This window comes from Cavia porcellus, unplaced genomic scaffold, assembly GCF_034190915.1.
Source record: "Cavia porcellus strain 051 isolate PalLab524CR breed Dunkin Hartley unplaced genomic scaffold, mCavPor4.1 scaffold_14, whole genome shotgun sequence".
Classification (NCBI taxonomy): Eukaryota; Metazoa; Chordata; class Mammalia; order Rodentia; family Caviidae; genus Cavia; species Cavia porcellus.
This window is the reverse complement of record NW_026947497.1, coordinates 63,758,554-63,828,297: the sequence shown is the minus strand read 5'-3', so window position 1 is coordinate 63,828,297 and position 69,744 is coordinate 63,758,554. Positions and strand designations below refer to the sequence as shown.

The 69,744-nt window shown below is 47.9% G+C and overlaps 2 protein-coding genes, 2 long non-coding RNA genes and 1 other non-coding gene across 13 annotated transcripts; 2 read left to right on the top strand and 3 right to left on the bottom strand.

Annotated features, from left to right (window-relative positions):
• The first annotated feature begins 1,257 nt into the window (after positions 1 to 1,257).
• Positions 1,258 to 12,910, top strand: LOC134478743 (uncharacterized). 2 transcript variants are annotated; one of them, XR_010051588.1, is made up of 2 exons: positions 1,258 to 2,020; positions 2,801 to 12,910. It is a non-coding gene; the product is annotated as an uncharacterized LOC134478743 (long non-coding RNA). The 2 variants fall into 2 exon arrangements; XR_010051587.1 differs by having other exon boundaries at positions 1,258 to 2,025.
• A 9,260-nt stretch (positions 12,911 to 22,170) lies between these two features.
• On the bottom strand, positions 22,171 to 28,629 carry LOC100716672 (C-C chemokine receptor type 5). The gene is made up of 3 exons (XM_005006841.4): positions 28,369 to 28,629; positions 26,547 to 26,853; positions 22,171 to 25,110 (listed from the first exon to the last, which is right to left on the bottom strand). Exon 3 carries the CDS (start codon positions 25,097 to 25,099, stop codon positions 24,038 to 24,040), a length of 1,062 nt encoding a protein of 353 aa, XP_005006898.1. The 5' UTR covers positions 25,100 to 25,110; positions 26,547 to 26,853; positions 28,369 to 28,629; the 3' UTR covers positions 22,171 to 24,037.
• A 3,676-nt stretch (positions 28,630 to 32,305) lies between these two features.
• On the bottom strand, positions 32,306 to 37,896 carry Ccr2 (C-C motif chemokine receptor 2). Of its 4 annotated transcripts, none has more exons than XM_063261051.1 (2): positions 37,693 to 37,896; positions 32,306 to 35,062 (listed from the first exon to the last, which is right to left on the bottom strand). In XM_063261051.1, exon 2 carries the CDS (start codon positions 35,060 to 35,062, stop codon positions 33,947 to 33,949), a length of 1,116 nt encoding a protein of 371 aa, XP_063117121.1. In that variant the 5' UTR covers positions 37,693 to 37,896; the 3' UTR covers positions 32,306 to 33,946. The 4 variants fall into 4 exon arrangements, with proteins under 4 accessions (XP_063117121.1, XP_013015848.1, XP_063117122.1 ...); XM_013160394.2 differs by lacking the exon at positions 37,693 to 37,896 and adding an exon at positions 37,329 to 37,654; XM_063261052.1 differs by lacking the exon at positions 37,693 to 37,896 and adding an exon at positions 36,643 to 36,750.
• On the top strand, positions 35,749 to 58,020 carry LOC106029234 (uncharacterized). 5 transcript variants are annotated; one of them, XR_010051582.1, is made up of 6 exons: positions 35,749 to 36,087; positions 37,045 to 37,173; positions 40,098 to 40,245; positions 52,200 to 52,574; positions 55,160 to 55,339; positions 57,392 to 58,020. It is a non-coding gene; the product is annotated as an uncharacterized LOC106029234 (long non-coding RNA). The 5 variants fall into 5 exon arrangements; XR_010051585.1 differs by having other exon boundaries at positions 57,295 to 58,020; XR_010051584.1 differs by having other exon boundaries at positions 40,098 to 41,448.
• A 1,621-nt stretch (positions 58,021 to 59,641) lies between these two features.
• LOC111753631 (U1 spliceosomal RNA) lies at positions 59,642 to 59,803 on the bottom strand. The gene has a single exon (XR_002788428.2). It is a non-coding gene; the product is annotated as a U1 spliceosomal RNA (small nuclear RNA).
• Between the last annotated feature and the right edge of the window lie 9,941 nt (positions 59,804 to 69,744).

Below are 69,744 nucleotides of genomic sequence, written 5' to 3'. Positions count from 1 at the left end.
TTAGCTATTGCCACCTTGCAGTGCACCAGATCACTAAAACTTGCACCTGCTGTCTGAAGGTTTACCCTTTGATCAGCATCTTCTCTTTCCCCATTCTTCCCCTTGTCCAGCCTCTGGTAATCAATCAAATCCTACTCCGGAACTGACTCTGTGAGATTTCATATAAACGAGGTCACACTGGATTTGCCTTTCTGTACTTGACTTTTCTTATGCTTATGACTTAGCACAACGTCTGAGCTTTATTCTTTCCCAGGGATTGTGCCAGTCCATGGCGGACACAATGCCACAGTTTCTTCTACTGACAGACACCCGGATTGCTTCACAGCTTGACGATCACAAACAATGTACACATGACCACAGGAGTGCAGGAGTCTCTTGGATGCACTAATTTGAAGTGAGATTTCTGGATCATAGGGTAATTCTATTTTTAGTGTTTTGAGGAACCACTATACTGTTTTCTAAAATGGTGGCAGTAATTAGCATTAGTGTGTGTGTGTGTGTGTATTGAACACGGGGAGCACTGGCACACCAGGCAAGGACCTCACCACTGAGCTACATCCCCAAACCACGACTTTACAATCTTATCCGCCCCCACAAGGGTCCCCTTTTCTCCACACTCTTGCTAGGGCTTCTAACATTTGTCTTTTGAGGAAAGATGTCCTAGCAGGCATGAGTTGATATTTCATTGGAGCTTTGCCCTGCGTTTCTATTTTTTTTCATATATTCATTGGTCTCTGGACATAGTCTTTTGAGAAACATCTGCTCACCCCTTCGCCCATTTCTTAAGAAGGTTGTTAGCTTTCTTGCATTTAAGTTCCTTGTACATTTTGGATATTATCCCATGCATGATTTGCACATATTTTCTTCCAATCCACAGATTGTCACCTTGCTATTGTTGCCTTTGTTGTCAGAAAGCTTTTTAATCTGAATGCTTCAGCTTGCCTGTTTTTGCTTTGCCCCCTGTGCATGTAGTCAAGGAGTTCCTGCTCAGACCCATATGGTGGCGATTCTCCTTAGCTTTCTTCTAGTAGTGTTGCAGTTTCAGGTCTTAGAGATTTTAACCCACAGGAGTTGAGCTGTGTCTATAAGGGGACAGAGAGACTATTTTTGTTCTATCTGTGGATTTCCAGTTCCCCTAGCACTGGTTACTGAAGAAGAGATCCCGCTTTCACCACTGTGGCTTCCTGGCTCTGCCTCCGGATTGCGTATGTTTTTGTGCCAATCGCCACGCTGTTTGGATTACAGCAGATTGTAAAACTGAGTTTGTTCATTTTGCTCAAGATTGCTTTGCTGGTGAGGAGTTTCCCTGGTGTTAGGACTTACTTTCTGGTTCCGGGAAAACTGACACTGACACTGATAAGAACTGACGTGATTCTGGAGATCATGTTCAGTGGTCAGCACTAACGAACCAGATCATTAGACCTCCTGCTGCAATCTGAGACTCTTACCCTTTGACTGACATCCCTTCTTTCCCCACTCTTCTCCTTGTCCGGCCGCTGGTAACCCTCCTGCCTGGGTGTCAGCACTAATGCTCCCTCCGATCCAAAGACGTGGCGCATTTTTCCCTCGGTGGTGTCTTCATGTTCTTTCGTCAGCGTCTTGTCGTTTTCAGAGTGCAGATCTTTTAGCTCCTTGCATAAATGTATTCCTCAATATTTTTAGTAAATGGGACTATTCCCTTAAATTTCTCTGCAGACAGTTCAGTGGTGTAAAGCAGAAATGCTACTTATTTTTGTATATTGGTTTTATGACCTGCAAGTTACTGAATTCATCTGTTCTGGTTGCTTTTTTTTTTAATTTTCAAGAATTTTCTACACATAAGCTCATGCTACCCCCAAACAGAAAGCGTCATACAGCTTCCCTTGCTGTGTGGGTGCATTTTATTTTTTCCTGCTGCCTAACTGCTCTGGCTGTGACCTTCCAGGATGATGTGGAGTGACCTCCTGGTCTCCAAGGAGACGCCCTCAGCTCGCCTCTGCTCCGACTCCACCTGGGCCTGGCCCCGGGGGGCTCCATCGTGGTGAGGTGCTTCTCTCTGTATTTATGTTTTGAGATGTGGATGTTGGATTTTGTCAAAACCCTTTCTGCATTTTTGAGATAATCATGTGTCGTTGGCCATTTTTGTTACTACGGTGTGGCATGTTTATGGATGCAGGTACCGAAGCCCTGGGATGCACAGGCCTTTACCACGTTGAATGACCTTTTAAATGCACCATCGAGCTGTTGTTACCTAGCCATTCATTGAGGATGTTTGCATCAGGGTTTGTCAGGGATACCGGTCTGCAGTCCTCTTCCTTACTGTATCCTCTGGGCTTGCTATCAGGCTAATGCTGCTTTCACAGGACCAGTCTGAAAATTCCCTGTTTCTCAACATTTTTGGGATGCCTTTGAGGAGGCCTGATTTTAGTTCTTCTGTAAATGTTGGTAAAATACAGCAGGGAGGCCATCAGTTAGGTCTGGGGCTGTCCCTGATGACAGACGATAGGAATAGTAATATTCCTATTGAGTCAACAGTCTGTTTTGTTATTGTTCTACTCAGCTTCTGCATCTCTTTCCAAGTCCATCCTCTAGGTTTCTAGGAATTTAGCTGTTTCCCTGAGGTCACCCAATTTCTTGCTGGGTAGCTCCTCATGGTATCTGCTCATATTTCTGCAGAATCAGTCACAGCAGTTCCTCTTTCGTTTCTGATTGTTTGAGTCTTTTTCTTTGTTAGTCTAACTAAATATTTGTCAGTTTTATCTATTTTCTGTAAAAAAAAGAAATTCTGCTTTGACCTCCGTTATTTTCCTCCTTCTGCTAGGTTTCGGCTTACTTTGTCTTCTGCTGGTTCCAGCGGTGTAATGTTGGGTCATTTATCTGGGATTGCTCTGTTTCTGCTTGTCGCTCGGTCGGTCCTGCTGTGGCTGTGCCCATAAGTCTGGATATTATTGGACCTCGGATGTACATGAGATGTGGGTCTTGGGTTGTCAGAGTGGATTTCCCTCCTCATGAAGATGACTCGAAGCTTCCTTGCTGTCCTCTGCCTCTGGGAGGGCTCCTGCCGGCCACCTTTCCTGGGGAGGACCTCTGTGATGGCTCTCCCTGGAAGAAGACAAGGTGTCTCCACTATCAAGCTTTTCCTGCTTTCCTGCACTGACTGTACAGAGGTGGCTGGGACAGTCCTCTCCCCCCTCAGCTGGCTTTAAGCATTGTAAATGTATCTGGGGCAGGTGCTGATGTGTGACCTTTGAAGCAATGCTACAGGTCAGGGATGCCTAATCTACAGCTCCCTGCTACTGAGTGGGAGCTAGGCTGAGAGGCAGCTGCACTGTGGGCTAGGACTGAGCCTTGAGAAAGAGGCAGGGACGCCCCAGGGCAAGAAAGTTAGACATCAGAGCTGAAGCAACTGGCCCAAAACACAAGCTACTTCCTCAAACCGAATTATGCAGATTCCTCCTGACTTAGAGGCACTTGTTACTGAATCAGCTATCTTGTGCATGTCACACAGGTGCCACTGTATCCCTTACCCAGCCCTTACCCTGCCACTCTCACAGCCACCCAACCTCGAGCCACCCCTTCCTCAAAGATTCCTAAGTGAACTCAGGGTCCCCTGGGCTCCCCACAACTGTGCATACATATTTGTCTATTTACTCTGTTTGCCTGTCTCTTAATTCCTGTGGCTGCAGTGGAAGTGGTAGATCACACACTAGAATTCCAGTAACTTTTCCCTGGCTTACAAATATAAACTCCCCTGGATGGTGACGAGCTCTGGGCTGGGCTCCTCTGGCTCTTCCCACTTTTGGCTGCATTGGAGGGTCTTCTCAGCTCCTGCCTCACAGAATCCAAGGACTTCTCTTTTTTCTTCATATTCTTTGCACTTAGGGACTTTAAAAAAATGTATACAACTTTTTGTGCATTAGGAAAGTTTTCAAACTTCAGTTGCTGAGTTAACTCATTCTGTTTTTTTCTTTTCTTTTCTTTTTTAGTACCAAGGATTGAACTCACAACCTTGCACTTGCCAGGCAAGTGCTTGTGCCATGGAGCTAAATCCCTGGCAAGTATCTGACCCTGGGTTTGTCTATATTAAGCCAGTGACGAAGATGGTACATAGCTACTGAGTCACGTTCCAGTGAGTTTTGTTCACAATTGTAGCTCATTTATTCACTTTGCAGACCTCTTGGTGCTTTGCTTTTTGAGCCAGGGTTGCGTACCATGCATAGTTCAGTCTGGTCTTGAACTCACTCCTGCCTCAGCCTCCTGAGTGTCAGGACAGTAGCCCTGCCCACCAGACACAGCTCACCTCACACCTTGCTAGCTCCATCTCCAGGCTCTCCCCCTCCGTCTCCTGCGTCTGCTCCCTATCCTCCTCTCCCCAAGTTACGTCTTGGAGTTCACTTGTCAGTTTCAGGCTCCTTGCTCTTCTGAGTTTTAGGGGCGGTGAGGAGCTTTTGGTGGGAGGTCAGGGGATCCAGCTCTGGCTTCTTCCTGGTGGAGTCTCAGTGGCTCAGTGGCTCCCTTGACCCAAGCATCACACAGCAGCCCTTTGCCCCTTCCAGTGGGACATGGAAAGGAGGCTGCTCTCGCTGCCCCTCTGGGTCCACCCGGGTTTTGTAAAATGCCCTCCTCCAATGTCTTTTGCAGGCTCTTTGGCTGTTCCTTTTGTTTCAGGCCAGGAACTTTGCCAGGCTTGGGGGAAATGGTGAGCAGAGCAGATCTTGCCATCTCTGAAAGGGAAATGGTCAGGAAGAGGACGGAGTATAATCCTGGTGGCCTGTGCCAAGGAATGTCTTGCCCCCCCCCGGAGGATGGTGGCCATGACAGTGACAGCTGGCCAGGTTCTGTCCAGCTAGAGAGTTCTAGGTTCCCTGCCAAATTTGTTGACCCCCAAATAACAAGAACTAGAAATCAGAATTTCCAAAGCCGAGGTCGGAAGACCTCGCAACTCACACAGGGACTTGCACAGCCTAGAAGGGGAAGTCAAGGCCTGGTGAGGCCATCCTACCCTTGCTCAAGCTAATCACTCACTGATTACTTATAAGTGCTTCCAGGGGGCGACAAAGGGCCACAGAGGAGCTGGATGGTCCTCCCAGCCCAGCTGTCTCACTTGCCGTAGGTTCCATAGATTTCCATAGGGTTCCATCAGTTTCCATAGCGGTCTACAGATTTGGATTCAGACAATGATTCAGTATGAATCACATCACTAATGGATAAAACTTTCTCTAATGAACAGCAGCAAAAACTATTATGTGAAGTAACATCCTCATTTGGAAATCTTCCCTTCAATAAAACTAAATTCTGACCCATGTTCGTGGTGCAGGGAAGTTTGGAGCTACTCTTCAGCTGGAGATCTCCGGCTCCTGCCAGGCCTCAGCCAGGTGAGGCCCTGAGGCTAATCCAGAGCTCACAGCCTCTGAGGCCTTGACTGGAGCCACTGCAAGTTTCCACCCCTGTGGGAGACAATTTGAGTGACTCCCCTTGAGTATAGAACAACTGCTGCAACTTTGATTATATGGAGGCTTATTTCCGTATACCGACGTGTACAGAGCTGACTGTGGTATTTCCTTCTGTATTCTATTGGCTCTAAGCATTGCAAACAAGGCCAGCCGAGGTACTGGGATGTAATCTCCAAAGCCATCCAACAGTCTCCTGTTTCCTCACACAGTGTTCTCTGTAAAAGATGAGTGCAGCGGGATGGCAGAGCCAGTCAGCTCCAGGAATGTCAACTGGGTATGAGCCTCAGGGTAAAGAGGCTATGAGTCCCCAGGGCACAGAAGTTCCCATATCAGAAACAGAAGCAACAGCTTCCTAAAACAATTCAGTAGCTACCTTAATTGAATTATGCAAATTAATCCTTCTGTATATCCTTATCTCTGCATTTTGCAGAGATGCTTTTCTCCCTACCTGGCCAGCCAGCTCAAGTTACTCATGGAGTTCCCCCATCCTCGCTGTCACTCATCCCTGACCCACCTGCTTCTTCACAAGATAATAAATTCTGGGAGAGGCCTAGGATCAGGGCCTTTGTCCACACATCCTCACAGGGATTGGACTCAGTACCCCTTGGCTGCCCATAACTTTGAATCTGTCTTGGTGTCTTTACTCTCACCATGGGTTGCACTGGAGGTGGTAGATGGGAATTAACTTGCTGGGATTCCAATCACATCTCAATGGGATTATAAATATAATTTTTGGATTGTGAGGAAGACTGGAAAAGGGATTACATTACTTGGATGACCATACACAATATTTGGGATTACAATATGCCCTGAGTTCATGACTGCCATCTCTTTTCTGACTTGGAGGAGGATCCCCTGAGCCTGCAGGAAAGGTTCTTGGAGGTCACTGTCTCAGGAATCCAGGAACACAAGGCTGAACACAAACCTAGCTCTGTGGCTTCCAAGGAGCTCAGAACTTGCTGGGGGAGGAGGAAAACTTACCCTGCGCCCCTTTGCCGAGAGTGGGCTAAGGAGGAAGCCGGGCCAGGGCTGCCTGGACCTCCCGACCTTACAGTTCCGGTCCCACTGCTGTGTCCCTGGATGTCTCTCCTGCTCTTACCTCACTTCGGGTCCGGCCATGTCATACGCTTCCCATCCCTCCCACCCCCTCTCTTCTGGGCCACTTGGACGCCCTAACTTTCTCTGCACATCTCCTTGTTTTGGGGGCTCTTTATTCTGCCTGGACATCTCCAAGGAACTGGCAAGAAATGAAGAACTCTGAGGTCAGATTTTCCTTTAGGAGACAAGAAGTTTCCAGATGTCTTTAGCCTCAAGCATCAGCCACCACCCAACCTCTCCTCAGCTCTGGGAAAGGGACAGGATATGCAGACTCTGGTGTGGAAAGGCCAAGTCCAGCTTTGTTTCCACAGGAAAGGGTGGAGAGGTCCAGTGCTGGGAGGGATGGAGCAAGCCTAAGCCAGATGTGGTGGTGCATGCCTGTAATCCCAGGCCTGAGGAGACTGAGGCAGGAGGATCACTGTGAGTTAGAGGCAAGCTCTGACTTAAAAATCAAACCAAAGAAAACAAGCCTGGACAGGTCTATTGTGTCCCTGTGTCCTTTCCTGCACTATGCCTTCTATCAACAACACACTTGCACTCAGGAAGATGGCAATTTGAGAGATGAGGCCCTGGCCTACACCTTCAACTCTGGAGACTGGGTGACCTGGGGTGAGTGTTCCTGCATCATTGTGAGCCCTGGGAGGGGTTAAGATCTTTGCTCCACAGGCCAGGGAACTTTGCAGCTTCCTGTCGCACTGGACCGGCTCAGCAGAGCTAGAGCCTGCCTGCCCCACCCCCAGTGACCCTCTCTCATTCTGGGGAACTGGGTGGCCAGAGTCCCAGAAGCTGAGAACATAGAAGAGGATTTTCAACAGGTCCAGGGGAAGCCTTGTAATAACACTTGAAACACGGAAATATAGGAAAATGACAAAATGAAAGACCAAAATACAATCTCAAGCCTCCAGCCCATCCCAAGAAACCTTAGGAGCTATGTACATAGAAGAAAACATATGCCATACACCTGAAATACCTGAAATAATAGCAACTGAAATAAAGAAGCAACTCCGGGAAGCTTTAAAGGAATTCAAACTAGAAATAATCTCCCAGGTAAAAGAAGAAATGATAAAAGAAATAAAAGAGATGCTGAACATATCTAAAGAAGACACAGTTAAAAAATTGGAAGAACCAAACAAAAAGAATCTCTGGATGAACAATATAAGAAACAAACAGAATACATGAAGCAGATGCAAAGAGATATACAGGAAATCAAAAATTCCATTGAAAGTTGTAAAAACTGCCTCAATGAAAGTGAAGATAGAATTTCAGAATTCGAAGACAAGACTGCAGCTAGTGAACAGGAAAGGAAAGATTTTTTTTGAAATATTTTTTAAAAATAACAAGCAATCAGGAAATACCAATTCAAAGAGTGCAAGATGATGCAAAGAAAAACAACATAAGATTTATAGGGATAAATGAAAAAGAAGGAGACAACACAAAGGATGTCAAGAGGATATTTAGAGAAGTAATAGCTCAAGATTTCCCAAACATGAGAATGGAAACTGACATCAGGATCAGTGAAGCATATAGAACTCCAAATAGCCATAACCAAAGTAAAACTACACCCAGGCATATAATAATCACCATCCCAGAAATCCAACATAAGAATAGAATATTAAAAGCTGTCAGAGAGAAAAGACAGATCACCTATAAAGAAAACCTATCACAGCAGACTTCTCAGCATAAACAATAAAGTCAAGAAGAGCAGGGAGTGAAACATTTCAGATCCTAAAGGAAAATGATTTCCAACCTAGACTGATGTACCCTGGAAAACTGTCCTTCAAAATTGATGGAGAAATAAGATACTTCCATGACAAAGAACAGCTGAAGAACTTCATGATCACCATGCCAGCCCTGCAAAGAATACTGAAAGACAGTTTAGATACACTTAGGAAAAAACCACTAAGCAAAGCAGACAAACAGAATGGAAAGTTAAAGATGCAACAGCAGAAAGATAACATGTCAACAATAAATAAATATATAACAGTTATAACCATTAATGTAAATGGTCTCAATACACCAATTAAAAGAAACAGACTGGCAGAATGTATCAAGAAACAACATCCAACCATATGCTGTTTACAAGAAACCCATCTAACCCAAAAGGATACTCACAGACTGAAAGTCAAAGAATGGAAAACAATACTTCATGCAACAGGAACCCAAAAAACAGCAGGGGCAGCTACTATGTTTGCAGACAATGTGAACTTCAAACCAAGAATGATCAGAAGAGATAAAAGAAGATCATTACATACTGGTTAGGGGAAAACTTCAAGAGAAAGAGATAACAATCTTAAATATACATGCACCAAATTCCAGAGCACCCAGTTATATAAAGCAAGTATTAATAGAAATGAAAAAACAAATTAGCAATAACACAATTATAACAGGAGACCTTAACACACCATTGACACCAAGGGACAGATCAACCAGACAGAAAATCAGCAAAGAAATAACAGAACTGAATCACACCTGTGAACAAATGGACTTGATAGACATATACAGAGTGTTCCATCTAACAACATCAGAATGCACATTCTTCTCAGCAGTACATGGGACATTCTCTAAAATAGGCCATATACTAGCCCACAGAACATATTTAAATAAATGCAAAAGAGTTGAAATTATCCCATGCATGTTATCGGATCATAGCACCATGAAACTAGAAATTAATGATAAATGATGTGGCAAAATTCCCACAAACACATGGAAACTGAATAACATACTCTTGAGTAATCAGTGGGTCACAGGGGAAATTAAAGAAGAAATTAAACAATACCTACAAGCAAGTGAAAATACAAATACAACTTACTGGAATCTGTGGAATGCAATGAAAGCTGTCCTCAGAAGAAAATTTATTGCACTGAGTTCCCACATCAGGAAAACAGAATGAATACATACACCTCAAACATCTAGAAAAAGAAGAGCAAGTCAAGCCCAAAGCCAAAAGAAGGGAGGAAATTATAAAAATCAGAGCAGAAATTAATGCAATAGAGACTAAGAAAACAATCCAAAGAATCAACGAATCAAAGAGTTGGTTCTTTGAAAGAATAAATAAAATTGATAGGCCCCTAGCCAACCTTATTAAAAAAAGGGAAGAAGAAACTCAAATTCCTGCAATAAGGAATGAAAAAGGCAAAATCACTACAGACTCTGTAGAAATACGGAAGATCATTAACACCTATTTCGAAAACCTCTACTCTCATAGGTTTGATAATACAGAAGAGATTGATAGATTCCTAGAAACATATGAAGTACCAAAGCTAGGTCAAGAAGTTGTGAAACTGCTGAATAACCCAATTTCTATTAATGAAATTGACAATGTAATTAAGTCCTTACTTACAAAGAAGAGCCCAGGCCCAGACAGATTCATTGCGGAATTCTACAAGAAATACAAAGAAGACCTAATGCCGACACTCCTCCAACTCTTCAATGAAATTGAAAGGGAAGCAATCCTTCCTAAGTCATTCCTGGAAGCAAATATTACTCTAGTATCAAAACCCGAGAAAGACCCAACTAAAAAGGAGAACTACAGGCCAGTCTCCCTAATGAACACAGATACAAAAATCCTCAATAAAATATTGGCAAATAGGATGCAGCAAATAATCAAGAAGATTATACACCATGACCAAGTGGGATTCATCCCAGGCATGCAGGGATGGTTCAACATATATAAATCAATAAATGTAATCCACCATATCAATAAAGCCAAAAGTAAAAATCACACGATCATTTCTGTAGATGCAGAAAAAGCTTTGGATAAGGTCCAACATTCATTCATGATAAGAACCTTACAGAAAATTGGAATAGATGGTCTTAACCTCAATAGGATAAAGGCCATCTATGACAAACCAACATCCAGTATCATACTAAATGGCCAAAAACTGAAGGCTTTTACCTTAAAATCAGGCACAAGAAAAGGATGTCCCTTATAACCACTCCTATTTAAAATAGTACTGGAAATACTAGCCAGAGCAATTAGACAAGAGAGAGAAATAAAAGGGATAAAGATAGGCAAAGAAGTTAAATTATCATTATTTGCGGATGACATGATAATCTACATAGAAGACCCCCAAAACTCCATTGAAAGACTCCTAGATATAATAAATTCAGCAATGCAGCTGGACACAAAATCAATACTCAAAAATTAATAACATTTCTATACACTAACAACAAAATCAGAGAGAGAGAGAGAGAGAGAGAGAGAAATAATAAAAGCCACACCCTTCACACTAGCAACCAAAAAAATGAAATATTTAGGAATTATTCTCACAAAAGAAGTGAAAGATCTATATAAGGAAAATTATAATACACTGAAAAAAGAAATTGAAGAGGATCTCAGAAAATGGAAAGACATTCCTTACTCATGGATAGGAAGAATAAATATTGTGAAAATGGTCATTCTCTCAAAACTGTTACACAGATTCAATGCAATCCCAATAAAAATACCATCAACATACCACATAGACCTAGAGAAATCACCCCGAAAATTCATCTGGAACCAGAAGAGACCTAGAATAGCAAAGACAGTTCTAAACAGCAAAGGACAAGGCAGGAGGCATCACAATCCTTGACTTGAAGTTATACTACAAAGCAACTGTAGTAAAATCAACATGGTACTGGAATCAAAACAGAGCTGAAGATCAATGGAATAGATTAGAAGATACAGCCACAACTACAAACACACTCAACCACCTTATCTTTGATAAAGGGGCCAAACATGCTCACTGGAAGAACAACAGTCTCTTTAATAAATGGTGTTGGAAAAACTTGCTCTCCATATGCCGAAAATTGAGACTAGACCCATGCCTATCATCATGTACTAAATTAAAATCTAACTGGATCAAAGGTCTGAATATTAAAACGGAAACACTAAATCTATTGGAAGACAAGTTGGGTAAAAACCTTGAAGACATAGGGGTAGGTGGAGAATTCATGAACAGGAATCAAACTGCATGGGAAATACTTCCCAGAATCAACAACTGGGATCATGTCTTATTAAAAAGTTTCTGCATGTCAAAAGAAATCTCTAGCATAGTGAAAACAAAACCTACAAACTAGGAAACAATCTTAGTGAACTGTCCCTAAGACAAAGGACTTCTGTCTAAAACATATAAAGAATTAAAAAAAAATCAGACCCCCAAAATTCAAGAATTCAATCAAAAAATGGGCATCTGAGATGAATATGCAATTCTCAGATGAAGAAATACAAATGGCAAATAAATACATGAAAAAATGTTCATCATCATTAGTCATTAGAGAAATGCAAATTAAAACTACACTGAGATTTCACCTCACTCCAGAAAGATTGGCCAGGACCAAGAAAACTATCAACAACAAACGCTGGAGAGGCTGTGGGGAAAGGGGAACTCTCCTGTACTGTTGATGGGAGTGTAGACTTGTGGAGGTCAGTCTGGAAATCTCTCAGAAAGCTGGGATTGGAAGTCCCATTTGTTCCAGCTATTCCACTTCTAGGCATATTCCCAGAAGAACTGAAAACATCATACTATAGTGATATAAGTGTACCCATGTTTATAGCAGCACAATTTGTAATAGCCAGATCTTGGAAACAACTTAAGTGTCCACCAACTGAGGAATGGATAAAAAAGTTGTGGTATTTTTATGCAATGGAGTACTACTCAGCTATAAAGAATGATCACATTGAGATATTTATAAATAAATGGATGCAGCTTGAGAACATACTCATAAGCGAAATAAATCAAACTCACATGTATAAATATCAAATAGTTTCCCTAGTGTAAGAAATGGTAAGAATACATAAAAGTATGTGGTAATCATGATTCCCCATTATATTGCTTTGAAGCCTTATGTTTTCTTTCATTAAATGGAATGTTTTTTGTTATACTAAGATGCTGAAAAATTAAAATAGTTGATTAAAAGATAATTAACAAAAATAGTTACTTAAAAAGATAGTTATTAGTAATATTGTCATTCTGTACTGAGCTCATTACCCTAGTAACCAAGCACCAACCACATAGTTATAAATTAACTGACCGCGTCGTTCTGCTGTTCTGTAATGCGTCATCCCCCCCACCTTAGTGACCTGTGTGCTATGTCAACTTTTGTTCCCCTTGTAAGAGACAAATGATGCTGTGTCAACCATTGTTCCCTTTATGAGAGATAAATGTTCCTGGGATTGTCAGACCAAGGGCTATGAGTTGGCTAACCACCCACTGTGAAATGCCTCTTACCTCAAGCAAAGGGGAACAAAGGCCCACCTTATTTCTGTTTCTCATCACTATGTACTTAATGATCAATGAGCTAATCATAAATGAACTATAAAAATCAGTCAAAATTCTGACTCAGTTGCACAGCTTTGCAAATTCCATCTGCACTGTGTCGCTGGGCCAGCTAAAATAAAAGCGCTTCTTTTAAAAAAGACGTCTTGCCCCGTTTGTCATCTTGGGGTCTTGCCCCATTTTTCATCTCAGGGGCTCTGTGGGGATTACAACAGTTTTATTCTGGGTTGTTTGATTTTATTGTCTGTGATGGTATGAACAGCAATTTTGAAGAAAACAAGACATTGTAATAGCTATCAATGATTTAATATCATCTTGTTTTGAAGTCCCACCAAGCTTATGTTTTTCTGTCTCCATCGGTTTTATCATGTTGTATCTTACTGGACTTTGTTATATGTGATAGTATAAACAATTTTTTATAGACAAGGAGATAATATAGTAACCATTGTTCATTTTCTGTAGTTGGTTCTGAATACCTTGTAATACTTTCATTCTCTTGAATGGTTTTACACTGTCTTTTTATTTTTGATACTATAGTATATCAAGGTATACTCAAATATTTCAAGGAAAGAGATGCTACCATGGTAGCTACTGTTATGTCGGGTTGTCTTATGGTGAAACATTATGTTGCATAAATTGTTCTGTTCTGACCTGCGTTGTTATGTCTTCTTTTATCTTAATCTTTAAAAAAAAAAAAAAAAAGGAGAGACAAGGTCCCTCCATCTCCTTCAGGGCTAACTTTGAAAGAACCCCTTTTCTTTTTTTACCTAAATAACTGAAATAATCCTTTGATCTGATCAGCAGAGAGCAAAGGAACCTCAGTGCAGGAACCTGAATGGCTGGGACCATGGGGGCCCCCGAGACAACCAATCTACCCTGCCCAGCACTCTGGGTCTGGATGTCTACACTAGCACTTCTAGTTCCTGCCAATGGAACCTAACATCCTTGAGGATTTGGGGACCAATTCACCCTCCCATACAATGAAATTAGTGTTCTCCTCTCCATGGCCACCACCTCTACCTAAGACCACGTCTTGATGGCTGCCCATGCTCCCCTGTGGCCATCAGGCCTCCTCTTCCTTACCTCCCCCGCCACCCTCCATCTTCCACTGCAGCCCTGACTCTGGGCCCCACGCTGGCCTGGCTCCTGGCTGGCCGCTCCCTGCACCCTTCAGTGGGGTGTGAGATCCTCCCTCCGGACCTGTTCTGTCTGTGTCCCACTGTCCCCTGTCCCTGAAGTCCTGTTCCATGGCCTCTGTGTCTTCTCCACAGCTTCTGCTGAAATTCCTGCACTGACCGGCAGTGTAGACACACTTTTCCACATCACTGCTCCTGCGTGAGAAGAGACAAGAAGGACACCTGACAGTGAGGACCAAAGGTTTCCTTATGTGTAAGACTGCTCAGCTGTGGGGAGATGCTGCCGAGAGTGTGCTGCTGGCTCGTGGCTCTTACTGAGCTGCATCACGAGCTAGGTCTGATGGCAGCTGTGGGCTGGGAGCATCCTAGGTGCCAGGGAAACCACAGCGACACCCACACATGACCGCTGCTCTGTCTGCATCACCGCTGTCTCTGTCACATCACCGCTGCAATATGGGAGTTTGTGACAGCACTTACCCCAGCATGCTGGCCTCTCCACAAACACTGTCCCATGAGTGAACAGATACAAATATGAACCCTCAGCATTAGTGACACTTTCTGCTGTAATCTTCCCTTGCTCCTCGGTAGGGGGGTCTGGATCGAGGAGGAGGAAGATGTTTTAATGCCTTAAAATGGAACAGCACTTGGAGGGAGCCTCACACTTTTCTTGGTGATGATACCAGGTCCCCTAGGAGAGCAGCTGTTAATAGGACAGGCAGAGAGCTGTGTACCCTGCATGCTGTGGGGTGCAGATGATGGGGAACAGGGCTTCCTGGCATCTGCGTTGGCTGAGGCTCTCTTGGTGCAGGTGATAATGACCTGCACAAGGGTCACCCGGCGATGAAACAGAGTGGAGATGGCTGGCAGGGTTGGTTACAGAGAGGAGGGACCCACGGGTGTCCCACGTGGGACCCTAGGTCATCAGAGATCTTTGGCAGGGCGTGGTGGCCACTGACTGCCTATGGGGGCTCAGTCGTGGTCATCATTTCTAGGGACGAGATGCCGATAGACTCGTTTGGGGCACACACTTAGAATTAGTGACAGGAAGGTGGCCTCTTGCGGTTTGTATCCCTTGCCATGGTCCGTGAGAGAAACTTAATTTTTTTCCTTTTCCTCCTTTCTTCCTTTTTCTTCCCTCTCCTACCTTCTCCTCCTTCCCCTCCTTTCTTCTCCTTAACTCTCTGCTCTCTCACACCCATGCTCACAGCACTTATCTGCTTATCTGTGTCCCTCCATCATCCACCATCTTGCCGAGCACTTCTGCCCTTAGACGACACGGCACCGTGGTTTATCTCTGCGCATGCGCGGGGCGGTCCCACTGGTATTTGGAAGGAGCTGCTACCCGCACCCCTTCCTCAGGCCCTTACCTTCCCCTGGGTTTCAGGCCTCCTCCCCGGACTGTCCACAGTGCTTTCCAAACGCTTGTGGGACTGTTTACTTTCCCTGTCCCCCGTGGGCCGGCTTCTCGCACACAGTGGGCGCTCATCGGTGTGATCGGGGTGCACAGGCGAATGCTGAACCTGGGTGCAGGTGGTGACACCTGGCTGGGCTGATGGGGACACCACCTTAGCTACCCCTCTCCCCAGAGGTCTGCTTCTGCTGGGAGGAGGAAAGAAGCGCTGCTCAAGGTCCCCGTCCCTCTCAGGGGAGGCCCGCAGCAGACATCGCCCTCCCTGCTCCCACGCTGGGCCCCTGGCTTCCAGGGGAAGGGGTGGACTTGGGGGTCCCCTGACTGCTCTTGCCCCAGATCCGGATGGAGGAGTGGGTCCACTTCCTGGGCGTTGGCCACACCTACCCAAAATGGCGCTGTCAGGGCTTCAGGGATCCCGAGGTGAGGCGGCTGCCGGAGCTGTAGTGTCTACCTGGGACCAGATTTATGGGTACCAGGTTAACTCACCCAAAAAGGCATCGGAAGGAACAACGCAGCCAGGCAGACTGGACACTGTGTGGGGGAGGGTGACCCTTTCCATCGGCTCCTGTAAAATCAGAGTGGATTCGCAGGCAACCAGCCCAGCAGAGTCCAGCTTCCAGTGCGGCTCCCCAGGCTCCCCAGGCTCCTCACTGCAGAGTGGGCCTGCTGTGACTCATGGGCCAGAACCCCCAACCCCACCCTGCAGAGCACCTTCGGAGGAGGGAGGCGTGGCTGTGGGAAGAGGGCGTGGCCGTCACTAGAGCCTCCCTGAAGCAGCTCGTGTGTGTGACAAGGGAACTGAGGCTTGGAGACTGTAAATAACATGCACAGAACCTGAAACCTAGGCTAACCTGATGTCCCTGTCGTAGTGACCAAATTGGCCAGGCCACATTAGCATCAAAAAGAAATTTAAAAATTCACCCCCTCAGAACTGCATTTTGTTTGTTTTTTTTTTTTATTTTTATTTAAGGAGAAAAGAAAAGAAAGAAAAAAAAACAGTGAAGGGGTACAAGTTATACAGGTTTACAGAATAAAAAAATGCGCAGTAGGAAATCACTAGTTAATGGATTACATATTGCCATCTTAGAAATAATTGTTCAAGTCACAAAATTAAAGCTTGTAGAGTGGACATTCCAACAATGATACTGCAAACAGTTCTGTTCAATGATCCAATAAAACTCTGTGGTATCATTTTCTATCTTATACTTTTAAATATACATGCAGCAGAACTGCATTTTGTACTATTCTGGTAAATAGTGATTGGAAAACGCAACCACAGAGCGTATCCTTCGCTGTGGAGAATCCTGGAGGCCGCTAACCCACCACTGCCCTGTTGTGAATTTCACCAGTCTGCAAAGGACAGAGAAGGAACCAGAGACCAGGCACGGCCCCCCGCAGCTTCGGGCTGAGCTAGGCCCTCCTGACTCTGAAGTTCTTTCTTCTTTTGTCCACCAAATTCTGCTCTCTATTCTTCTGGAAGGATTGAGCTGACCGGTCAGCCAAGTCCTGATTTGATTACGTTAGGGAAACAATTTCTTTCTTTTTTAAGTACTTTTTTTTGAGACAGGGTCTCGCAGGCTGGCCTTGAGCTCACTTTGTAGCCCAGGCTGGTCTCGAACTCATAAGGATCCTCCTGCCCCAGCCTCCTGAGTGCTGAGATTACAGGCGTGAGCCACCACGCCCGGCTCTACTACTCTTGAATAATCATAACTAATGGAAAAGTAACCCAAGAGGAATCTTAGAGTAAATATGAACTACTATATTGAAATATTCCTGCTAAATTTGATTGGTTGATAGATTCATTGGTACTCAGAATTGAATCCCGGCTCTTTTCACCAAGCTACAGCTCCAGTTTTAAATTTTGGAACATGTAAATATTCAGATTTTTATTTTTTCTGAACTTCATTACATTCAGTGGTATTCATATTCAGTGGTGTCCACTTTTGAAACAGGGATTATCTTGATTCAAACCCAAAAGAGCAAGTTATCAAATATATCCATTATTCAGTAAAACACAAGCAGTTTGTTTTGTGCAAGGGTACATGTATTTAGATAATATGCTGGCCCTACGAGGAGTTCCTATTTTAGTGCTGACATGTAATTCTCTGCAGCATTACCATTGCTTTGACCAGCGCTGGCACAAGCCTGCCAGGCTCTGGGTTCTTCAGGACAGTGCTTTGCTAGAGGAGAGTTATCAGGGTCCGCCTCCAGGAAACTGGTGGGAGGCGAACTCTTTGGCCAAGCTAAGCCCTCTTTGACTTGCTTTCCAGTTGGGAAGGACGAGCTCAAACCAATCTAAAGCCAGGCAGGAAACTGAGAACTAGGAGCCTCAAATGCAGACATCAGGGGGCCACGAGGTCCAGACGCTCATGCTTTAAGTGCAGGCTGTGAGAAGAGGCCGCCGAGTGCAGACCCTGTCCACTGCATGCCAGGTGCTTCCTGGCCAGGTGTGCTTTGACCCAGATGCCAGACGTGGTTCAAGAGCTCAGCTAGGACCTGAGCCACCTGGAAAGTGGGCAGCAGTCAGAGCCCTGAATGGCGCTGCAGACCCACAACTCAGAATTGCTTGGGGTGGACCCCAGGGTCATCAGTTGAAAAACTCCCCCAAGTGGCCCTAAAACACAGCCAAGATGAAGCCAAGGCTGGAGAGGGGCCAACACCATGATGTTCAAGCCCGATTCCCCAAATTTATCCGGGTTGATGGTGAGGGGAGTCAGAACTCCTCCAACCCCCTGCTCAGTGGCAGCCTGAGTATCGCTGGGAAGCACCCCCAAGGTGTGCCAATGCCTGGGCCACCCCAGACCTGCACGCCAGAGCCTCTGCAACCTGGGCTGACTGGTCGTCAGCCAGAGTTCCAAGTTAGCCCAGACAGTGCCGTAAGAGGGCCGCAGAAAACAAGCCAGTAAGGGAGATGGAGGAAAGAAGATGAATAGGAAAGAGACCACCTGCTTCCTCGTCACACTGGCCATCTCGAGCACCGGCTCCCAGGTTTATGGAGAGAAACGCAGGAGGAGTAGGGACATTTTATGTGCTATGAAGCATGTGGAACACAAACATCGTCTGATCTTGTTGCAAGGTTGAGTTCAGTGTACTGCAGGGCCTGAGCAGCTGGAGCCCTCATTTCCCGATGGTGCCTGCCTGTGTTCCTTTGTGCCCCAGAAACCATGAGGAATGGGGGCCCTCGTCTACCCCTGCTAAGCCCGCAGCAGATGACCGGGAAGTGTGCGCCCCCTGTTGGTGATGATTTCTGCTCAGAGCTGCTGGGGATACCCTTGCTGGTCTGCAGTGTGGCCTCCAGGGGGCAGCATAGGCCGAGGCTCTCCAGGGCATCCACGCCCTTTCCACAGTTTGAACATCACCATCCCATCAGACACGGGTGCCTGAGACACGTCAGCATCACAATGACTCAGGACTATAGTCAGACTAAGTAGTGACGGTGTGGAACCCAGTGTAAGAAAGCCGGAAAGGTGCTTATAGAACATTATGAGAGAAATAGCTCATCCAAGATATGAAAGCATGACTCTCTTTGGGGTAAATTACAGACAGGCAAGGCTTCCATGGTGAGCTTTTCTTTGGCGTGGAGGAGCAGCAGGGATGCGCTGGTGTCCTGCTCTTCTGGCCCTCCTCGTCCTCGAGGCCATGGAAGGCGGCCGTGAATTCTGGCTGCAGGGAGGGGGACAGGAAGCAGCCAGCTGGAGAAGAGGCCCACGCGGTGGCTCACCGCTCGCACCCCACCTCCGGGGCGATGGTGAGACATGGCGTGTGTGGGAGTCTGTTTCTCCCTCAGACGGAAGATAAATGGGCGCGAGCTGAATCCTCACAGGGGAAAACCCGATGCCTTTTAATTTAGTTACAGCTTTTAAACTAAGGACCCTTGACACACAAACTTCTGCAGAACCTCAGTTTAAGAATGGGGAGCCTCTAATGTAAGTAATGATTCAAATACATAAAAGTATGTGGTAATCATGACTCCCCATTATGTGGCCTTGAAGCCTTATAAAGTTTTCACTTATTAATTGGAAAGGCTTTATTCTGGGCTTCTTGATATGGAAATATTTGAAGATATAGTATATGAAGTTATATTCAAGTATTTCAAGGAAAAAGACAGACACTATGGTAACTACTATTAAGTCGGGTTATTTGGTGGTGAAGCACTAGGTTGCTGAAACAGTCTGTATTGTTATGATAACAATACAGACCTGTATTGTTATGTTGTTATGTCCTCTTTTATCTCAATCTCTCCCTTATTTATTAAAAGTTATTTAGTTATTTTTTATGTTTTTTTAATTAAGGGGAAAAATTAAAAAAATTAGCTGGATATATTATAGTAACTTATTTGATTTCCTATTAACTTGATTTGAAGCCCTGTATTATTCCCACTATCTTATTTTGACTGATTAGACTCTGTTCCGTTCTGTATGATAGTATCAAGTTTGAGGGTATAGGCAACTACTTTGAAGGCAATAAGATTCACTAAGATGCCCATTCTGGTTTGACTATTATCTCCTTTGGAAGTCCTGTAATGTTTACAATGTTTAAGTTTTATTGGTCTTGTTCTCTACTGTTTTGTTCAACTTTATAATATCTAATGAGATAGACAATTCTTTTTAAGGAAGCAAGAGGCCTTATGGTAACCATTGTTGATAACCTTGTACTCTGTTTTTACATCATGTACTATGTCTATCCTTGGTTTTGATTGACAGCTTTGTTTTGCCATATTTGACTTTATTCTCTTCCAAAAAAAAAAAAAAAGTAATAAGAACTAAGGAGTAATAAAACCCAAAATGTGTAAGTTTTGTTGTAAAAAACAGAGGGAAAAAAAGTACTCTAAAGGATACAACTACAAGTGTGTTTAGGGGTGTTAAATAGCTGACCATATTAATATTTTTGGTTGGATCGTTGAACACAACTGTTTGCAGTCTCTCTGTTTGAATGTTTACTTTGTATGCTTTGATACTGTGACTTGAGCAACTATCTCTAAGATGATAATGTGTAATCTATTAACTGGTGATTTCTTTCTGTTTTTTTTTTGTAGTTCTGTATTACTTGTACCCTTACATGGCTTTGTTTTGTTTTATTTTTTCTCTTTTTCCTTTTAAATAAAATTAAAAAAAAAGAATGGGGAGCCTCTCTTCTCACTGAGGACAGTCATCCTGAGCTTGGCTTGTGCCTTGGTATGTCTGTGAGTCTCCTTGACACGGCTCCTGGGGCCGAGATGGTAAGGCCCCTTCAGCCGGGAGGTGAGGAGGGGGTCCGATCCGGTGCATTCAAACTTCGAGGCGGAGGGATGGGCACAGGGAGATCTTGGGGATCCCTGCAGACAGGCTGCTGACACCTCAGACAGCTCTGCTTCACCTCAGTATTGGGGGCACAAATACAGGGGCTGACTGTCAAAGACACGTTGCCACAAGTCCCCCTCAAAGTCCTTCCCTTCGCTTTGACCACACTTGTCCCATCCTCCTGACCACTTTCTGAAGCGGTTCAGCCACTGCTCCTTGGTGAATGCTCCTGCCAAGCGCCCTCCAGGGGAAAGGCAGCCTTGTAAAAACATGATGCTGTGACCTCACCCATCTTATTCATTGGATCTAGTACATACGGGTTCTGTTGCTTCATCAAAAGTCAAAATGACCATGAAAAGCAAATATTTTGAGTGGATTCAGGACATTGAGGCAGCTAGGACAGCACAATTAAAGACATACAGGAAAGAGGACTCCAGAGCTGCTGCAAAAAGTGGTGAAAAGAGTGGATCAGTGTGTCTGAGATAAGGGGGAGCACAGTGTTTCGAGGGGGCTTGATGACGTGTCTTTTAATGCAATCCGTGGAAAACCATTTAAACACTCGTTGTGTGTTTGGATCACACCAAGTAAGATGGAAAGGAAAGAAAACCCGCATGTTCTGTAGCCATGGAAAGGGACTCCATCCCATCTCCTCCTGGAAGCTGCAGATTTCTGCATGTCACGGAGGGTAAGTCTCCTTTTGAAGCCATCCTCTCTGCCTGCTGTAACCCGCAGCCTCCTGTTCTTCCTGGTCTTACCCTATTTTGTGACCCGCAGCATGCAAACCTTCGCATGTGGGAGGGAGTAGCCATCTCCAGCCAGCTGCAGCCGTCCTGGCTTCTGCCCAGCCCAAGTCTGGTTCAGCAGCAACAGCAGCGTGGCCATCTCTGGCAATGGCTGCCCATGACCAACTGCTCTTGAAGCTGAGTCTGTGTCAGAGGGGAAACCAGCACGTTGTCAGGGGCAACGGAATCCAGCGTGGCCACGGAATCCAGCGTGGCCACCTCCACCTGGAGCACCTGTCCTCTCAGCATAAGTGACCTGTGCCAAGAAATCCATCTGGACCCTTTGTCACTAATGCAATTGAAAATAAACTTGGGGGAGGGCTTGTAAGTGGAAGAAAATCGACTTTCATAGCAATCAGAGTCAGGCCCACGAGTGAGCTGCCTGAATCTGGGCTGCAGAGAAAAATCCAGGCTCGAAGCTGCAGTCATCTTCAGCTGCAGATGAGACAGCTGCACACAGGCTCCTACATGCTCTTATTCAACACACACCAACCCCTGTGCTGCAAAAGGAGAGTTACCTTGGAAATGGAAAAGCTTTTTCCTGTAAACTGCTCAGAATCTCCACTTTTGAGTGCAAATGACTGAAATAATTTGTCTCAGGAAGAAAGTTGATTTTTAAAAATATTTGCACCCCCTCCCCCCACTTAAACTAAGGACTATATTTAACTAGGGACAACTGAAGGGTGTTTTTCCAAAACAAGCTGCTTAGCAGATGGCTTGACAGCTGCTTGTGTTGTTTCTAAATGCACACTTGGCTGAAAGACTAAGGACACAGTTACCTTTAGGAGATGCTTTTTATTGGATGCATGTTTTCCCCCCAAAGAATTGGTAACTTTCTATACAAAAATACCAGAGAATATACCAGTACAGATGGAGATGTCAGCTGGCCTTAGGAGCTACCTGGAGGTGGGGGTCACAGCCCCTCTGCATGCTTGATGACCTTCCACCTGTCTGCTTCCTGCAGACATCGCACAACTATGAGATGCTCTAGTTTTAGGCTTGAGAAGAGTTTGCAAAGCCTCTGACGCCTCTGACACCTCTGACACCTGAGCCCCAAGTGGGCCTCACCTTTGGTGTTTTCTCACCTAGATATTGCTCTGAGCTGCTCCCAAATTGAAAAACAGTCATTCATGCAGCAGTAGCAGCAGCAACAAAATATTGTCACCCTCTCTCTGAAATGAATAAATTTTAGTGTGTGGGAAGTTTGTCTGAGGAGGCATCTGTAGAAGGCACCTAGAACCCCATGCTCAGCCAGAAACAGGGAGCTGGGTAAAGTTTGTGGCTTTGCAGCTCAAGGTGACTGGTTTCCAAATGAATGTCACTTCCCCCCTTTGCCTGTCAATGGTTAAACCCAGAAAGCTGGTGCCTCCTTCCTTCCTTCTGCACAGAGTCTCTGTCCCCAGAGCTGCTCTTTCTGCAGTGGAGCCTCCCAGCTCCAGGGTGTGGAGTTCTGCATTTGAAGTCTTAGAGCTCACAGTGGTCTACATGGTGGCCCAGGATCCCTCGTGCATAAATCTAGAGGGTCAAAGCCTCCTGGGGGCAAGCGCTGGTACTGGATGGAGTGTGGGGCAACAGGGGTGCTCAATGAGACAGTTCCAACCCCCCGCTCCGTGTCCCCTCCTGCATCCAAGCTCATTTCCTTACATCAAGCCCTCATTTCTTGCCCTAAAATCTCCATCTCTTTTCATGTTTTACGACTCTTCCAGGCCTTCTGTCTGCTTGAAGCCAGGGGCACTCCCTTGTTCCTCTGGGCTGCACACTTCAGCCAAATTCAGCCCAAGTTGCACTGACTCAACACCCTAATAGCAGGACCAGGAAACCACCCTCACCCTAGCCTTACTGTGTCTGGTCTCCTTGTCCCAAATGCTTATCTTTCTTTGTCTTCCACTGGCCACGAAATGAAACTTCTGCCAGGCCATGCTGGCTAGGTTCTCCCTGCTCTGCCATGACTCTCCTGGAGCAACAGAGGCCTCCACCTTGTCCAGCTCGTCCTTCTGCCTCAGGGACAGCCATCTGCCTTGTCAGGACCAAGCCTGCTGTGCTGTCCAGCAGCCTGAAGCAGGGCTTCTCCTCCTCCACTGATACAATCCCGCTCCCCTCTTCCTGAGAAGTGCTCCCAGCCTTGCCAGGACACAGAGCACCCATCTGGCTCTGCAGGTCTGTGGAACCTGCTGTCCATACCTTGGAGCAAAATCACAGCTGAGACCTGCTGAGTTTCAACTACTTACATCCTATCCTCCCTCCCCGGGTAAGACAAAGACTTCCATCATACACACTGACGGCCTGTGGACTGCCTTGCACAAGGTGAGAACCTGTGAAATGTTCCTCAATGAGCTTAGTTATTTCTGTTCTGATAGCTGACCTCAAGGACCAGCAGTTCTCGGAGGGCATTTTGATGGTGAACTCTTGCCCCAAAGGAAGAGCTGACCAGTAACTTGGTGAAGGTAAGCAGAGGGGAACCGAGGTCTCACTTTCATCAGCAGACTTTGATACAGCTTTCTAGAGTTGCTGGATTTATAAGCTCCCATAGACTCAAATGGATGGATATTAGCCTCCCTGTGACAGTAACTTCCTGTTCCAAAGAGCCACCCTCACCCCCAATTGTGCATAAAAACTGAATCCCATCCACACCTCAGACCGGCTCACAAACCCACAGAGACCTCGTGTTCTGCAGTGGACCGGGTGTAAACAGAGCTGCTGTGCTCCTGGGCGTCTTTCTGGAAGATGGGGCAGCGTTTGCACAAGCGCCTGGCCACCTGCTTTCTGAAGAAGGCCTTGAGGTACCCGCGGAACTTCTCCCCGACGAAGGCATAGATGATGGGGTTCACGCAGCAGTGCGTCATCCCCAGGGTCTCCGTCACCTGACTGGCCTGGTCCAGCTTGTTAGAGCTGCTGCAGTTGTTGAGGACCACGGGATTAGAGAAGGTTCCCAGGAGGAGCACAATGTTGTGGGGTGCCCAGAAGAGGAAGTAGCCGATTATGATGGCAAAGATGAGCCTCACTGCCTTGTGCCTCCTCCTCTCATTCCTGCAGCGCAGCAGGGTCCGCAGGATGCAGGAGTAGCAGATGACCATGACCAGCAGGGGCAGCACCAGTCCCAAGAGGACCATCTTTAGGGTCTGAAAATTCTTCCAGAAATAATATTGGTGGATGGGGAAATAGGGACTGCACGTGTAAAGCAAGGCTTTTTTTTGTGATCTGATGAAGATGATTCCCGGGAAAGCAGCAAACACAGCCACCACCCAGGTGACCCCGCTGGTCATCACCCCAAAGGTGACTGTCCTGGCTTTCAGAGCAAACACAGCATGGACAATGGCCAGGTACCTATCGATGGTCAGGAGGATGATGAAGAAGATCCCTCCAAAATAGCCGATCTGGTAGAACCCCGTGAGGGCTTTGCACATCACATCTCCAAAGACCCAGCTGTGGGCAGCAGCATAGTGAGCCCAGAATGGGAGCGTGAGGAGGAGGAGCAGGTCAGAGATAGCCAGGTTGAGCAGGTAGATGTCGGTCATGCTCTTCAGCCGTTTGCAGGTGATCAGTATGAGGATGACCAGGATGTTGCCCACGGAACCAAAGATGACCACCAGCGCATAGAGTGGGGGCAGGAGCTGGGCTGCCATTTCTTTCACTGTGTCTTTTTGGCAGGGTTCTGCTGAGTCATAATCGAAGTCAGTGACAGGACTCATCGTTGAGTCCTCCATCTCGCTGTTCTCTGTGGATAAAGAAAAAGCCGTGTTTTCCCGTGCTATGCACACACTGAGTGCTGTGCTGTGGACGCGAAGGTGTACACCTTAGCACACCTTTAACTTAACAGGCAGATTTCCATACTTACTGGAGGTCCCTCTGTGGTCCCCAAAGTGAACTTCTATAGTGAAAGAAAGGTTTTCTGGCAGCTTCCCAGATTCCCAGCTAGAATTTAAATTGAGGAAGGCCCCTCAAGTCAACTCTTCGTTTTCTATGACCCTGAGGGTTCGTCGACGCTATGATAACAATTTTGAGAAACTGAGGCAGACCTGGTGCCACTCACAGTATTTTTGTCCCCATCAGAGCCACCCTGGCTGAAGTTAGCCACAAAAACCAAGTGCCACGAATGAGCCAGAAAGCACAAGAACAGGTCCAAGGCTCTGGGTGGCAACCGCCATCCCAAGCTTCCAGTCTGTTTATCCATTTCACCCTCAAGATGACTTTCATACCATTCAAGTTTTCCAGATGCAGACACCGGAGCACAGGGAAAACAAGAGGATGAGTGCCCTGCCCAAAGCTGCACCACAGGGAAGTAACTGGTGTGGAAGCAAGCAACCCACAGCCTTCCATGCTCCCTGGGTTGCGGCCCCCTGTAAAAGAACCTGGCAGCCCAGGGCCTTAGTGTTACTGGGAGGAAATGAGCTGAAGCCTGGTCCCCCGAGAAGGTTAGAACAGCCAATGCCAATCCTGAAACCCACACTGCCACCCGTGCGTGCTGTCTGGGGCTTGTGCTTGAGTCACAGGGATCAAGAGAGAAGCCTTCTTCCTCTGCCCCTGGCAAACATCCTACATCCTGGGCTGCACAGCCTTCACTGCCACCTGGCTCCCTGCTTCCACGAGAGCTCCAGGGATCCCGCTGGGCGATTTCTCCTTTGTCTAAGTCCCCAGATGCCCAAGGGGTTAGATTAGGCACCTGGGAGAAGCGCCCAGAAATGCTGCAGAGCTGACATATTACAGGGAGGTGTTATCTGATGGCTGTAATTCAGTATCACTTTGTACAGTTTGCACTCCCTTGGGAAAAAACCGACACACCACATCTGGCAGAGACAGGCCAAGAGGCACCCTTGGTGAGGTTTCAGTTCCCCTTAGCTGGAGAGGATCCCAGCTGAGATTGCAGCCACGGCTCCTCTGCCTGGGACATTCCTCTGAGAGGCGAGGGCCGCTGGTTTTTAAAAAACCACATCGTCCCCCCAGATCTCCATCGGTCTTTGTGTCTGTGATGGTATCAGACTCTGAAACTCGCTCTGAATCCTGGCCCCTTCCCTGATCTGAGAGATTCTATTGTAAGATAGCTCTGTGAGTCCCTGGCTCGGCTGGAGGTCTGCTCAGGGTTTCCTGTGAAAGCATTTGCTCATTGCAGAAGCTGCGCTGACAAGCAGACCCAGAGGCTGCGAGCTGACTTACCAGGCAGAGTTCCTCGCAGTGCAAGCGGATGTCTCAGCTCCTCTGCCCAGCTCTGCTGTGTGATTCAAACTTATAGACAGGGTAAAGTAGGAAACACAGTTTCTTTTGAAGGGGGTGGAGTTTAATGAATAAGTGCATTGCAGGGGCAAGAAAGCAGAGAACAATTCTCCTTCTTCTTTTTTTAAAGTTGCATTTAAAGTAAGCTCGAAGAGAAAGCGCTAGCCCAAAAGTTTATTCATGGGCTTTTCTTCTTAGCTGATTTCACTTTTGCTGTCTGTTCATCCAACGACACAGTGTGTGCTGGAGACTGAAAAGAATGAGAGGAAATTAGGGCTAGAAAAACGCTCCTGTCATCCAGGCAAAAGCCCACCTTTGAATAAAAGAGATTGCTCTCCAAGAGGTAAATGGTTTGCACAAGACCTTGGGGCTTCCTGGTGGCGAGATAAAGAAGGTAGGTATATCCCAGGTGTCACCCTTAACTGAAGCCAGCCTTCAATTCTGAGGGGAACTTTCTTCTTAGCATCAAACTTGTGCCCCCTTTTACGCATCCCCCACAGCACTCACACACATGTGCTCACCCCAATTCTATTATAGTTTGTGAACTGCAGTGGCTGCTGTAGAAGAGGCTTAACTACTGGTTCACTGTGACCTGTTGGGGGCTGGGGTGTGTGATGGTTTTCTCCACCATCAGGTCAAGCTCTTGTGGTAGATGATTGGCCCCAAATCCTCAGTTGCTGACAGCAGAGCACTGGAGCCTCTGGGCTTCTACCACTTCAGCTAATATAATAGTGAGAAGCTTTGGCCCAGGACCAACAGGAAGGCAAAGGAGAGCCAAACTTATACGCCCCCTGCCTATGGAGGTGGCTCAGCACCTGGCCCATGCAGTGGCCTCGGTAGTGAGACCTCCAGGCTGAGTGCCACCTTGACCTCAGTTTCCCAGCTGTGGCTTTGTGGGGAGGCCCAGGGAGTGACAGCCTGTTGCTGCCTGCAACTCCATCTTGCTGTATTCCTGTTTCCTGCCTCACGATCAGGGTGTGGCCTTTTCTCCGCACCCCTCAGCCGTCAGAGTGGGCTGTCTCTGGTCGTCTACTCTGGGCAACAGCTGACGGTAGAACTCAGGAGGGGGTAGGGGGGGCAGGGCTGACTTCTGTGGGGCGCTCCCAATCCGGTCCTCATATGAGCATCCCTTCCTTCCCCTGGGGCCTCGGAAAGGGGAAGATACGCGGAAGCTCTGCCCCTTCTGGGTCTCTGACATCCTCAGAGAGACCTCTTGTCTCTTGGGCGTTGGCTTCTAGCCAGGCCCGAGCTCAGGAACAGTGAGAGGTCCCCATGCTGGTGACACACAGTGCATCATAGCGGATGCATGGCTCTCACTCCAAGACCCACTCTGCAGAGAGTTTATACTAGCAGCAAAATTGAAGAAGATGTTTGTGTTTTTTTTTTTTTTTTTCTAACAAGATTGGTTCCCCAGAGTCCTTGTCTGGAGCAGATTAAGTGCAGCGCCCCAAAAAGGGGAAGCATTGGCTGGCACTTGGAGGACAGAGGAGAATGACTGTTCAAGACAGCCAGAAAGGCAGGGACACATCCAGCAGCAGAGGTGAACACACTGCCCTGAGAGGCAAGGTCAGTGATGCTGAGCTGAATCACCAGAGAAACACCCAGTTCTTCCCGGAGCAGCCCCCGGGGCCATGAGGAAAGCGTAGTCAAGCCTCCAGTTTCGTGTATTATTCACCACTTCACTTGATTCGTAACAATGTGCTTGCTGAGTCTGTCTTTACCTTATCTGGAAAATGGGGTTTAGAAAACTCAAAAGCAAACCCACCTGTGGTCAGGTCAATGATCTAACCAGCGAGGAGCCTTCCGGTCCGGGTCTCGGGTGGTCCTTTGAGCCGAGAACTCTCCCTGGAGTTTTCGGAAGACTTCACAATCTGGCTGCACACAAGCTAATGTGAAACTCGACAGCAAAGGCACAGACTCGAGTTTGGTTCTTTTGCATCCACTCAGGAACTCGAGGACACTGCTGAGCGAGCACCGAAATCCTGTTTGTGATCATGGTCAGTCCTCACGGTCTGTCCCTGTGCAGACCCGGGGTTCTGCCTGTGCCCTGTGTGTGGCTCTCCCCAGGGGGTGTTGAGGTTGTGACACATGCTCACTCCTAGAGGGCAGTGTGGAGCAGCACCGCGGTGGGGGGGGGCAGCTCTGAGTTACTCAGGAGGTGCCTGGAGTTGTGACCTGGGCGAGGAGCTTGCCCTCTCTGGGCATCTGGGGAGTGTCCAGGTTGCCAGGGGCTGGGGCAGAGCCTATTGGAGGTGGCCCCTGACTGGGTGTCATTTGGGAAGTGTGCGCCCTGGGTAGGATGCACTGGGCACACCACCCAGAGACACACACCAGGAGACCATCTTTTGCTCACTCTGTTGCTTCAGACTTGATACCCCCGTGGGCAGGTGTCTCATGCCACCCTCCTTTGGGGCACTGGCCGGCTCTCACTTGTCCCTGTGCCCATCTCCTGGGGCCCATTTTGCTGTTGTTCCCCACGAACAGCACTGGAGCAAGTGCTCGAGGCATCAGTAACAAGAAGTGCAGAGCGCTGGCCCGTCCTGTGAGCTCAGGGAACAGCTGAGGACCTCGAGAGCATCCTGAGCCACAGCAGCTTTGGAAAAGACCTGGGCTCCAGCAGGGCTGGATCGGCTCCACTCCACCCCGAGGGAGGCTGTAAACACCGCCACAGATCTTTGGTTTTTAACAGCGAGTGTCTAGTTTGAAGACCAACATGTGCCTGCTGTGGGAAGTGGGAGGACAGAGGTGGGCAGGTTTTCGCTGTCTCTAACCACCGCCTTTCAGCCCTCACCTTTCCCGTGCTCGATTCTGGAGTTCTCCATACGCTGCTGCTTGTTAGTCTTTCCTGGCTTCAGATTGCAACGTGGGCACTTCCCCGCGCTATTAAAATTCTTCAACAACGCAGTCCCTTCACGGAGGCCACACAGCAGTAGGGCGCAAGCAGTGGTCTGGAGAGCATCATCTGTGTGCAGCCCTGGACGCTCCGCCCACATCGAGGTGATGAGCATCTCCCCCGCATCTGGGAGGTGACAGGGAGGTCAAGTCCGCTCTGACTTCATAGATTTAGTGCAGGTGTTTTTAGATTTTCCCTAAGGGAATCACAGCTGCTGCCTTGACTTCTTCCATTCACGTCGCTCCATTAACCGTATTAACAGAGCCGGAAGAGCCAGGCTCTTTCTTTTTTTGCACTCAAACACAAACAGCACCACACTGATTGTTCCCGTCAGCACTATGACGTCCCTTCAGTGTCCCCAAAGCCACCTTTGCCAGGAAAGCCTGAGATTCCGAAGACCCACTCAGGACAAACCCCTCAACCCCACCCAGTGTCAACCCTCGTCAGCTGGATCCCTCACAAGTGACACAGGTCCCTGAGTCCCGAGTCCCTGGTGGAGTCGGAGCCTTCACTTCCACCTGGGAATCTGCTAACAGGGGTGGCTGTGTGGTCACGTGCTGTTTCTCTGCCTTTATCTGTGTCCTCCTCCTCTCACTGGCTCCCCACCTTGGGCCACTGCCTTCCTGGGCACAGTATCAAAGCGGGGAGGCGCTGCAGTCTCTGCTCCCTCACCTCAGTAGGTCTGTCTGTCTGCATCGTGGAGGACTCTTACCTTGGCTCACACGCCAGCCCTGTGCGTTCCAGAGATTTCTTTCAGATTGGTGCCCAGATCCAGGCTAATGCAAGTCAGGAGCAGTGACCCAGTCCAATGTCCTGACTAAAGTGTTGGATGGACACACTGTCCTCTGAAGCCAGGCCCCCTCTTTATATGAGCAGCATGTGTTCAGCTCCGTGCACACAGGAAGCCATGTGCAGCTAGGGCTTGAGGCCCAGCACAGAGAAGTAAGTGCCCCAGCTTCCAAGGAAAGCCACCAGCACCGGGCCGGGGCCCACACAGAGGTAAGGAACCAGCCTTGGACTCCCCATTGTGTGCTGCCCCCCCACCCAGGCTGCAGGGGCTGTTAGGGAGGCAAGGGCTGAAGGCAGGGTGGGAGCAGAGAGGGGTCCCTCTGCCAGGAGCCAGGGTGAGGCATGAGGACTGGCCAAAGGGGTCCCCAGGAGGCAGCAGGCCAGGTGCACAGTGTCAAGGACGGGACAAGGTGTGGGAGGAGACAGGCATGGTTGGTGAGGCAGGTAGCGAGTCCCCAAAGATGCGTATGCCTCGGGGTGGCACCCAGGAATGGTGGACATCCAGCCAGAGAGAGATCTTGCAGTCTAAGTAGTGTTCAGGAGCCCTGCCAGCTCCTGGATGATGGCTCAGTGTTGGGGACAAGGGCAGTGTCCTCCTCCTAACCCTCTCTTCTTCACCCCAGCCCATGCCCAAGGGATGAGTGAGGCGAGGAGCACAGGATGTACCCGCCTCTCAGCACAATCTCCAGACCCAAAGGAGACTGGCTGTCAAGGTCACAGTTTCACAGAGACCCACCAGACAAGGCCCTCTTCAGTGTCCGGCCACTGTGGCTTGATGACACCAGGCCTTGTGTTAGCTGCTGCTTACACACACACACACACACACACACACACACACACACACACTTTCTGAAAGTGCAAACACAGAGCCCAAGTATCTATGTCTGAAGCAATATTTCCAGCCTCCTTCCTTCCCCAAACCTGGGGGCAACCTCCTTCTCCAGGTCCCGAGCTGCCTGGGAGAGGCTCATTGGTAGCTGGATTCCTTCCTCCTTTGTATCCTGTGTGGCCCTGGTGATCTCTCTTGCCTGCCTGGTGCACCTGGAGCCACTGTAATGAGGCAGGGAAGCTTAAACCATGAGCAAAAGCAAAAGAGGAAGGACGGGCGTTGAGGGCATTTCCTTGGCTTCTCTGCAAATGCCCTGCCCTCTGCAAGAGGCTTTGGGCATCTCATCCAGGAGGCTGGCCCTTGTGGGCCACCACCAAACAGTCAGACATCTATCCCTCGAGGTCCTGGCATCCCCCTACCTCCCTCAAACTGCAGGACCCAAGTTCTCCCCAGAAGGAGACCCCAGGGTTCACCTCTAGGAATGGACGTAGCAGTAACCTTTGTAGGGTGGTTTCTCCAGGGCCACTAAATCCTGCTGTGGCTGTGATTGTCTTCTGATGCAGGGTGGTCTGGACGCAGCCACTGTTCTTCTGCTTTGCTCCTGAGCACTGCACAGTGGCTGTCAGCTTGTCCCCCACCCTCCAACAACAGGTGGGGACAAGAGGTGTAATGGGCAGGCACAGGCATCAGCAGACACATTTACCTCCCTGACCCAGCCTGGCAAGGGGCAGAGCCCTGGGTGTTGTCATACTGGACTCCATGAGGGACCCAAATAGCAGCGCCCAATTTGACTTATGGAGCCACCATATGCTGTGTGTCAATCAGGCTAACCAATCCCCAAACTACGGGGCTCATGGTTACAAACATGGACTTCATGTTCCCAGGATCTGGGCTGGGCCCGTGGTTGGCTCCCCCAACCCCTGTGTTCTGTGCTCCCCAGGGTGCGGGGCCCAGGGTTTGAGGAGGACCAGCCCTTGGGTGGCTGAGAGGAGGCTCGGCACAGTCACACCAGGTCTCTCCTAGGATGAGGCTGTTGTCACCTGTGCTCCAAACCCCATGCATCCACTTAGGATTAGGTTTAGGGCTGGGGTCCTGTCAGGGGACCCCAGCTCACACCACGAAGTCAGCTGTGTGTAATCACCACGAGGAAAACACAAAATGTCGTGAACACAACACATGACCACACCACAGTAGAGGAGGTGACCGTCTTTTAATCTTCAAAATGATGTGATTAGAGCATGCGTTTATTTTCCAAAGCATCACTTTTAAAAACAATATCTACATTTCACCATCAATACGTAATGGCATGCCTTTCTAGGTGACACTTTTCCTGGTCCCTGTTTTTTCCTGAAACCATCTCCAGCCAATGGCAAAAGAGTCAAACCACAGAAACCTCCAGCTCCCATAGCGCCTTCGCCAGGCCCACAGGGTCTGGTCTGCATCAGACCAGAACCCACCAGGTAGCAGGTGAGAGCATCTTGAGCTCTCCCACCCTCTTTCTAACAGACTACCAGGGGCTGACTGGTCCAGGACTTCCTGCTGTCCACCCGGGGACGAGGTCCACTAAAGCACAGAAACACCGGGATAGGATTAAATCATGGCTCCCTAATGACAGAGAAAAGGTATTTGGGAATGAGTGTGAGAGGATAAAGCCACATGGAGGCGGTGTCCAGGAGGTGTGTGCTGTGATCCCAATAATATTCCTGTGTGGATGCGGCATGGCGCCTGGCCACCAAGCCCACAGACCCCCGGAGCTGTTCCTGTCCCCCTCGGCAGCCTCCTGAGCCCACGATGGGCTCCATGCTTCCTTGCTCAAGGCCACAACTGTCACCGTGGCTCCACAGCACTTTCAGGCTTGGTGTGATGGTGGTGCTGAAAATAACACTTCGTCCTATTGGCTATTTGCTGCTTTCAGCTTCAATTTTACTTCTCCTGATTTTTTATAAACACCCAAGCTCTGGGCCTAAATCAGGCTCCGGAAGGTGGTCCGGGAAACCTTCCTCCCCAGAGTGTTTAGAATCATGCTGGTCTAGTTCCCCCAGCCTGGCAATGGAGGTGCAGCGCACTGCAGGTGAGATGTGTGACTTTCAAAGCAGTGGCCTCTGTCACCTGTGTCCTCAGGCTCCTGAGGACATGGCCCAGGCCCCCAGGGATGGCGTGTTCCTTCTGGTGACCATGCAGGGGCTGAGGGGTGGGGGTGGCTTCTTTCACAGGTAAGCTACCTGGTTGTCATGGATGAATCATAATAAAGCAAAAATGTGCCTTGTACTCTTACATAAGAGACCCTCAGATGCAACCCAGGCTCCCCCAGAATGATTGAATTTGCACCGTTTCCTTGACTGGTGAAGTGTTCCAAGGCACGCAGAGGTGGGAGACAGGCCAAGGGCTGGGACCACTTCTTTGCTCACTGCCATCTCCACTCAGGCCCATACCTGTCCCTGTCTCCTCCCCACACACAGCCTGGATGCTGGGACCCTCATCCCGGACCATCCCAGGCCTGTCCCACTCCACACCCCACCTTCAGGGGAGCCTTTGGTTAATCAGAGAATGAAAGGGTGAAGTTTGGAAATAGCATTAGCCCAAGCTGAGGAAGCATTGTTCTCTGGAAACAGAGATGAGCTTGCTGGAGAGTCCAGGTCTCTACAATAGTTGTTCTGGAATATTCTGGAATATTCCCTCTCTACATGTATAGTGAGGTGAGTCTATCCAGGCACAGTCCTGAGGCTCCTGGGCACCTCATTCCCAGGTCCCTGGTCACTGAAAAACTCAGGCTTGTTCTCACGTACAGAAGGCCATCTTTCCTGGAACAGGCCAGGCCACCTGTGGCTCCAGTTACAAGCCGACTGAGACGTCCTGCTCCCCCGTGGATGGGGTATAGGTGGAGCTCGCACGGTCTACTGTCTCCCGGTAGAGGACCGGGCACTGTCTGCAGAAGCGCTTCACAACTTGCTTTCGGAAGAAGGACACGAGGTACCTGCGGAACTTCTCCCCAACGAAGGCGTAGATGATGGGGTTCACGCAGCAGTGCGTCATCCCCAGGGTCTCCGTCAATTGTAGGGCCCGATCCAGCTGGCTGGTGTTCTCACAGCTGCTCAGCCCAAAGAACACCTGAAAGGTGTCCAGGATGAGCACGATGTTGTGGGGTGCCCAGAAGAGGAAGTAGCCAATCATGATGGCGAAGATGAGCCTCACTGCCTTGTGCTTCCTTTTCTCATTCCTGCAGCGCAGCAGGGTCCGCAGGATGCAGGAGTAGCAGATGACCATGACCAGCAGGGGCAGCACCAGTCCCAAGAGGTTCCTCATGATGGTGTGGAAATTCTTCCACATGCGTGGGAAATGGGGCCCACAGGTGTCAAAACTGTGCTCCACATCCTTTTGTGATCTGATGAAGATGATTCCCGGGAGGGCAGCAAACACAGCCACCAGCCAGGTGACCCCACTGGTCATCACCCCGAAGGTGACCGTCCTGGCTTTCAGAGCAAACACAGCATGGACGATGGCCAGGTACCTATCGATGGTCAGGAGGATGATGAAGAAGATCCCTCCAAAATAGCCGATCTGGTAGAGCCCCGTGAGGGCTTTGCACATCGCATCTCCAAAGACCCAGCTGTTGGTAGCAACATAGTGAGCCCAGAACGGGAGCGTGAGGAGGAGGAGCAGGTCAGAGATAGCCAGGTTGAGCAGGTAGATGTCGGTCATGCTCTTCAGCCGTTTGCAGGTGATCAGTATGAGGATGACCAGGATGTTGCCCACGGAGCCAAAGATGACCACCAGCGCATAGAGCAGGGGCAGGAACTGGGCTGCCATGTGCTGCACACTGGTTTTCTTGCAGGGTACAGCAACTTCATAGTCATAGCTGGTGGTGACTTCTTCTGCATCTCTTAGAAACAATGAACCAGGCATGCTGGTGACGAGCTGGGACAACAGGTCCTTGTTTTCCATGGCCATCTGTTTTGGAAACAGAGAGAGAAATGATGGGCGCACAGCCTAAATGCCTCATCCCAACCCAGATGCAAATCAGCCACTCCACCCACGCAGCCCAGCTCTCTCCTTTGCGGTGTCTCCTGGAAGCGGTGCTGCCTGTGTTTCCGTGGGGCAGGCTCCAGCTGTCTACCCAGCAACCTTTCAGTGGCCTGCTCTGCATTCCCTGGGAGCATGGTTCCCATAACCTGGCTGACAAGGCCAGGTAGTGTTCTCTGCTTATTTCGTGGGTGCTGGGCAGCTTGTCACTGTCCTTGCACAAACACGTGTACTTCGAGTCTGCAAGGGGAACTTCCAGGAAGGTTCTTCCCTCACCAAGATCCCTGCCTGGCTCTTTCCCTTTTGAAGCTTGGCTCCTGTGGGTTCCAAAGACCCAGAGAGTCAGAGAGAAGTTCACACAGTCCTAGCAATGCAGATTCCCAGGCCCACCCTTGAACTGCTCATTGCCTGGCTTATTAGTTGAGAATACTGAGCCATCCTGAGTTGTATTTCCTGTTCCTTGCAGCCGCAAGCATTGTGAGAACCCCCTCAGGTTTCTGTCTCCATCTCTGGCCCAGGGCTGGTCTGCCGCAGCTGAGGCTGCAGGGACCACGTGGTGTTCAGACACCTTGGCCTCGCCTGAGCTCCGCCTTCCCTGAGCAGTGGCTCACTGCCTTCCTTTAGAAGCCCTTGGTTTCTAGGAGGAAGCACCTCTGACCACTTCTCACTGGCGGTCTTCCTTGGCATCTCGCTCGTCCCTCTGCCCTCAGTGTAACGGTGTCCAGGTGGTTCCTGCAGCTATCACCTCTGTTACCTTTGCCCCTTCATTCTCACTGCAGATCTCCACAGTCACATCAGCTCGTCTTGGGGCCTGGCCCCCTGCACTCGGGGGCCGCCCACCCGCCTGGAGCTGTCTCCAGGCCCCACCCGTCTCCTGATCTCACAGTTGCATCTGTGTGTTTCTCCGTGGACTAATCCATGCGTTGTGATCCACAGGGACCACAGTGAGCAAGGTAGGCCCCTTCAGGAACCCCTCAGAGTTCTCCCCGCCCCTGCAAAGCACCCTTTCTCTTAGTGGTTGTCATTAGACGGCACTGCCTGGGAGCAAGCCTGGGAACTTCCCTGCTCCCTTCCTCCTTGGGACATGAGACCCCAGAGCTGAATCTGAATCTGGCTTCCACATCAAGCTGCGTCACCTGAGGCCAGTGGACTCCCACAGCTCTCTGCTCCTTTCTGCATAAAGCAGCTCTGCGCAGTTACCGAGATAAGGCTCAAACCAGGCCCCCCAGGGGGCGGAGAGGGAAGCCCCTCTGCAGTTACTGGGTCCCCTGAGCACCGTGCCGCTCCTCTGCGAACTTCAGCTGCCAGTGCCTTCTGGTCTGCCCCACCTTTCTTGCTGTGTCCTTATTTCCTCGTGGTTGGCTGGTCCCTCGCTCCACATGTCACTGGCTGGCGGCTAAGACTGGACTGTGGCTTGTCAATCTGACCTCTCCAGCAACCCCTGTGGCTTGTGTGACAGGGCCCCAGAGACAATGACCAGCTGCTCACTGAGGCATTTCTGGGCTCACCTGTCAGGTTCCTCTCTGACCACTTCTCAGCTCCTGACCCTGTGTCTCGCCTGCAGTGGTCTTCTCTCCTTCCCCTGTCTCACTGTTCCCTTTATGCTGCATTGGTTTTGCATATACTTGTCCCTCTGCCTAAAATAGCCAGTGAGCTCCTATTCATCCTTCAACACCTCCTGCTCAGATTCCTCTTCTCTGTGAAGACGCATCTGCATTCTCATCAAGTAGCACCTCCCTGGATCAGCGCACAACTTTCTAATCACAGTTACCCTTGTTGTGACACCTGACATCAAGAGGCCTTGGGTGCTACCCTCACCAGGTGTTTTTGCCCCCGCAGTGACAGTGAACTTGCTCTTATCAGGAGCAGCTTTCTCCTCTCATCTTTCTGATGATTGGCACGGTTCACAGGTCTTGCACCTCACAGGACTCCACCAGTGCCGAACAGGAACTGAACCCGTGGATGTGACCTCCGGTAGAAAAAACGGTGGCCACCCACAGCCCTTGACTGTGAGCCTCCTTGAGAGCGGCTGGAGCCAGGTGCGACCTCAGACAGTGCCCACAGGCAGCAGCAGGGCCGGCACCTGTGCAGCAGGCAGGCAGCAGAGGCAGTCACCTGCTGGCCCAGATGGCTGCGTTTGACGCTGCACCCTGAGAGGATGCTGCCTGCCGCGCGGAGAAAAGGTCGCTCTTACCTCCTCTGCTGAGCCCCTGGGTACAGGCGCAGGCACGTTTTGGGTGGGCCGGGCCATAGATGTGAAGGCAGAAGGCTCCAGCTCCTCCAAGCCCGTCTGCTTGGGGAGGCAGAGTGAGCGGAGTGCCTGTGCCTGGTGCTGCTCTCGCCTTCTGTCTCCTGTGTCTCCCTCAGCCCCAGGGAAGGTTTCGCCCTGCCACACCCTGTTCTGCCCTCACTGTCACCAGGGTCTTTCCCACAGCTCAGGGTGCACCTGAACCTCCCCTGCCTGCCCTCTGGCTCTCTCTCTCAGGCTCAGGTCCTTGCCTGCAGCTCAGCTTGGGCTCCCGAACCCCTTAAGTCTGCAAAATTAGGGTGCCACTCACCCCCAGGTGGTTCCTTCCAGGTGGCCCTGCCCTGTCAGGCTTCTCGGCAGCGGAACCAGGCAGCTATGGGAGTAGGCACTTGGTGTGCAGAAGTAGGAAATCAAGCTTCCTGCAGAGAGAGAAGGCGGAGATATAGGGTGAGAGATGGTAAAGATTTGAAAAAAAAAAAACATCACAAAGATGTAGTTCTTCTTTCTCCAGCCAGGAACGGGTGCAGTGGGTTAAGGTCTCCCTGGAGGATTCATTTTGAAATCTTGCTTGTGCAACCCTGAGTGTGAGTCAGGCCCTCCCAACACACACATCTGCTCCTACATCTAAAGGACCTGGGACTCCTGGGCTGAGTCTGTCTTTGGGCTCCTCCACTATCTGCTTCTCCTCCCCATGACAGTTTGCCTGACACAAACTCGAGAGGACTGACGGATTTCCAGAGGAGAAACCCCAGAGGAGGTCGATGGATGTGGAGGTGGAGGTGGAGGAGCTAGGATGTGGTCTTGCTGGAACTGTGTTCTCTGGTTCCAGTGCTGGTGTGGACCTGGGATCTGGTTAGAAAGTTTGGTTAGAGAAAACTTCCTAGTGGAGGGGAAGCTAGGAGGGCTTGGTGTCAGGGATGTCCATGGCGGTTACAGGTCTCATGCCACTGAAAGAAGCTTTGTGAAAACAAAACTTCCTGACCACGTAGGCCCCAGCCGCTAGAGCATCCTTACCATTCTGCAGACCGAGGAGAGCCAGGCCCCAGGGCTTTCTGGAATTCAGTGGAGCCTGTGGCCAGGGTCTCTTGCTATGTTTCTCAGCTTTAATGTGGCTGGTGGGAAAGTTTGAATCACAAGCTCTCTGGCTTGTGAAACTAAGAGGGACACCTGGGTGACCAGCACATGGTAGCCAGCACGGCGGGGGTGGTGGTGGGGTGGTGGTGCAGGTGGGGGGTGGGTTAGGGCTTGCAGCAGCTGGGAGACTGCAGGTGGCCTCTCATCCTTTTTAGATCTGAGCATGCAATCACCATGGGCCTTGTGGGGGCTCAGTTTCTGTGCCCCCATGAAGGCCTCATGAGTTCTCTGGAAGATCCTGCTTTTTTGCCAGGTGTGGCGGTGCATACTTGTGATCCCAGCACTCGGGAGGCTGAGGCAGGAGGATCACTGCAAGTTTGAGGCCAGCCTGAGCTACAAAGGGAGTTTAAGACCAGTCTGAGACCCCCTTCTCAAGGAAACAAAATGAAAAACAAAAGCTGCTTTCTCTGCCTGCCCAGGAGCAGCCTCACCATGTCCTAAACCTCCTGACCAGGATCTTGGAAGCAGCTCCTTTGACTCAGCCCTAGATGGGGAAGATATTTCCGTCTGCACGCTGGAGTTCACTGGCCTAGCCCTGTCATTTGCCAACAAGGAGTAGTTGATAGGCAGGGGAGAGCAGGATTCTTGTTGTTCCTGGCAGTGGGAAGCACACTTAGGAGATTTCGAAGACCGAGTCAGAATGAAAGTGTTGCCAGGTGTGGTGCCTCACACCTGTAATTCCAGCACTTGGGAGGCTGAGGCAGGAGGATCACTGCAAGTTTGAGGCCAGCCTGGGCTACAGAGTAAGTTCAAGATCAGCCTGAACTGTGTAAAAATAGTCTGTCTCAAAAAACAAAACAAAGCAAAGAACAGTTTATGGAGAGACAAGCAGGATGCAGGAGTGATCAGGGTGCTGAGGGTCCGGCAGTGAGCAGCAGAGAGCCTTGCCTCTGTGTTTTGTGCAAGTCCAGACCCCGCCACCCCAAAGCAGGCCTCTTTGCCTTAAGGACTGTGGAGCCTGAGGCAGTGCAGAAGAGGCTGAGGCAGGAAAGTTCTGCCTTGCCTCTGTGCATCAAGGACAGGACATAAATCTTGTAAGTGTGAAAGGTCCTCCTTCCCTCCTGGTCTACCCCGAGGACAAGTTTAGACCCTGTCTCCCTCCAAATGGCACCAGAAGCACCTAAAGCCCTGGAGACCAAAATTCCTTTTCCTCTGCCGGCTTCCTCCACTAAACTCGCACTGTTTTTTGTCAAACCAGCTGTGTAAGCTCGAATCCAAGGCGCCTGTCCGAGAGCTGTACCTTCCCTGGGTCGACCCTATGAGTGTGGGAAACAGAGCTGCCAATGCGCTTCCTTCTCTCCTCCTGTCCCCCTGGCTTGTATTAATGGGGTCTGTTCCAACGAAGCAATTAGCACGATTATAGAAAAAAACGATTCTACCCTCCTACAACTTCAAAGGTCATGGGGAGGATGTGGCCACTGCTCCAGCCCCTGACTTACTACCTAGCCCCCTCCAAGGCTGGGCCCAGGGGGAAGGGAGGGCGGAAGCATCCCGGGGCCCAGAGGAAATCTAAGGGAAGCACACAGCTGTCAAGTTGAAGTGATTTTTATTCCTGTTGCTTCCTTTCACCTGCTCATACAGCTCAGGAAATGGGAACCCCGGAGTGGCACATCTTGGAATTCTTGTATGCACCGGAAGAGTCGGGAGAGGCATTGTCACATGAGCTTGAGAACTGTGTGTCTTCTCGTTGGTACTGAGTTCATGTTTTTTGGGCTACTCAGCCTTCGAGGTGAGTGCCATGTGGTCTCCTGTGTCATCTTGAGGGAAGGTGTGTCACCGTGCTCGTTGGTCTGGTGGCTTTGCTGACTAAGCAGGTGTGACTGCCCTCAAGGCGGGCGGGGACCGCGGTGAGCAGAGCTCTGTTCTTCTGCAAAGCAACAAAATAATAAAGCTCACATCCCCAGTACCAAAAGGAGACCCGGGCTGGCCCTGGGAGGAGACCTTTGAGCTGGGCTGATTGTCACTCTGATGGGCAGCAGCTGAGTTAGGGGTTAAACCCTTCGAGATAGAAGTTGAGTTTGTCCTGAGTTTTTCACTCCACAGACGGTGTTACTCAGCCGGGGGCTGGAAGGGGTGGGGGCACAGCAGCCGAAGGCACTGCGGCCACACCTGAAGCCCCTTGGTGCTCGATGTGGTTTGTCAGTCGGGACCTTAGATAGGCAGAGAAATTCTCGCCTCTCGTCATCATGGTGCCTTGGGCTCCCTGTGGTTTCTATGGTTTTCATGCTTCCTGTGACCTAGTAGAACAGACCAGTGAGTTCTAGGATTTCACACCTTCAGTTCTGGTTAAACATGACCCAGATGAAGATGATACCATAGAAAATGCAGCTCTGTGTTCCCACTTGTCCTGGTCATGTCTTCATAATAACAAAACCCAACCCATTTCTCTTGCTTTTGTGCAAACTGTCCGAGTGATTAGAATCCCGAGAAAGGCCAGCAACTACCTGCACGTGATGCTTGGAGAGAAGGTGTCTGGTCACGGAGGTCACGCGTGACTCTCTCCCCCTTCTGCTAAGTTCACTACAGGGTCCTGACAAGTCAAGAATAGATGAGGCTGTGATTAACACGGACATAAAAAGGTGATCAAATGGGCCGCTGAAGTGGTCATTAACTTAGCAGGTCAGATGTTTTCACAAATTTAGGCAAAGTTACCTTCACTATTGCCACCATGATTGCTTGATTTAAAGCTTTCTCAGGGAACTTAGGAGGCTGAAGTCTGACAGGACGATGGTCCTGGTTCTGCTGTGGTCCCCACACTCTGTGGCAGATCTCTGTGTGGATGCCCCAGAGGTGACCAGCTCCAGGAAGGAAGCCAATACTGGGACAGCATCCATGAAAGTCACTTTTGGATGCCTGGAGGACAGGACAAGAGGAGGCTGGAATGAGAGGCCCCTTCTCACATACCACCGGCCGTGTCCCAGCCCGAGGCGTGGTGAGTCACCAAGAGCCACCTCAGGATGGGTTTTATGTACCTCTTGTGGCTTCCAAGGGGCCCCAGGGCAGGGTACAGTGCTATAGCAAACACCAGGAAAACCCCAGCCGTGCTCCAGGTGAGTACAAGTAACAAGTAAGAAGAAAGCCACAGAGTGGCCGAGCAAAGGCTCTGATAGGCAGGATCACTGGTCCTGCTCAGGGTGGGGGCCCTGGGCCACATGGTGGGTGGGCTGATGACGCTTTGCAGGAAGCCCAGATGCTTGGCGGGAGGGACACGGGGATGTGGAAGGCACACAACTCTGATAGAGAGATTATATCAGTGATGTAAAATTTCTCCGAAATGACAGCAAAAATCTTGCATTGGAAGGTTCCACTGTTAAGTCCTCTTGCAAACATTTAAAGGAAAATCAACTCAAGTCCTTCTCAGTTCTTTTCAATAAAATAGGAGAGAACATATCCTTCCTTATCCTTTGAAGCCCAGTATTACTATGGCAGCGAAGCAGACAAAGACATCACAAAAAAATCATTCCAGTATCCCTTAGGAACAGTGATGCCCAAATTCAGCTGGAAGAGATGCCAGCACCTCAGTGTGTCATGAATGTACTGAGAGGTGACTTTGAATGTGGTTACAGAACTCTTAGGGCAAGCTCTGAAGGAAAGTGACAATTACATGATTTGAGCCGGGCATGGTGGTGCACACCTGTAACCCAGCACTTGAGAGGCAGAAGCAGGAGGATCATTGTGAGTTCGAGACCAACCTGGGCTAGAAAGTGAGCTCAACTCCAGCCTGAACTGCACAGGGAGACCCTGCCTCATAAAGACAAAAACAAACAAGTGAATTACATGGTTGATCTCATTTTCATTCAATTACTTTGAACAACTAAGATCTAGGCTCTGGGTTTTGCCCTTTAACTCTGCCTGCCTATTGTGTGAGCACCTTGCAGAAAGGGCCCTGATAATTAACTCAGCACCTAGCCCTGGCGCAACGCCTTTCCCTTCCTGAACTTCAGTGCCACTCTGAGTCTTGACCAGGGGTCTCCTGCCCTCTCGGAATTCTCTTGGCTTTTTTACTGCTTCATTCCCGCCCTCAGGATATCCTGTCAAGCCCGGGAGTGAGGAGAAAGTGCTGGGTGCTTGCTTATCTGTGGTGCCTTGTGGATTCTGGTTATTAGTCTCTGGTTTTGCTCAAATGCTGGGCGAGCTTTAATGACAAACAAAACTTTGCAAAATTTAGATAGGAAAAAAAAAAAAGGTTTATAAAGATACAGTAACTGCCGGGGTATAGCTCAGTGGCACAAGCGCCTGCCTGGCAAGTGCGAGGTCCTGAGTTTGATCCCCAGGATAAAAGCAACAACAAAACACAAACAAAAGAAGCAAAATACAGTATCTAAACAATCAGGTATAAGCGAAGAGCGAGAGGGAAAAGTTATGGGCTATTTCACCTCGGACAATTTGATTTTAAAAAAACATGAGTAAAATGGATTTTTTAAAAAAGAAAAACCTAGATGTTTCAGGAAATGAGACCAGTGTTTCTTCTGGACCCCAGAACTCAAGCCACATTTATGTCTGGTCAGCTTCTGTTTGGTGTAAATGGGCTTACATGGCTAACCTGAAAACACTGTCATTTTTACTATTTTCTATAGAGAAAATATTTTCCCATTTATGTGTCAAACACCTGAATGAACCTGAATAACAATTATTTTTTTGTTTTGTTTGTTTTTTTTAATCAGTACCGGGGATCGAACTCATGACCACACACTTGCAAGGCAGGTGCTTATGCCACTGAGCTAAATTCCCAGCCCGTAACAATCGTTTTTTAAAATTTTGGTGCTATCTGTGCTGTGGTTTCTCTACAGTTGTACATAAAATGTCTTTTACTGTGAAATGAGTTAATGTATACAATACTACTTTATGCCATCATAAAGATATTAGTGTTAAAAAAAAAAAAACCTTAGCAGAATGCTAGCAAGCTGAGTCCAACAGTCTACCAAAAACCTGGAGCCAAGAGCCCCGAGATTTAGCTCAGCGGCATAAGTGCCTGCCTGGCAAGATGAGGTCGTGAGTTCCATCCCCCGTACCAAAAAACCAAAAAAGTGAAAAGCTTGTGCTCCATTTCCTGGTATGATTTATCTAAAGAATCAGATGTAGTTCAACCTAAAAAAAAAAAAAGTATCCAAATGAAGCAGCTGCTAAGGGGAAAGAGGACAGGAAAGAAGACAAAGGAAACAACTGAGTGAGATCATTGCAGTTGATACAGAAAAACAATCTAACAAGTCCAATCTCTTTCCTGGTAAAAATACCAGAAAGTTGGAATGGAAAGAAAGTTTCTTAATAAAGCAACCCCATGAACCAGAGCATCAAAGATAGTGAAGTGCCTTAGTAAAAGGAAAAGAAATTAGAAACCAAAAAGAAAAACGTTGAAGCACACACATTTTCTGATTTTAAAACAAATTGCAGTAAAATCTGCGGCCTTAGCCTAAGGATAGACAGACAGGTCAGTGGGATAGGACGAAAAGCCTGGAAACAGGTATGATTATTCCCAATCGACTTTCGTGTAGGCGAGGAGAGGGCAATCTCTTCACCCAGCCCTGCCAGCATAGAGGCTGCTGGGGTCGTAGGCCTGGCTAACGGGGACTTCATAAGTCACACACAGGGTCTCAACGCCAACCTGAGGCCAACTGTAGCTGCTGAAGAGTTTTTTCTTGAATGTTTTGAAAGCAGTGTTAAACAGAGAAGGAAGACACTGCTCTACCCCAGCCCTCATGTGTTTTATTTTGCTTTTGAGGTATGATCTCGCTGTGCAGTTCACACTGGCCTGGAATTTGCTTATGCAGCCCAGACTGGCCTGGAACACACAGTGATCCTCCTGACTCAGCCTCCTGAGTGCAGGGATTCCAGGCCTGTGTCACCATGCCTGGCTCATGTAGTTTTGATTTACAACATTTTCAACTTGTTTTTGGTGGTATCGGTACTGGGAATTGAACTGAGGAACTGAGCTAGACTCCCCGGGTCTTTTTAAATTTTAAAATTTTGAATCCAGGCATGGTCACGCTCATCTGTAATCTCAGCACTCTGGAGGCTGAGGCTGAAGGATCACCAGGCTGATCTACCTACCAAGACATCATCAGAGACAGACGGGGGGGGGAGAGAGAGAGAGAGAGAGAGAGAGAGAGAGAGAGAGAGAGAGAAAGAGAGAGAGAGAGAGAGAGAGAGAGAGAGAGAGAGAGAGAAAGAGAGAGAGAGAGAGAGAGAGAGAGAGAGAGAGAGAGAGAGAGAGAAAGTGAGAGCCAAGAGGGGCCCAGGAGCCCATGGGAGCCTGCTGGGCTGCAGAGGCACAGAGGTGCACAGCACCTCTGATGACAGCCCAAATTCTTTGCCTCCCTCCCAGGAGTGCTGGGGCGCGGGGTGTCTCAGTGTCCAAATAGCTGCTGACCGTGGGTGATGGCTGAGGAAAGACAGGACATCAACTCCAAACCTGATTCCAGGAAAACTGCTACTTTCGAATAGTTTGGCTAAAGAGGAGACCATTACCAGACCAAGTGCAGGGCTCCCTCTCAGCAAATGGAAAACTCAGGGAAGTGGAGCTCAGGAAAGCGTGGGATAAATATGGAACCGCTCCTCCTGGTCACTTCATTATCAAAAGTTATTTAATATTGACAGTTAGGCAGATGATGGACATGGTCTTCTTTGCCCTCAATCAGGCAGATTCAAAAGAAGAAGACAGTTCAGAAATGAGTTCCCGGGACAGGTCAGTGGACAGGTCAGAGTTTGAGGGTGCAGATCACATAGATAACATTAAACTTTTTGATTCAGAAGGCAGAAAAGGCAAGGCTGACATTTGGCACAGTCCAGCCACTCAGAACCAGGAACACTGAAATAAATGGTGTGAAAAGCAGCAGGAGAGGCACACCTGCTAATTCAGTGAAAAAGAACGTGGTTCTGGGGGTTTTGCACTTCTGGTACCAATGGTGCCCTTCTGTATTAAAAGAAAACCTTTAGATCAATCTCAGAGTTTGAGCAAAGAACAGTTCAGGAATCAGGCTGCCCTCAGAAAGGAAGGGGGTTCAGAGAACCCCACTGAGTAGCGAGGGCAGCAGGCTTATGAAGCTGAACACAGAAGACAAGTAGAGAAATTGATCAGTCATGGTAAGTAGTCACTAATTAAATAGAGACTTGATTAGTCCTAGTGGAGCCCTTGCCTGGGGCTGGACATGGTCTGATCCATTGTGGGCCTGATTGTGCTGTGCCAAACCCCAGAAATCTGTTACAAAAACACATTCCTATTTAAACAATTACAGATTTTTTCTCTGTGATTCAAGCTATACACTGGGATGATACTTTCCTATTGAAGTTTCCTGTAGTGGGTTGACTCTCGTTAACCAATAGTTATTTCAAAATAATTAATGATTGTGGATGTTTTGCTACAAAGACATGACAAATGTTGGAAATGAAAGATATGCTAATTACCTCATGATACCACGGTTATAGGTGTCAGAACAGCACACTGGACCCCATAAATTTATATGGCTATGTGTCAGTGTAAGTCAATAAAAAAATACACCCCTTTACCAAAAGCAAAACAAAACAAATTATGCCAGTGTAGCTGATACAAAGAAGTGAAGAGGGTGGGCCTCTCCTTCATGTTATATACAATAACTAGCTAACTGGACCTGTGACCACAGTATAAGAGCTGAGATGATACAACTTGTGGAAGAAAATACAAAGGTAAATCTTCAAAATCTTTGATTGAGCAATTAATCTTTAGCTGCCGTACCAAATACATAAGCAACTAAAGGAAAAAAATCAATGAATTATACATTGAGATTAAAAATTTTTACTCTTCAAAGGACATTATCAATAAAGTGAAGATATTTGGAAATCATGGATTTGATAAGGTAATAATATCCAAATATGTAAAGAACCAGACGACCCAGCTTAAAAATGGGTAGAGCATTTACAAAGATATTTCTCAAAAGAGTGACCAAGGTCATGATGAAGCTCCTCAGTGTCATCTGTCAGTCACTAGTGAAATGCAATCAAGCCCACAAGGATACTGTCTTTACACCTGCCAGGGAAGGGAGCATTGTTTGTAACAAAGAAAGACAACAGGCATTGACAAAGATCTGGAGACATTAGAACCCTATTGCGCTGATGCTAATATAAAGTGATGAGACAGAAAGTAGTTTGCCAGTTCCTAAAAATCCTCAAAGTAGAATTATCATACAACCCTGAGATTCCCATGAATCTCCAAATGTGTAATCAAATACATACATGTGATATTCACAGCAGCACCGTGAGCAGCAGGAAAAAGGTGGGAGTGACCCAGCTGTTCTCAGCAGATGCAGAGATGGGCAGGGTGTGGTCCATGTGTACCACTGCTGCAGAATTTAAGGGTCTAGAGAGACTGCCGGAGAAACAGGGGAATTGGTTTATGTTATTCTGTTTTAGCAATTTAGCAGACTCATGTCTAAGGGCTGAGCCCTGAACAAAGGGTAAGTTCTCATTTTATACATTTTGTCAAAGGGAGTCAGGGTGAAACTGGAAGGGGTCGAGCGAGGAGATTATAGACATGAGCAAAGGCAGTCATTTACTCAGTGGCGGTTTAATTACGTAGCCTCGAAAGGAGACAGATTCTAGGATGTCACAGGGCTCTGTTTGTAGGAACACAGCTGTCAACATTATCGGCATCAGCAGAGTGAGGTTACAAGGTTACAAGGAGGAGGAATTGGAGGAGGAGCTGCCCAAGGCTAGAGAGCATGAAGCCCACACAAGTAGGGCAGCACTGGTCGGTGCCACCAAGTGAGGGAACCTGACCTAGCCGCAGGCTGTGCTGCCCCATGCGTGTGGCACGTCCAGGGGTAAATCCACGGACACAGGAGGCCGTGGGCGATTGCTGGGGGTGGGGAAGGGAGGAAGGGAGCAAGCACTGAACGAAGCCTGGGCTTTATCTTAGCGGAGGGATGATCATGTCAGAAGCAGCTAGCAGCAGGTCACCCAGTGTCGTGAATGAGTTAAATGCCACTGAACAGTTTACTTTCTGTTCTGTGGATTCACTTCAATTTTTAAAAAAAGGCATTTATTAGCAAAAAAGCAAACATCTTAGAAAATAAAAACAAAGAGGAACATAATCACCCACAATTTCATGACCTCAAATGTTTATTATTATCTCGGGTTATTTCCATCTGTTTCATTCTCCCCCTGCCTGCAGGCTCGTTCCTGTGGTTGGTGCTGTTTTGTGGGGTACTGCAGTCTCACTCTGTGTGCGCTGCTGTGCTCTCTGCGTTTCTGCTCTGCCAGCCAGGGTTTCTGCACGCTGTACGTTATTCTCAAACAGAGGCTTGGGGGCTGCGTGTCAGTCATGATTCTTAGCATCCCAATGTGAGGATATCGTCTCGGGCTTCTCTCTTACATCTTGCTTTGCTGCCAAGGCAGCTAGGACTCACTGTTCACGAAGACTGGTCACAGGGATCCAGGTTATTACCTGGGGCTCTGGAGAAAGCGGGGCTTCCCTAATATGTCACCATACTTTCCTCTTGACTCCTTAGCTTGGCTAACCTGTAGCTGGCTTAAAAGTCAGGTTGACAGAGTATTGCAAAGTTGTGGTTCGTAGGATGGTTCACTGCATTGCCTTCCGTGTTTGTTAACAGCTCCACAGTGACCTTCGTTATTTAAAATATAAGTCAAGGGCAACCCACTCGGGACCCCATCTCTCTCTCTGAATAGCTTTCTTCCTCTCAATAAATATATCTGCTCTTAAAAATAAATACATAAATAAATAAATAAAAATTTAGGTGAATAAGAAAGAAGGTTAATTTAAAACATGAACAGATGCGACTGGAAACAAGATATGTGTATTCCTCTGTCAGATGCTGATGGGGAGCTTGGAGAGGCGGGGCTCCCACTAATGAGACTCAGCAATGCACAGCGTAGTGAGATGGTGTGCGAGATTGGAGGAATGGTCACACCACGTGCTGTGTGGCAGTGGCCACGGGGGTAGACTTCCATGCGTGGGAGCTCTGAGACAAAGAAACTCTTAAAGGGTGTTTTCAGGAGGCAAGAAAGGGTGCTTGACATGAGCCCGATAGCGATTGAATCAGGAGAGGGAAAGCGAGAGAGGAAACAGCATGACAAAGACACCTGAAGGAGAGAAGGCAGCGTCACCGAGGAGGAGGCTAAAATGCTGGGCTGGTACGTGGAGGTCGCGGAGGACCCTGAGTGATCTGTTTGGAGCTTTAGGCAATGGAGGGGAACAGGAAATTTTTAAGGGATTGGTGCTTTAATCAGGCAAATGTATAGATTGGAGAGGCAGTGTAGACAGTAGGCAGTATAGATGTAGGCAGTGTAGATGTAGGCAGTGTAGACGGTAGTAATATAGATGGTAATCAGTGTAGATGGTAGCCAGTGTAGATGGAAGGTAAAGAGACTATAGAGGAGATAGGAGGTGAAGCTCCAGGAGGGTGAACGGTGAGCAGCAGAAGGGAAAGACAGTGTAGATGGACAGAGGGGGAAGTGGATGGGGTCCTGTGCGCGCTGCGGCCGGTGGTGGCAGTGAGCTGTCGGACTCTGAAGTTTGGTTCTTGTTCATTTGTCATCAGGTTACTCAGTCTTACACTGAGAGTATCATGGCCTTGGCTACTCGGCGGTCCAGCGATGGGTGATAGCTGGGTGACCTGCAACTTTGCTGGAAATGCAAATTCGTGGGCCCCACCCCAGCTGACAGAATCAGAAACTCTTGGGGTGGGGCGTTGTTTTCCAAGAAGCTTTCCAGATGATTCTACTGCACACTTAGATTTGAAACCACTGGTTTTGAGAAATGGAGTTTTCTGTAATGCAAGGGCACTGGAGGTTCAGCTCAGCACCTTGGTAGGGGCCCAGAGCGGGCCCCAGTGACCTGGGGTGACCACTTGCAATCCTCATGGCCGTGCAGGCAGGAGGTCCTGAAGCCAGACAGCCTCTGATAGGGACAGCCGCTGACCCTGGGCAGCAGCTTGACCTCCCTAAGGCTTGGCTTCCTACTTGCTGCTGGACCATAAAGACGTAGAAAATGGGAGTGCTTGGTGCTTTTTCTTCTGCACGGTCACACACGTGGCCCAGCATTCTCTGCTCCCGATGCCTTACTGATGCCATTTTGCCTGGGTGTGGCCTTGCCGTGACTCTGTTGGCTTCCAGGCTAGAGGCTCAATTGCAGTTTTGGCCCTGCTCTCTCCACCCAGAAGTTGATTCCCTTCCTTAATCTTTACTCTTGCACCCATAAAAAAGTTCCACAAGATACCACCCACTGTCCAGAAATGACAAACGCTTTCTCTGGTAAGCTGTGAAGTGCATATTATTTATTGATACTATCACAGTGAATAAAACACATTATTCCTCAGATCAGTGGTTCTCTCACCACAGTGCAGGAGCGTTTGCTGGGGGGCTGGTTAGGGCCAGGCTATGTCCTCAGGGTTTCTGATTCCGCAGGTCTGGCATGCAGCTGGGAATGTGCACTTGCGAAGAATTCCAGCCATGCTGCCGCATGTGTCCCTACCCCGAAAGCTGCAGATCTGAATGTAAACGTGTTAGTAAGCAAAGCTCAATAGGGTGCTGTCTTTTCAGCACAATCAATCCGTCACCCTAAAGTAAGAGCCCCAGGGAAAGGGCCCAGGGTACACATTGGAAAGAGACTTTTGTAGCAAAGTTGTGGACCCCAGTTAGCTGTCTGAGCTCAGGAGAGCTCCAGAGGCCTCTCAGCCCTGTGTTCCTCTCGAGATCAAGGAAGGGACAAGAACATTTTTAAAAAACCCCTTTCAGTTTGAAACACCTTGAGTGAAGAAATTACTCTATTCTTCACCGGTGAAGGCTGCTTGACTTCTTAATGGGAAAAGTGCAGAGAATTCTCTCTCCGGGAGCTGTTTCTCACTGTCCAACCCCTTCTTCCCATTCTTGATGGTATAAATGGGAAGAGAGGGCAGATTCTGGACCTTCTTTGTAAGACAATTCAATTTCCATTCCTCTTTTTTCGGTAACTATAATTTTATCTTCCTCTTTTGGTTTCTTGCTTGCTAACCCTGCCTTCTCTGAAATGTTTCAGTTCCTTCTCTTGTATTTTTAGAGAAACTTTCTATCTTTCAACAGATGTGGCATAGTATAGAGCTTTGGCACAGTTCTTTAAGTGCCAGGACCCCAGAGGAGGGCCTTCTGGGAGGGACACATATGGGCCCCCAAACGCTTCCTTCATCTTTTCCATGCATCTGGTTTGAGGTACTGAATCCAGTATCGTTTATCATCTTGGTTGAATTTCCTTGGTGTTTTAGTTACTTTTATCATTGTTGAGACCAAATGCCTAACACCTAAGTTAAGGGAGGAAATGGTTTATTTAGATCACAGTTCATAGAGCTTGCAGCCCATGATTGGCTGGCTCCAAGGCAGGGCAGGTTGGCAGAAGGGCACTGAGAGGAAAACCAGTTCATAGCAAGCAGAAGACAGCAAAAGCAAGCAAGGAAGGGAGAAGACAAGCCTCTTGCATTATATCCGGTTCTTGGGATTAGTGTGGTGCCAAACCAATCAGGGGGCTGACTAAGTAATCACCCACCCTTAATCCCAGCATCACATACCCTAGATTCTGCCACTTCTAAAGAGGCTCCAGCTGTGAGTGCATGAGGCTTTGGGAGGACATCTAGACCCAAACCATACACATGGGAAGTTATTAATTGGAGTAAAGGCAAAGTCATTTACTCAGCGATATTAATGCTGTTTAAGACATTTCTATCGCTCTTGTACTTTGATTCATTTTCCATCTCTCTTTTGCCATTTTAAGACATATGGAAAATTAAACATATATGTGGCATGTATTCCTGCACAATATGTTTCTCATCTCCTCTTTCTTTTCCAGTCTCTCAGCAGTGTTGTTGATTTGGTGAATGAAATGGTCTCTTCCTTCCAAACTCCTGATGTTCTTTAACTTAGTTACACAGAGTTAAACATAGCATGGTTTCTCTTGTATAAGAAACTCAAAATGTAAATAAGGGACAAAATAACATAGATACAAGTAAACAGTAGATAGATCTTTTGCAAAAGGGGAAGGGACCAAGACATGGAAGGAGGGGGAAAGGAGGGAAAGGGAACCAAGAAACGGTTAAAAAGTATTCTGTGCATGGCAAACTGCCAGGAGGAAGGCGAGCTTATGTTTTGCAAACATGCACTAATAAAAATAAATATTAAGAGAATATATTAAAGATTATTTCTTTCATGAAAGACAGAGAGCTTTTCCTCTAAGGTCAGGAATAAGACAAGGATGCCCATTGTCACTAGTAGTATTCAAAATAGCGCTGAGGGTCCAGGCCAGGACAATTAGGAGAGAACATGAAGTCTCTGAGCTAGAAGAGAAGAAAAGCTTGATTTCTGCTTGCAGATGACTCACTCTTTTATGTAGATGTCAAAAAAAATAATTTGACAAAGTTGCTAGATCCAAAATTGGCACATCAGAATGAGTTGGCATTTCCACACACTAACAGTGAACAATCCCAAAGGAACATTTTACAAAATTTGACTTGCAATAGCACCAAAAAGAATAAAATACTTGGGAATAAACTTAACTGAGGGAGCAAAAGACTCAAAATGATAAAAGTTGTTGAAAAAACTGAAGGCACAAATAAGCGGAAAGATACGTTTGTGGGCTGGAAGACTTCATAATAAGATGTGACTTCTCCCCAGGTAAACCTGCAGACTCAGAGGAATCCATGTGAAAACCCAATATCTTTTTTCTTTCAGAAATAGACAAATCCCACCTAAAATCCATATGGAATCTCAAGGGACCTCGAGTAATCAAAACAATCTTGACAAAGAGCACATTTGGCAGACTCACAGCTTCTGATGTCAAGACTTCCTTCAAAGCGGTGATAAGGTGGCCCTGGCCTCAGATGGACAAAGGGACCGATGGAATGGATGTAGAATCTCTGGAAATGAACCTTCAAACATATGACAAAAGATTTCTCCCTCCCCTCCTCTGCCCTCTCCCTTCTCTCCCTCCCTTTCCTTTCCCATGCTAGGGATCAAACTCAGAGCTGCTCTACCACTGTGCTGTGTGCTCAGCATCCCCCCACCTTAATTTTTTTGTTTTGAGACAGGTCTCATTAAGGTGCTCAGGTAAGCCTCAAACTTGAAATCTTCCTGCCTCAGCCTCTGGAGAAGCTGGAATTACAAGTGTGTGCCACTAAGGCTGGCTAAAATCTTCCTTCCTTCCTTCCTTCCTTCCTTCCTTCCTTCCTTCCTTCCTTCCGTCCTTCATGCTTTTAGGGAAACTGGGCATCCACATTTTAAAAAAATGAAGTTTGATTCTTACCATATAGCATATTCAGAAATTAACTCAAAAGGTCCCAAGGTCTAAACTCAACAGCTAAAATTATAAACCTCTTAGAAAACAGGATGGGGAAAGCTTCATAATGCTGGGGTTGGCAGTGGTTTTTAGATATGACACCAAAAGCAGACAACTAATAAAAATAGTATTATATTTCATCAAAAAGAAAACTTTTTTTGCATCAAAGAACACTATCAAAAGTGTGAAAAAGAAACTATAGAATAGAAGAACACATTTGCAAACCACGTATCTCATAGGGAATTAATATCTAGCATATATAAAAACTTCCTACAATGCAACAACAACAAAACAGCTTGATCCAGAATGGGCAGAAGACGTGACTCCAAAGAAAAATATGACCAAAACTGTACATGAGAATATGCTTGTAATACCACTAATTATTAGGGAAATGGAAATCAAGGCCACAAGAGATTCCACTTCATGACTGTCGATGTCCGCTCCCGGCCGGCAGGAAGGACACACGACAAAGTCTGGTAGTGGACAACCTTTTCTTTTTATTTTCCTTCTCCGTACAGCCTGCCCTGGGTTCTCCCAGCTGAAGCCTCCTCTGGTCCGCTCCCCGCGGCTCCTTTTGTGCTTCAGTCTGCCCCAAAGCCTCTACCGGTCCGCTCTCCGCGGCTCCTTTTGGGCTTTTACTTCTGGGCTTCTACCTGGCTTCTTCTTCCGCCCAGGGGTGGCACCGGTATATATACGGGTACAGTGTCCAATCATGTTAAAGTAAGCAAGGCAAGCTGATTGGCTAACATCATCAGTTGCCAGGCAGACTATATTGTTGAGCGGGTTGTTTACGCGGTAAGCAGGAAACTAACATATTCGATGGGAGAGGTAATCTACCTCAGGCTTTGCTCTTTACCACAGGCCGCACGTCCGCCGCGCAAGGCGAGCTATCACAGGCGCGGCTCCCAACACATGACTTTTAAGATAGCTCTCTTAAAAGAAAGGGAAAGGAAGGAAAGAAAAAAAGGAAGGAAGAAAGTAACAAATGTCAGCAGTGATGTGCAGAAATCAGTACCCTTGGTCATTGCTGTAGCTGCTGTGGAAGACAGATGGTAGTTTCTCAAAATATTAAACGTCAAATTATCATGTGATCCCTGTAATCAAAGAGTTAAAAGCATCACTCAAGACAGATGCCAACACACCTGCATTCATAGCAGCATGGTTCACAGAAGCCAAAACATGGAAGTAACTCATCTTTGTCCACAGATCAATGGAAATGGAAATTGTGTGTACAGATAGTCCCAACTTAGCATGATGGAACAGTAATACACATTCGTTAAGAACCATACTTCAAGGTGTGAATCTTGATCTTTTCCTAGGCCAGTGATATGTAGCAAGACACCCTTTTGTGCTGCTGGGCAGAGGTCCCAAACCTACCAGCCAGTAACCCTGAGGGCAAGCATCTTGGCACTCTCTGGACACTGAGTTGTGAAGCTATGACGTTTGGTTGTTGTAAATGCATTTGAACTTACAAGAGTTTCAGTTTATGATGGTTTACTGCAGTGTAATCCATCAAGAGTGAAGAAACATCCATACATTCAGTGGGTATCGCTCAGCCTTAAAAATTCTGTCACATGTGGCACTATGGATGGATTTTAAATGTGTTACAATAAGTAAAATAAACCAGTTTTAAAACATGCAATAGGGTAAGACTTCATTATCCATGGTACTTGGAATAGCCATTCCCCCAATTTTTGGCACCACAGACTGATTTTATGGAAGGCATTTTTTTTTCCACAGTTGGTGGTGGTAGGAGAGGGAATGGCTTTGGAATTAAGTTTTCAAAAGGAGTATGCACCCTAAGTCTCTCATCGTGCTGTTCAGGGAAGGGTTTCCTGCAAAAATCTCATGCCACTGGTCCAATAGCAGGTGGAGCTGAAGCTGGGATGGGAGCTGGGGTCGGGGTGGGATAGCGCTGTACATACAGAGGAGTTTCTTTCCTCTTCCACTGCCATCTGCTGTGCTGCCTGGTTCCTACCAGGCCGTGAGAGTGTTACCTAGGTAACACTCTCACGGCCTGGTAGGAACCAGGCAGCACCCTAGAGTACCCAAATGCATAGAAAGAGAAAGCACCATGGTGGTTACCTGGAGAGAGAATGGGGAGGAGGTGCTTAGTGGGTGCAGAGCGTCTGTTTTGCAAGATAAATGATTCTGATGGTGGATGGCGGTAATGGTGGCACCAAAGCATGGATGTGCTCAAGCCACAGAACAGCACTCTTAAAAATGGCTAAGATGGTAAATTTCAGGTCAGATATATTTCTCCATGGTAATAAAAAATCATTTGCCTACATTGGCGTCAACATTGCCAAGTGACACACCACACACCTTCCCTCATTTTTGCCTTTGTATGTGGCAGGTCCAGAGCAGGGGGCATAAATCTCAGACTGTTTACAGATGACTCTCATCAGGCCGTGCATCAACCCCAGTCAAGCAGCTTGCTCAGGCCTCTTCCTAATCCCACCGTGAAGGACGAGCTGTGCGGATGGGCAGGGTACAGGGAAGATGCTGGAAGGCGAGGAGGCGGCAGCTGGAGAAGGTTGGTGGCATGGGAGGGGTAGCCGGAGGAGAGGCATCAAATGTGTCTTTTAAAATGTTTTGTGGGGCACAATGTACAGTGCGAACTGGGCATGTGAGGGCGTGGGCAGAGGGCACAGGGGGCACTGAGGTGCTTCTGCTCTGTATTCCTGGCACCTGGTGTGATGTCCAGTGCCACCTACATGCTCAAACAGGAGCAGGGCAGGAAGCTGTCCCTGGGCATGATCCTGGCTGCAACAGTGGTCTCAGGGCAGTGCAAATATTTTTTCAGCTTCTTTTGGAATTCATTTGCTTTTGCTTTTGTTGATACTGGGGATTGAACTCAGAGCCTTTGTACTGAACGACATCTCCAGTTTTGTTTTTTTTTTCTTTAAATTTGGAGACAGGCTTTTGCTAAATCACTAAGTTCCTCAGGCTGAGTTCACATTTGTGACTCTCCTGCTTCAGCTTCCCTGAGTGCTGGGATGAGAGGTGTGCACCACCACACCCGGCTAATTTTGACTTTTTTGTTTAACCTCTAAAACTGATTTCGTGGCACAGTTTGACCCAATGGTCCTCTGACAGGAGTAGAAAACACACACACACACACACACACACCCCTCAGGAGTAAATTGGTGGTGGCTGAGCTCAGCAGATTCCAGTCCCACTTCCTCTGGTTTTCTGAGTCAATGGTGGAGGGAGGGGGCTAAGCCTTTTACGGAAGTGCAGGAGTTTTTTGGTTAGAGAAATGCTGGGAGTCTCGATATGGGGGCTGTTGAATCAGTGCTTCTTAAACGTTAGGAATCCCATGGGTATCTTCTTGGGAAGCAGATGGCAGACTGGCATTTTAATTTATTTTATTTTTTGCTGCCCTAGGGATAGAAGCCAGGGCTTTGCACGTGCAGGGGGAGCGCTCTACCACTGAACTTCACCTCCAGCTCAAGACTTGTGCTGTCAACAAGCTCTTGCTTGGTCTAGGGAGCCCTGAGAGCTTTCTGGCTGGTGCTGCTAGTTTGGGCTGAGACGTGAGCTTTGTCTCCTGCAAACCATGTCACCTTAGGGCTGATATTGTTTCTCATGATGATGGGACAGCGTGCAAAGGTGGAGAAGCCTGTCACTCTGGCAGGGCTCTTGCAGTCTTGGTGGATACCAGCATTGCTGGGGCATCTCTGGGTTAAACTCCAGAGGCCCAGGTTGTATCCCGTTCCATAGAACCTGGGCCCTGGATGATTCCAATGCACATTAATGTGTGAGAACCACAGCATGAATAACTGCAGAGGCTCCGGAATTGGGAGCCCAGCAAGGCAGCTCGGCTGCTGTCAGAAGCAGGGTGCTGGCTTCCTACGTCATCCAGCACACGGCGTTAGTGAGGCATGGTTCTGAACATAGGTGACGTGGGGGTCCAGAAATGAACCAGACACGAATTCTTCTTGTCCCTCAAAAATTCTGTGGCAGGGCTGGGGATTTAGCTCAGTGGCATAAGTGCCTGCCTTGCAAGCAGGCAGTCATGAGTTCAATCCCCGGTACCGATAAAAAAGAAAAAGACAAAAAAAAAAAAAAAAATTCTGTGGCTTTGTGAGAGAGACAGATACTCAAAAGGTAACTGGGATGACGTGGTCTCAAAGAAATCTGCTAAGGTGTGCATGTCTGTAAGTCCATGCGTCTCCAGGGAACAGAGATCAGAAGTCAGGTGCTAAGGATGCAGAGATGAACGCGACCCCGAGAGTGTAAGCTAGTGGATCCTAAGAAGTGTGAACAGGTTAGTGTGTCAGGGACCCCTGGGTACTAGATAGTAATTATTAGGGGAGACAAGGTCTTTTATGACTCTTGGACCCTTGGGATCAATATCAGGGAGACAGAATGAGTTCTTACTCAAGGACGTTAACTCTCAGACATGTTTTTAAGTGTCCACTTGACTATGATTTATCCAGTTTCATCCTTTGTGCTTTTTCCATGATCATAATCCGAATCCCACAGGAAATGAGGAGGAGGAAAAGGATAAGTAGGTCCTGATGTTTAATCCTGATGTGGCTCATCTTCTTTTGACATCCCATGGTGTCCTCGGTCTCTGCAGCTCCAATGCCATACTATCTCCATCCCCGTGGGTCCAGAGTCTATGTGACACAGAGGAGGAAGGCGGCACATATGCCCTGAAACTTGCTCCCGGCAGACATGAGTCATCGCCACTGTCCACCCACCGCCACTGTCCACCCACTGTCTTGATGTTCACGTCCAGAATGACCCAGCCGAGGCACAGCTAGGAGCGCCGTCCTTCTGCAGGACTCTGCTGTGCTTGGCCCTGGCTGCCCCTCGCTGTGGGCCTCAAAGGGGGGCGACCCATTGGAGAGAGGGATACATTCAGACGTCGTTCTTTGATGTGTTTTTCCAAACTTGATGGAATGGAAAAAGGAAGTTATTGTCCCTAACCCAGGGAGGAGGAACTGAAATGAGCTACACAGTCTCAAAAGCATCACCACCAAGTATTGGAAATTTGCCCCTTTTTTGTTGTTGTTGTTGTTTTTTTTTTTTAAATGCTACAATCGCATTCCTGAGCTCCAAGGATCCTGTTCTGACACGCTTTGATTTTTTAGTCCTCGCTTTGCTCAGCCCCAACTTGCACAAAATCCACAAGAAATGATGCCTGAGCTCCTCTCATGCAAAAAGCCCTCATTTGCCCCCTTGCTCTGAAATAAAGCATGAATTACTGGCTGTTGTGTGCATTCCTGTGAGGGGAGAGCAGGCGGGGAGGGAAATGCCCCGAGCTTTGTTGATATGCATAAGGGTTGTTTTTCTGGTCAGTCCTTGTACGATTTGGCAGCCGAGTCATGCTAATCTCATGGACTAAATTAAGAGTTATTCCCTCCTCACTGATTTGATGGAAGATCTCATGAAAAGCCGGTGTTATTTCTTCCATAGATGCCTACGAACAAGAAGGCATTGATCAATGTACCCTGCTCTATGAGAGGTTTTATTCAACTGCATGGTCAGTTTCTTTTCACAGATGTGTGGGTACTTGGTTTGTTTCTTGTGGTGTCTTCCCAGGAGTTTGGTTTATTTAAGTGGTCTACCTTTATTAAATTATTCATCATCTCCCTTACTGTTCCTTTTAGGTCTGTGGGACTAGTGCGGTGTTACTTGGCATCCTTAGTACCAGTGATTTGTTTTCTCTGTTTTTTTTTCATCAGTCTGGGTGGAGTGTTATCACTTTTACTGACTTCAAAGATTCAACTTTGGGTCCATTGATTTTTTTCTCTTTGTTTTCCATCTCATTGATTTCTGCTCGTAGTTGCATGATTTATTTTCTCCCCTTTACAGCGGGCTTAGTTTGTCCTATTTTTCTGGTTTATTAAGGGGAAAAGTGGAGGCCATGGATTGGAAACCTCTTTCCTTTGCTAAAATGGGAATTTTGTGCTGTCATTTTTCCTGGAAGCATCCCTTTAGCTCAAGACAATAAACCTTTTAGAGCCCAAGTGCCCAAACTGCAACCCAAACCCCACTTATGTGTCCCAAGTGCCAACGCTGCAGTTAAGCCTGAATACTGAGGTATGAGTTCAGAAAAACAAAACAAAACAAGAAAGCCAGCTGTTATCTGATGCTCGGCTGCTGGGGCCACGTGGCTCGCATGCCGGCAGAGAGTTGTGTGCCCCTTACGGCTCACATGCTGTGAGTTTGCCACCTCTGCCCCAGCTTACCCCGCAGACAGACTGCAGTACAGCAAAAACAGAATGAAAGAACAAGTTATTACCCTACAAAACCCTCAAAAACACAGATGTCCAGGCTATCTGCCAGTGAGGCCCTTGTGGTTGCCGTGATGTTTCAGGATGGTGTGGGGCTGGACTGGGGGTCAGGGTGGGGATGCTGTCCTCCTTTGGGCACCCAGCTCCTTGGAAAGGGCACTCAGGCAGAATTTACCCGAAGGCATCTTGTGCTTGCCCTGCCAATGTTTCCCTTTCACTGTGGGAAAAACATCAGTTCTTTTGTCTTTTAATTCAACTTCCTATGGAATAGTTGGTTTACTTTGAGAAAGCTTTGCAGCAAAAACCAGGTATGTTTATCTTCCTCTAGTGTGTGTCCTACTAACTTGCTTTATTGTATCTGATTGTTTATGTATTGCTTATGATTTTGTGTTTTGCTTAGTAAGATCTTTCTTATGCCAAAGAATAAAAAATATTACTGTTTCTCTAGCATTTTCAGATGTTTGCTTTCATATATTTCACCAGTCTGGCATTCTTTACATATGAAATGAAGCAGGTTGTACTTTTTTTTTTTTAGCATATAGTCAATTTCCTCAACACCACTTGTTGAGTAACATTTCTTTTAAATCGGAGGGCAGCACAAGTGCAGTCCCCCCCACCACAGATTATGTAGTTGAGTTTCCTGTATTTGGAGAAATTGCAGAGGTCAGCATATCCGGGGTGCGCTGGATGAGCCCCGCCCTGGTAAAACCGTCCTCATGATCTTGGTTTCTCCCCTGCCAGGTGAGTGCTGAATAACATTTTAAAAACTAATTGGAGGTGCGACCTTATTATCAGCTAAGCCTCACAAACATAAATTTGTTTCAACAATTTTCATTCATTGCTTTTTTGCACTTTGTTATTGCTTTATAATGTATTTTGGTACTTAGAAAGATGACATCTTATTCTCATTCTGTTTCAAATATTAGTTTAGTGTCTTCCACTTTATATTTCATATAAGTTTAGAATCCCTTTGTCCATTTATTTATTTTTATTTTTATTTTTTGTTACCAGAGATCAAACTCATGACCTCACGCTTACCAGGCAAGCACTTGTACCACTGAGCTAAAACCCCAGCCCAATGCCCATTTATTTTTAAAAAAAATCTAATTGGGCTGCATGTGTGTAGTTTAACTGAGGGAGCACGGGCATCTACCAGAAACACTGTAGGATGCGGCACCTACGTCCTACCTTATGCGATCAGTTATTTAATTCAGTGCCGTCATTCCCAACTTTGCCACAACTGCCATTCCCGTAAGTCCCGTCTTCATTAACCTCATTTGAGTGGCTCACAAACCACTGACTAGGAAGTGGCTCTGATAGGATGCACCATAGTTACCATTACCGAGGGTAACATTAGTTCATTAATCAACAAACACAGGAGCAAGCATGGGATCACTGCTGAACCAACCTGCGTCTCTCTCCTAGCTGAACTGCCCCACAGCTTCACCTCTGTACGAGAAAGCCTCCTTGTCCTGAGCCACTCATGCCAAGCTCTGCAGAGGCAGCAGCAGTTTGTCAAGTGTCTCTCTGGCTTCCTGCAATCACCAGATGGGTAAACTTGCTTCACAGAAGACAAGCAGTCGGCAAGGCCCCCGCTGCAGTGGATTCACGCTGGCTATGGTGTAAGAATCATTTGCTCTGCCAGCTGCGGGAGGCAGCTGCAGGCCACAGGATTGAGCAACAGCAAATCCCGGATGGTGGGTGGCACAATGGTGCTCTTATCCGTTGCTAAGCTGGTAGGAGCAGGGGCTAAGGCAGAAGCCACAGCCCTGCAGAGAAACTGCAGAGAGATGCAGGGCAGGTTGGAGGCGGGAATGGAGATCTGCACATGGGATGTTGGGTTTCCCAGACTTGGTGGATATTTATTTTCCAAGTTCTTCCTCCATCCCTCCTGCTCCTCAATCCCACCTCCATCCCAGACTCCTTGACATTAGGGTGGGTAAAGCCCTGAACAAACAAGGATATTCTGGAACACTGAGGGAAGCTGCTGACCAGCTGCAGACTGTGAGACCCAAGGGCTTCACAGTGGAGCTGTCCTGGGGTTTCTTGAGTCTCCTAAGGCACTGGTCTGGGTGCCGGACAGGCCAGGATCCTGGAAATGAAGAACAGATGGGAAAGAGGCTGGGGATTTAGCTCAGCGGTAAGCGCCTGCCTGGCAAGCGTGAGGTCACGAGTTGGATTCCTGGTATAAAAAAAAAAAAAAAAAAAAAAGAACAGAGGGGAAAAAAGCTCCCACAGAAACCTGCTCTCTTTAGCCAAAGGATCAGAAAGACATGAAATTTTTAGACACTGAACATTGCACTCCAGGCGGACAGCCCATGGAGGACTGTGGCTCCACTCCCGTCATGCCACCGGAGGCCAGCAGGGAGCATAGTGCCCACTCTGCACAGGGCCCCCAGGGTCCCACCGCCATGGCAGGGAAAGGTGGTGGGGAGGGGACACTGCTGTCTCCACCTGTGGGCCTGGGGCTCACCACCGGCTCACAGTGTCAGATGGGATATATGGACTCGAACCCTCACCCGACAGTAACAAGGCTGGCTTCCTGCTCCTCACTGGGGTGGCTTTGGCAGGGCTAATGCAGAGTTGACCCAGCAAGAATGTGGGGCATAGGGCCTGGGGATTTAGCTCAGCGGCATAAGTGCCTGCCCTGCAAGCAGGTAGTCGTGAGTTCGATCTCCGGTACTGATAAAAAGGAAAAAAGACAAAAAAAAAAAAAAAAAAAAAAAAAGAATGTGGGGCATATGAGGCACAGTAACAAGCTCCCAGCTGCCCCTCCAGGAAAGGGTTAGCAGAAACCTAGTGGGGACTCTCAGGGAGGAAAAGGACATATCGTGCAGATGTTAATCGAAAAATGTACCAGCACCTGTCCTAGAACAGAGTTCAAAGCAGAAAAATGAATAGCAACTTCACCAGTGGGCAAAGAGAAGGAGACACGGAAATCCTAAATGAGTAGAACTATCAAAGTAAACATTGAAGGAACAAAAAGGAAGATGGGTGTGGTGTGTTTATAATCCCAGCACTCTGGGAGGCTGAGACAGGAGGATTTCAACTTTAAGGCCAACCTAGGCTACTTAGTAACTCAGTGAGACCTTGTGTCTAAATGATAAAGTGCTCGGGATACAGCCCATTGTGAAAGTCCTGGGCCTGATCTCCAGTTCTACACATATACACATACACACACACACACACACACACACTCCCACCTAAAAGAAAAAATAGACAGAGGTACAATTATAGTTGGAGACTTAAAATAGTAATTGATAGAATAACTGAATATAAAATCTTAAAGTTAAAGAAAACCTAAGAACACCAACAACAGGATCGAATCACCATTTATAACTCACCTCACTGAAAGAATAGTAAGATACACATTCTTTTTAAGTTCCCATAGAGCACATGCTGAGGCACCCTATATCCTAGGCTCTCAAACAAACCTCAACCTTTTCAGGGAGTTGGAATAAGGTAGTGTGTGTTCTCAAATCACAGTTAACATGGACATCAAAATAGGAAAATAACAGAAGTACCAGTGCATTTCCAAATAAACAGTATGCTTTTAATAACCTATGCACCAAAAAGGAAGTTTCAAGGGAAAATTTTAAAAAATACACTGTACTAAGAGAAAAAAGGAAGCAACCATTGCAAAACTGACGGGTCACTGCTGAGAGAAAAGCTGGAAGAAAAATAACATAAAATCTTCACAGTAGGAAGTACTACTGGGAGCTCGGGTGCCGTGGGCTCTTCCCAAGGGTTCTTTCCAAGTTCTCATGGTTCTGAGCAAAGAGCTGCACAAGGCATGTGAGAAAGGTAGCAAGGGCTCACATTTATTGAAGGCAGAACCAGAAGCGCAGGCTGCAGAGTGGGTGAGTGATCACAGTGGCCACAAGATTGATGCTCGTTATGGTTCACGTCTAGATGTTCCCCCAAAGCCTCATGTGGTCAGAGGTGGGGGTTTTTCAGAGGTTTCTGAGTCCAGAGTGTGTGAGACTGGGATTGATTCATGGTGCAGTGCTGGGTTCAAGAGCACTAGGATTAAGGGTGTGAGTGCCACCCACCCTCAGTAGTCTAGATAAAATTAAAGTGGCAGAAAGATGCTGTGAAAATCCTTTGTTTGTTTGGTACCTGGGCTTCCCAGTCCTGGCTGATGTTTAAACCAGAAGGTGGATCCAGTCTCCCTAGAGATACCTAGGTGATCCTTCCTTCTTTCCCAGCCCTTTCCTTCGTTACCTGAGGTCTCAAATGCAGCCCAGAGAGCAGCTCCGAGGCAGGCGGATGCTGTCTCCATCCCATGTGCTGTGTCCTTAGCTAAGTGCGTGGTTACCCTTTTGCTGTGTCGTGCAGTGGACAGGAATCCCGCAGACACAGCTCAGCCACTCCAGAAGGCAGCATGCCACACCCAAGCCACCTCTGCCAGGCCCTGCTGTCTCCACGCTGTCACTCTGAGGACCAGGCTTCCTTACTTGAACCTCTGGGAGCCAAACCACACCCAAGCCAGAGGCATAATGAATATTATAAAGTATTAAATACTAAGCTCTTACAAATGCTAAAAATAAAACACTTTCTACTTGTTAAATGAGAAAGGAGGGTGCTCCCACCGATAGAAAATTTTATATTTCACATTTGACATCGCTGTGCAGATTCTGCCTATGACTTTGATGTCTGGATAATCATGATCAGTGGAAACAGAAGCAGGTGGTCAAAAGCAATGCAAAATTCAGAATTTTACAACTGTGGAAATTATTCTTGAAAGCTCTTCTAATTCTTTCTCTTTCATTAACAAGCGTCCTGGCAAAGGTTCTTGTCCTGTTGAGATACAAATGAAAATCGAGATTGGCAAATGCTTCAAATTAAGTTCTTAAGCAGGTGCGGGTCCACTTTACAAACCATGGACACATTCTTAGACCCGGCACCCCTGCACCTGGTTTGGATGTCACTGAAGGGTGACGGAAGTCACCACACTATGTAAAGCAGAGTCGTTCAGAGCGGTAAATGTCTGGGGCCCCAAATGTGCTTCCCTGGTGAGACCCTGGCTGTGGCCCCTGTTTCTGGGCTCCCAGCTTATCCGCGGATGCCTGCTGCAATTCCCTAGACCCTCTGTCCTGGGTAGCCCTGGGAAGCCTGCCATGGCTGGGGACTACGTTGTTCACCAAGAGTCAGCTCCTGGCTCCATGCAGGACCAGAGAGCAACAGGGGCTGAGGAGGCCCATGGTGCCCACTGCCCAGTGTGCCAGGGGCTGCCCTGTGAGTGACCCTAGGAGGCTGCCCATCACAGGCACTGCCCAGCAGGCAGTTGGTGGGTTGGGACACACCCCAGCCCTTTTGAGGCTTTCTGGCTGAGCAGTTCTGAAACAGATTGGGTATAGGGTTCAACACAAGCTCATGGTGGGGTTATTAGGAAATGTACAAGAACTGGTACCAAGAAGACCTCACTCTCTGACCACAGTGTGTTAAATGACAGATCACCCTGGTAGAGATAATAAAAAGCAAAAGGAAACTAATAAATACCCTTCTAAATGCCTTGTGAATTAAAAACGAAACCAGAACAGAAGCTACAAAATATTCAGACTGGAACAAAAATGTAAACATAGATCTATCGTCTGCAGAGCACAACTCCGGAGTCTGAAAGATTCTGAAAGCGTGGACTTGTGTCCACAACTCATTTGGCAGCAAACCTGTTTGAATTACCTCGTCTCTAGAAGAGGGGACAGAAACCAGGGGACAAAGCACAGTAAGGAGTAAAGGTGTCAGCGGCACTACCACAAAAGCCATCATTAAGTAGACCTGTGGTGATGGTCAACTTTTCAGAGACTGAGTGTGCAAACTGCAACCCAAAACACGCTTACTTACCAAGGTGTCAGCATCCCTTTGTGTACGCTGTTATCCCAGGCTCAGCTGCTAGGTGATGCCAGGGGACGGGGCTCCCATGCTGAGAGGGGCTCTGTGTGCCTACCGCGACATGCGTGCCACAGGTTCACCACCACCAGAATACAAGACGGAAGTCCTGATGCTGGGGTGGTCTTACACCAGTGCGTTTGAAAATTCAGACAGATGAATGACTTTCTGACAACCCCAGACACATTCCGCTGTTCGATCTTCGACAAAAAGACCCAAAGCATACACTGGAGGGGAGATAGAATCTAACAAGTGGTACAGGGCTAACTGGTTACACGCATGCAGACCAGGTCTAGGACCACGTGTCTCAATATGTACTCCTGAAAATAAAAATGGGCCAAAGACACAAGTGTTAAAACAGAAGTATGTAATCTGTTGGGAGACAAAATAGGTAAAACTCTTGAAGTCATAGAGAAGTACTCTCTGAGCAGGTCTTTAATGGTACAAGAGACAATAGCAAGAATCAACACCTGGGATCGTATCTAGTTACCAAGTTTCTGCAAATCAAAGGAAAAAACCAACAGAGGGAAAAGGCAGCCTGCAGAACAGGAACCAGTTTTTGCCAGCTATTCACTGGACAGAGGTCACACATCTAGAATAAAGAAAGCACTGAAAAAACCAGACACCTCTGAAAATAAAAGATCTAGTCAAAGAAACGGGCAACTGAAATGAACAGACGCTTCTCAGAAGTCCTGTTTGTCAATGAGTACAAGGAAACATGTTCAACATTGCTGCCCTTAGAGAAATGCACATTAAAATAGCACTGAGGTTCCATCTCACCCCAGAAGGGATGGCTGTCATCAAGAAATCAAAGAATGACAAAAGCTGTTGAGGCTGTGGGGAGAGGAAATCCTACAATTCTGTAGGGAATGTAAACAGGTACCACCACTGTGGAGATCAGTTGGGAGATTCCTCAAAAAAGCTAAACCTAGAAATTGCATTTGACCCTGGGGGTCCCTTTCTAGCTATCTTCCCTAAAAAGTTAAAGATGCCACATTGCAGTGATGTGCAGATTTATAACGTCACAGTTTATAAACAGCTAAATGTTGGAAACAGACTATGTGTCTATTAACAGGTGAATGAATAAAGAAATCGCATATACATAAAAATGAGTACTCTTCTGGCCTAAAGAAGGGTAAACTCGAGGCATTTGTAGGTAAACAGATGCATCTTGAGATGGGAATGTTAAGAGAAAAAATCAGACGCATGAGTTTAAAGATTGCACGGTTTCTCTCTCTTTTTTTTTTTTTTTTGGTACCAAGGGATCAAACTCGTGACCTTGCACTTGCCGGTCAGGCGCTTGTGCCACTGAGCTAAATCCCCAGCCCTACATGGTTTCTCTTATATAAGAAACACAAACTAAAACTGAAGAGCGAAATAAAGGCCAGATAATAGGAAGTAGGCCGATCTTTTTCAAGTGGGAAAAGGGAGTAAGAGATGGAGAGAAGAGGGAGGAGAGGAATGGAAAAGGGATTTTAAGAAGAAGGGAAGAAAAATGGATATAGAGATTTTCCAGATGGGGAGAGGAGCAGGAGCTGGGGGAAGCAGGAAGGGAAGGGGAAGGGTTGGAAATGTTATGTGCACCCACAAACTCCTGAGACAGGTGTACTGTAAACGTGTACTGCTGCAAATTATAGAAAAATGTAAAAAAAAATCCACAAATGAATTTCTAGATTATATTGTCAACAATGACTTGTGAAAAGTAGAAAACTTAAATGGAACAACCTGGATCTCCACTCTCCCCCGGCATTTCTGGCAGGGGAAATACACAAGGCCAGCACTCACAGAGATTCCCGTTAAACTTCCCTCCAAAGAAACCAGTCCTGGTGGTGTTAGCCTTCCACTCCCCAGGTGGATCAGGAAACATCCAGAAGTCTGAACTTCCAAGCTCAGGAGAGGATGTGAAAACCCGACCCTCCTCCATGATGAAAACACATCTTTAGATCAGAAAGTATATTTTTAGAAAAATGTGGAAATAGCCAGCCTGTGCAGAGAGGCCCTGGTCCTGTGCCACTGGGTCTTGGTCTGCATCTGGCCCTGAGAAATTACAATGTGTGCACAGAGAAGCAGTCAGAAGGTGGCCAGAGGGTCAGCGGCAGGGACAGAGGAGAGTGTGGAGATGGCAGCTTGGCTCTGTCCCTTACAGGCAGCCGGGCAGGGGAGGGACGGTCTGTCAACAGCATCCCTGCAGCGCCCTCCCCTGAGCGCTGGCAAGGACGGAAGCAAACTGTCCCAAAGGCCCATGCAGCTTGGGGATCATGCAGGACAGCAGTAGGGGCAGTGATCAGATGGTGGACACGGGCCCAGGTCACATTCCTGTCACATTTTCCCTGGATGGGTTGTGCATGTTCACACATCCAAAGCCATCTTCAGGGGTTGCCTGTGGGAGACCAGCTTCTCCTTCCTGTCACTTAGTGCCTTTTCTGTTTAATTTCTACAGTTAACAAGAGGGTTTCTAAAAGGGAAGAGGCCTGGCCATTTCCGGAGACCTCAAGCATGGAGATATCAGTAAATGCAGAATTTGCAACTTTCGAGAAATCTGGTCCTGAACCTTGCCATGGAAATCTCTGGAACCCTTGAGAAAAGCAGACATGGAACCAATGATAAAACAAGGAGGGGGACTTTAGGGGTCCTGCCCCTGAGTCATTGTAAGGGGGGAAAAGTTTCACTGTCTGAAAATGCAGGCATTGACTCTAAACGCTTGGCTGGTTGCCCTGAGGCCTGGACTTTGTGGAGAAAATAAAGAAAGTATCAGACAAGAGCTCAAGTTATTTTCAAAGATAATTTTCATAGATTCAGCGATGAACGCAGCACAGCGCCATCCAAGGTCTCCTCACCAAGGCACCAACAGCGCCGTGTTGTGGGCCTGCGAGGCTGGTCTGAGCAGGAGGGCCTGCTTGTGTAGGGCTCACCCTGCACTGCTGTCCCTGAGCATGCATCCTGATTGCCACTGCAGTCAAACCCAGGAGCCCTGCGCTTTGGTTTGGGCCACTTCCTCTTTTTCCTCCTTAGTGTTTCTTTTTTTCTCTTGGTCGTCTGCTGACCTCATTCTTCAGGCCACACAGGCTAGCCTGGCCTGCTCCATTACAGGCTGGATCTGACTTCCTTTTCTGAAGGCTGGCACAGCGGCTGCCAAGAGCATCCTGCTTCCTTCTTGCCATTTTTCAGAGCTCCTCCTTTGAAAGAAGTAATTTCCTCAACTCTCTAGGTGATGCACTCGCTGCTTTTCGCAGCTCTTAGCAACACAGGAACGCAGTTTCCCTTTGCCCCATTTCTGTACGTCTCCTCCTTTCTCCCCGCCTCCTCCTTCCTTTCTTTGGGGCAGCCTGAACAGTTTGACTTTGAAGCGGTAATGGTTTTAGGCTCACCTGCTTTGTGGCAAATGAAAGTACTTCATCATTCCAGTGGTGGCATTTGAGGCTTGGCCCTGGGCGTCAAGCTTGGTGATTCTGGCCTGGGGTTCTGCAGAGCACAGCGGCCCCACGCCACTGTCTGGGCCTCCGTGGCTCTCCATTTCTGTGCAGGTCTCAAGCCTTCAGAGGATCTGTTTTAATCTACTTTCTCAGTTACCTTGCTGTTTGACCTCAGCCATGTTTCATCATGGCAGGTTAAAGCTGGGAGCCCTGTGCTTCTGCTTTGTCTCTGCCCATGTGTGAGACATTGGCTGTGGTGTGTTACCTCTGGGAACCTCAGTTTCCCTGAGTTGTAGGAAGGATGGGGCTGTACCCCAGCTCCAGCTGTCTCTGGAACTGGGGACATTGCCTGTGCTGTGTGCGCCATGCGTGAAGGCGAGAAAGCCGGTGCCCTGGGTGTGTTGGTGCCCCATGTCTCTTTTGCATATTTCACTATGACTCTGAGGAAGTGGGGTGAGGACCGGTGAGCCCACAGTAACCATTCTGCTCTTGAGCCAGAAGGAGTTTTGAACTGTTTTCGAGTTCTCCCTGAGGACAAGTCTCAAATTTGTTCCAGTCAAACCACAAAGGGCAAAGTCACCCAGAGGATTCTGGGTCAGAAGGTGTGTGGGGAGGTGGATGGTGCGGCCCCAAACTGCACGGCTGGCAACATGGCACTGGTGTGGGGCACCCGAAGCTAGAGCCCAAAATTTCATGACTTCAGCTTGACCTTTTCTCAAGTCCCCGACTGGCTGCTCACTTCAATCCACAGGCTCTGGGTGGCATCTGCGTCTATCCCCAGATCAATGCACTGGCCCAGGTAGCACCAGGCTGGCTGGGCACCGAGCTGCTTCCAGAACAATTGGCTGAGACTAGACTGGGGGTTTCAGCCTCCTGGTCCTGCAGCCGCAGAGCATGGTGCAGGGAACTCCGGAAGCTTATCCAGGGAGAGGCGAGGGTGGAGGGCCGAGGGCTGAGAGAACACCCCTGTTCTCCAGGTGCCCAGCTCCCAGCTCCCCTGCTCTGAAGCTCTTCTCTAACTTCTATCTTCAAAGTCCACACAGACCTTCACGGCTTTACAATCAGTTCGAAGCCAGCCGAAGCCAGTGACTTTCAAAAGCTGTGGCACACAGGTCCTCTGGAGGGCCGTGCCCACCCCTTTCAGAACACCTTGCAGCAGCCCTGGGGTGGGGCCAGGGAATCTGCATTCCTAGCAACTCCCTGGAATGCTGCTGCCCTAGGGATCTCACTCTGAATAACTCCTCCTCAGCAGAAAGTCCCCTCAACGGTCCTGCTTGCGCAACAGAAACTAGAGAGTCGCTGGAGACTGGTGCCTCTCCTCTAGGCCCTTGTGTGCTGGTTTACATGTTTTAAAGCTTGGGGACGAGGATATCACAACCCCACTTTGC

What these genes read in the sequence shown, in the direction of transcription:
- Ccr2 (XM_013160394.2), bottom strand. Translation starts at nt 37,385, where the DNA reads ATGGCCCGGCCCACCCAAAACGTGCCTGCGCCTGTACCCAGGGGCTCA. An exon ending in CCAGGGGCTCAGCAGAGGAG is followed by an intron (nt 35,063 to 37,328) that starts GTAAGAGCGACC and finishes TTTCCAAAACAG; the next exon opens with ATGGCCATGGAAAACAAGGA.
- LOC100716672 (XM_005006841.4), bottom strand. Translation starts at nt 25,099, where the DNA reads ATGGAGGACTCAACGATGAGTCCTGTCACTGACTTCGATTATGACTCA.